We start from the raw sequence: 66,263 nt of genomic DNA on the forward strand, positions 1-66,263 counted from the left end.
TATTGCACGTTTGACCTTGACTCTTTAAGCAAAACATATACACCACTCAAGTTTACGATGTGTGGGATGGCTCTACTCACGTGGGATCGCTGGCGCGATTGTGCTTGATTGATATTTGGGCAGTTATACTAGTTTCACCAAAAACTGGAGCCAATTTCAACACGGAGACACATTTGGCACTATTTCCCATTTTTCTGTCAGTGAGCTGTGAGCGCTGCATCAGATAATATTTCTCACCGAATCGCTCTTTTAGCTCCTACACTGTTAGCAAAAATAACACGCCTAGACGTGTAAACCGTTGTCCCATAGCGGACACGTCGAAACGTGTTCGTTTTACACGAGGCCATCTGTGTTTTTCGTCTACACACGAGGTGCTGTGTAAACTTAACACGCTACACCGTGTCTGCCTTCCGCAAAACCGTTTCGAGCGTGTTCCTTATGAAACATGGCGGCCAGCGGCCGAGAACAGGCGAGAGACAAGCCCAGCGAGCCGCGCGCCTTTCAGCCGAATTGAAAGCACACAGGGCGCGTTAGTTCTCGTTCGATGTCTTTTATACACAGTAAAGTCTCCAAGCGGCGGACGTAGCTACTTGCAAAGGTACGTACGTGCGTTGTCGGCGGTCGGCGGCGTCAGTAGCTTCAACAAGCCGCTAGACAAAAAAAAAAAAAAAAAAAAAAAAAACGAATGCCGAACTCACATGGATGAATAACTTGAGCAAACTATTTAGAATCGGGCGGTAACTTGCGCCACCTATCGAGATTTCTAGCAGCCTGGTTTAAAAAAAAAGACGAGTCTGTTAACACTGCGAACGACCACGGCTACACAGCAACCCTACATACAACGCAGGCAACACAGCACACAGCTACACAGCACCAACATCTACACAAACACAACAACCGACACCACGCCAGACACTTCCTACTCGATATGCATTTCTCCCCGCGGCGCATATAAGCTTGACATGTGCGGGTGAGCTCTTTGGTCGCTGACCATTACAGATTTATAGAAGAATACACAAAACACGGCGCAATGGACAGCCGTGTGTTAGAACTGTTTGCATTTAAAAAGTATGGAGGCAAAATCTATAATGTTAGTCCGTTGCAATAAATAACGATATGTTAACAATAAATCTTAAACCGGTCATGAAAAACTTCAAATTTTTGTTATTTTCTTGCTTGACCAGTGTTATGAGCAGTCCGACTAGCTTGAATCAGATAGGAAAACAAATTGGGATTTTGTCATTACGTATACAATAATAAATGAAAATGATCCTTGCGCAAAGCATTTTTTATATATTTTTGTGAAGGACATCCGGACATCCGCCCAACACTTCACTTCCGCCAGTTGCAGCAGTTGCAGTACGGGAGCAGACGCCTTCACTTTTGGGACGTTTTGATGCAGTTTGTTGTCGTATGTCGTGTCGGTGTCGAGAAGAGCGGTGGGGCTTGGGAGATTGTGACCGGTGTTATTCGTGAACACTGATGTGGGGCGCTGATGCGTCTTTTTTTATACTGCCACCACCCCGAACTTTGAAGATACACGGGCCCGTAGCAGTGCATTATGCTGAATCGCGAGCTCCTTCTCTGTCGACGTCGCTTTCCTGGTACCACTCGTGGATACTGCAAGCGTTTAAACAGTGTGCACCGTCTCGCCTACATCCCCGGTGACGTACTCGACCTGTTGAAACTTATTGCTTCCGTCATTTTAGAGTACGCAAGGCAGTTATCTCGTTGGTCTGGTTTCGGTTATAAAAGCAAGGCAAAACGCTCGTAGTTCCCGCCCTCAGTACACGTTGGACATCTTCCACACTTTGACACCGGATAACTGAATGAACGAGGATTTACATTCACTTCCGAGGTTACTCTCGCCGCTTCCTCACCGTTGAGCAGCAGGATGAGTTGGCGACAAGCCGCGGATGAAAGGCTTGAGCATCAACAGCCCAAGCGCACTCGGTGCCGATGCGGGCGACGCGGGTTTCTGTCAACCGGGAGGCCAGCACAAACCGTGACCATTCCAGCTCTTCGTCATGACACGGTGTTGCAGAGAGCAGGGTAAAATACAGCTACACGGATCACCGAAGCAAACGACTGCTATCTTAAATCTTGGCTTGTGATTGCGCCTTTGTAGTAGATCATCTTATTCGTTTTGCTGGAGAGACGCAAACGACGGGCATAACAAAATCGCTTGCATATTCAACATATCTCACAAAAGCATTTACCCTGTCACCTTGCGAAAAGCGCGAAACACGGAGTCCGCACCGTCCTAAGCTTCCCGTTTTTTACCTGCTTTAGAGCAGTTAGTACCTGCTAGTAGATATGCCTACTGAAACTGAAACAGGGCAGTGCAAGAGAGAAAGAGACAAAGTTGAGAAAGCTTGCTCGCTCTCCAATTTCTCAACTCTCAAGTGATTGTACCATAATAAATGCACCAACGCGTCTTCCAAAATAAAGAAAGAGCACTACGTTCAAAACATAAAAAATGGTCTCAGTACATGCATCTGTGGGCAGGTAGGAAACCTTGCCCTAATTTATTCACGCCGCATGATTGGCGCAACAAACTCGTTGCAGGACCGAATCATCTACTCGAGCGGTGTGCGTCGCTATGCAAACGCAGTCCAACACGAAGCATAAAAAACGGCAGATTTAAGACAACAATCCGGAGTCCATTATTCAATTAAAACAACGTAATATTGTTGAAAACGCCCGCTGCTTCCTATTCACGGTATGTGTCGGGATGCTTCCACAGTTTGAAACGGAACGAAGAAAGGTTTACTTTTAAAAACGCTCGCTGCGTTCTCCCGGACCAGCTGGACCGGATCAGCTGACGACGACGGGACTGTACCCGTTGAACATCCACCACGCAACAAACAATTTGCGCTCCGTGTTAAAAGCCTGGTTCAAACAGACCCGGAATACAAAGCACCGCACCACACACGACGAATGTTTCAGCTCTTTTTCGCATCGCCGGGTTGCACCAAACAGAACGAGATCGCCGAAGTCAACGCCGCTCTGTCGTGGACCTTGGCTTATGGTTGCGAACTCGTGGACCCTGTGACTCCCTTCGCTTTCAAAGCACACACGACGATTACGAATGCTACTTTCCGTCTTCCAGGAACATCACAGGGGCACTTCTCCGGTCACGTCTTCACTATATGCTCGCAAACTCCGAAGCTCTATGTGAAGCTTCTCGCGTCCCGTCAAACCAAAACAGTAGCGGCGCCATGCGTACTTGCCAGATTTTCTCCGGTCAAACAAAAACAACGAAGGCCAACCGGCGCTTGCTTCCAGCGTACATCGGCGTTGCACTTGCGCCGTGGCCAGATCGCTTGCAGTTGAAGGTTGAAGCAAAAACGAAACCAACTGCATTGTCACGTGTTCACATCGATGACACGCTTTTTATATCCATTTTTACTGTTTGGAACGAATAATTAGACCCATGACTTTATTTGTGGTGTCTAAGAAACTGTTATTCTGACCCCTAAACTAAATACAAACATGGGCGACATGAGGGAAGCCGCATTGCCATCGACCAAAGATGGCGGCGAGCACCGCGAGCACGGTAAGCGCGGGTTTCGCCAACGTCCTGCGACATGGCGCAATTGCTTTTGGTGCATATTTGTCTCCGAGACATGTTTCTTTCCGCGGCATTTGTCTCGACGGTCCTTTCTAAGTGTGTCCCCAAGCATTCCGGTGCTTCGATAGCCGGCAATGCCGCGGTCGTCGCCGGGAGCGATGCGTGTTATTGAGGTCGGCTACACGGTTATGCGTGTATGACCGAACCGAAGCACGTTTTTTACAACCTCGCATGATTTCTGAACGAATTATCCGTTACTCATCGTGTAAATTTATGGTAATATGTGTAAATAGCGTGTTTTTCACCCCAAATATTCGCCAAATACACGGGACTTGCTAACAGTGTAGAACAGAACAAATAAAATTAGGAAAGGCACGCGTTTTCGGTAGACTTCGGGTAGATGGCCCGACAAAGAATTATCTTCGATATCAGCTAATCATTTTAGTATCATTGAACTTGAAGTTTCGCCAGTCACTTGAACACTTCTGTTGTTCGCCGTGATTAGCTGCCTTTGTATTCTGCAGTAAAGCTAACTCAGGGTGAAGCCTTTTGCCTAAAATAATGAATGCTTCTTGAGGTTAGAGGCCTGTCAGAGCACTGTGATAGCTAAAGTCTCGTAGTGTGTTGCCATGTCATCATTATTTTATGTGACTTAATTTCCATTTTTAAATATATAGTGCATTTGCTGCATTAATTATACCGGATGCCAAGTGAGAAAAATAAACCACAAATATTCAATACCAACAAAGTCCTTCAATAGCGCTATTCGTCACGAAACTTCTGCCCAAGTTTAGTTTACGACCAAAGCTGTCGCCAGGGGCGCCACCCCTTCTGAGGGGCCATTTCGTTTAGGCAACTCGACTCGGAGTAAGACATTCAGAATTGACGATTACTACTTCTTTTTTTTTTTTTTAATTTCTCGAACATCGTCATTTTGGTACATCTGTAATTATAGTTATTATAGTTACTAATTATAGTTACTGATGCCTAAGAACAGAACTGATAAAATAGACTTTGTTTCGTTTGTTTTCAAACAAAACGATTCTTTTGCATGAGAAAATAATCAGGGAATGGAGTGTAAGGGGGCTCAGTACATCAATTTGGTGGTGCTGCTCGCTGCGCTGAATTTTGAGTACGATGGGGGCATTCAGATATCGACCATTTCGAGAAAAGAAAAAGAAGTGGAACTAATATTAGTTTGGAGATTGTTGTATATCTAGAAGTTTCAGCAGTTGATTCAGATTACAACGCCGAAGAGGCTTGCATTAACAAGAACTGCCTTTGGTGCGACGACGCATCACGGCGTTCTATGGATAGCTCATTCAGAGGGGGTTAGAAATTCCGAAACACATGGTTGCAAAGACTTCCAGAGGTGCTAAATGGCGGTTCTTAGCCCCCTCGCCGACGCCAGAGTCGCGCATTGTACAGTACCAAGCTCTCCGTAGTATTACGGAGAAGTATCGCCGGCCAGGGGCCCTAATCTATACGGCGGAACCGAGGGGCCGGGCATCACCGATTGGTCAGCGCCACACCGCCGACTAATCCGAGCAGGCGGCGATTGCCCGGTCTCTTGGTTGCACTGTGTAGATCAGGGCCCAGCAAAGTATTGAAGGACTCAATTACTATGAATGATGACACGACGGCCGTAAAATTTCGTCGAAAGGCACGATCAATAAAACAATTTAATATGTATTATGAAGAGTACGGCGTACACTTCCACCCGAAGGATTTTTGAAGTAGCTGTCCTAGTATTTTCAGATTTGTTTTTGTATAAGCAAGAGGCTCAGCGTATTTCCGTCGTCAGGGTTTTAGACAGGAAGTTGTGAGACGGGCCTAATACCACCACTGGGTGAGCAGCATTTACCAACTTCCGTTTTGTTACAACGTTTTGCTTCACAAATGGGAGTCGACAGTCATGAGATGCAAGGGTGAGATGGAAAGTCTGAAAATATTCCAATCCTTCGGTTGCTCTAAAGCACGCAGAGAAAAACCTTTGCTTTTCTACGACTTTGTAGAACAAATCGAATTTAAAAAAAAGTGCCAAACTGCCCAAACTCCGCTTGCTCATTCATTTCTCGCTTTCTGAGAAAAACAGTGCTCGTACTGCGATAACAAACAAAGAAAAATATGTCAAGCAGAACAAAGAACAGAACCAAGGTCGTGATAATCTCAAAAAGGAAGCCTAATGTGGCATCGGCCGGTGTGTAGTTTAGCTGAAGCTGCGCCCCCATAATGGTTTGACACACGGGAGTTTCGTTTAATTTTGTCTACTGAAGGGCCTACAAGAAATGCACTATAGTGATACTTTGACTTTCTTTTTCACTTCTAAATAAATATTCCGAACACTCCGTAGAACTGCCGAATTCTTTTTTAGTATGGCACTTTTGAGTGCAGTATTCTAAAGCACGACAAACATTGCACACAATGTTTCTAGCAGTATTGCGTAAGTCTGGTAGATTCATTCAATTCTACACTCTCTGAGAGATTGAAATATTTTACACAAAATATATGACCGCAGGTTTATTTTATTGCTATTAATAGCTCGAGATCAAAATAATTTCGTTTCCAGGAAAAAGACCTGAGTGCTTACCCTCGCAGCATCGTATCTTGTCCGTGTTGTTCTTGACTGCGCTTCAGGAAGTTGAATTATGACTGCTGCCATAAAGCACAAAAGAGTCGAAAGCCGAACGGCCATTTCTAAATAATGCAAGGCGTAAGACGCATAGCATATTTTAGAACAGGCACTCGTATTTATATTGAATTCGATCGTGACGTCAGGTGCACGAACCAATTGCCGCAGTCCGTTCTTTAACAATACCTATTGTATGAATACATTTGATTTATTATTTCTTTGAATTTTGTTAAGATTCTTATTTGAAATATATTTATTTATTTACACGTACCCTCAAGGCCCGTAGGGGCTTTACGAGGGAGACTGGTTGGTTCGCTTGAACTCCTACACATTTTTTTTTAAATGAGAACAAAAATTGTATTGGTGTATACCTTGCGCAAAATACTCTTTAAAGCAGTTACTCTTGAAAATGGGAAAGTGGGAAAGTAGTTATGTTTCCTACGTAATATTTTATACACGAGTTTGGTTTAATAAATGGGATACAGAAACGTACAGATCGCCTTGACTGAACGGAACGCATGGTAAAATTCGATAGTGCTGGCATTTATTATGAACTTTTAGAACAGCGTACACAAAAGCGTTGCGCACGCAAAGAAATAGCGTCGCCGCTAAACGTCAATCAAAAACGATGTCCGGGAACGGCGTATGCGCAGTTGCGTATGTAAAACTTTACCGTATACATTTTGGGCGCGATAACACGCGCCCAAAATGTATTTCTTGTTTTTCAGGTTGAGACCGACCTACACTTGCTCCAATTCAGATACCACGTTGACATGAAATGACGTGTATAACACTTGGCTCGTTTACAAACTTGATTGTCGAAACAAAACTCCGGCCCAAGGAGGATGTTCTCAGCTTGTCAAGGCAGAGACCGCATACACCCTTAAAAAGTAAGTTATACTGCCTACTCCACTGATAGAAGCTCTGGTAATTCCACTTTCTTGCAGGATCCACAAGTCTGGGGAAAACAGACCAGGAAGACCATCTTTGAAGAGAAGCGTGACATTTTTACACCACAAACAATCGAAGCGTGGGCAGGCCGCACCTCTGCCAAAAAAGAAAAAGAAAAAGAAAAAAAAAAGATGTCCGGCAGGATAGCACCACTCACTGGCCAGAAGTTTGGAAAAGAGGATGGTGCAGGTTTCCCACCTGCAAAGGCATAACCAAAGTGACATGCTCTAAATGTTTTGTCAACATTTGTCTCACCCCAGTCTCACTTTCTTTATGAAATTTCACACGTAAACACTCGCAGAGCTGATGTGGTGATGTACATATTTATTCAACAACTTAATAAAGCTTGTCTTAAACTTTGTGTTGTAAATGCCCAGTGTAATTTGGAAGTCAAATGGATCTACGAGACAAACGGCATACTTTTTCATTGCGGCATTTATTGGGAAATGTTGAGGAGAGCATTAAATGAGTCGGGAAGCGCAAACAATTTTTCCGATGATTAAACCATTTTGGGGCGTTTAAATATTAATCTTACACACTTGTCATGGACGCCTTCAATATCTCTTAATCCATCTACCGTGTGGCGAAACTAAATGGTACTAGTATACTCCACCACTGATCTAATTAGTGTTTTATATGCTATACCTTTTGTTTCAGTGTCTTAACATTTAAGTCTGTGTTTAAAATTATAAAGCTTAGTTCTCGCCCTGTTCCCAATGTTGCCAATATACTGATGCAAACTCCGTTGTTTTTTTAAAAATAGCGCCAATATATTTTTACTGATCTAGAGTTTTTATGCGGAGTGTGTGGAAGAGAGTACTTTGTCCCATTGTTGTGCGGGTGTTTGTAGGGCAGAGAGGCCGCTGCCTGTATACCTGTATGGACCTTTGAGGGAACATTGAAACAACGTAGATACGGTCATACCAGGGCATCTCGGTGTGCACTGCAGGGATTGTGGTTGTGCTGACATTTTCACTGACCGCAACGAACTAAAACTAAAAAATTGTGAGCCATTTCTCTCTGTGAAAGTAGTTGGCTAGTGAACCTGTAGAGCACCACCACAAATGATTCTTCAAGAGACACAGAAAATCACTTCTCCAAATGTTTATTTACAGTAGATATACATTATTTTGAAAGGGTAGGGATGGCTGCTTTGTGATCATTGTGATATACACTAATGGGTTGCATTGCAACTCTGGTGAGATTATTTGCTAAAGTTATATCTATACATATAATGCTTTACACATAAAAAAGCTGCGGCTTTTATATATGTAAAGCAGTGACGTCACCCGACCCGAGCGAGAAAAGGCACATCCCAAGCAGCACAAGAAAGTGAATTTCGATCGGCCGACGGTTGGCCAGTGTCTGGACAGCTTGGCCACTTTAAGTGCTTGGCCACCGGAGACATAAACAAGGCCGGCAAGAGTCCGGCCACAAACTAGCTGTTTTTAGCTTGTCCGCCGGAGACATAAACACTGCCGGCAAGCGCCTGGCCAGAAGTGCTGATTTTCAGCTTGGCCGCCGGAGACATAAACACGGCCGGCAAGTGTTTGGCCAGCAGTGCTGATTTTCAGCTTGGCCGCCGGGGACATAAACACGGCCGGCAAGTGTTTGGCCAGAAGTGCTGATTTTCAGCTTGGCCGCCGGAGACATTAACACTGCCGGCAAGTGTTTGGCCAGTAGTGCTGATTTTCAGCTTGGCCGCCGGAAACATAAACACGGCCGGCGAGTGTTTGGCCAGCAGTGCTGATTTTCAGCTTGGCCGCCGGAGACATAAACACGGCCGGCAAGTGTTTGGCCAGCAGTGCTGATTTGCAGCTTGGCCGCCGGGGACATAAACACGGCCGGCAAGTGTTTGGCCAGCAGTGCTGATTTGCAGCTTGGCCGCCGGGGACATAAACACGGCCAGCAAGTGTTCGGCCAAAAGTGCTGATTTTCAGTTTCGCCGCAGGGACACCCATAATCTAAACTTTCATCGCGTTAATGAAACTTTGGCATAACGACGGGCAGCGAGAGAAGCATCATGAGCGAGTGGTTGGCAGGATATTAGTGCGTGCATCGCGCGAACACTGTTAGCGCAAGCAAACGATCACCGTTTTATTCAGTTTTTTTTTTGTTAGACTTGAAAGGCTATTGTCTTAACTAGCACTGTCGTGTGATATGTTCACTTAGAACATCACCAGAAGTGGGAAAATATTGTGCCCGTCGTTGTTCTATGAACATAAAATACGAAAACAACGCCCACGTCATCTTCGCGCTAACAATACCGCTCTGTCGCTGCGCGGCACTCTTAGCGCGAATACCACATCCGCGATTTTTCGGTTAGTGCTCCACATATTTACTTCCCAACTGCACACGAAGAAAAGAAAGTTGTAGTTGGGTGCATCGGGCGCACATGCTCCCCTTTCCTGGAAGACGCACCCTCCGTTACCCAGCCAGTGTACTTGTACACCGACCATAAGCCCCCTTCTCTACCTTAAAAACCTATAGGTGTATCAATGCACTCAGCTTAGTAAACCGCCACGCTAGCCACGCTTCCCGATCAGCTTGTGCTTGAATCGGATAAGATTGGATATTTCAGGCTTTGTGTTTTGGAAGAGCCTAAACAAGACGTCTCTCATATAATGATTTAACTTAAGCTAGTCTCAGTAATGTTTTATATAGGTGCTAGGATACTGATTTCCTGAGCCAACGAAAGCTAACAGCTTCGGTTAAAACCGCAACGGAAACGTTCAAAATCGAACCACACGTAAAAGAAAAAGAAAATGAACATCTCGACCTGGATGTGCAGAACGCTGGTTTTGTTGTTAACGTGGTTGTTGGCGGGTAGTGGGCAGCGCCGTGATGCTATTGACGCTATCGTGGTGATTGACGCCAGTGATGCTCGGCCGTACTACACAGTACAAGTTTTTACACCTTTAAGGGTGTAAAAGGGGTGTTTTAGCAACTTGCACCCTCGGCTACACCCTTTTAACATCCTAAAAACTAGGAATACAACCTCATAATTTTACCGAAAAGGGTGCTGTTTCGTGTTACACCCTACATTTAGTGAAGAATGTGAGAAGGGTGTAGAAGGAGGGTGCAAAATAAATAATGTGAAATGGTTTTGGAAAGCTTATATATGGCTCTGTCCTTAATATACAGGTAAGATTTCTGCTTGAAAAGCAAGAGTTGCTAGCAGTATAGTTTTTTATAATGTCAGTTGTAATTCATGCAAATACCTGATAATAAAGTACCTCTTTTGCATACAATTTTTTGTTTGCAAACAAAATTTTATATATGAGTTCATATTTCACTTTCTTACAAATCACTCCATGCTCAGAAATTGGAAAGTAGGGTGAAATGCTCTATACTAGCATTTTTTTAAATACTTATTGATGGAAGTGTACGGTAAAAAAAAATCTGTTAGTCTCGAGTTTGTATCTGGCAACATGAAATCAAAATATAGTGAAAATGTTTGACAAATATTAATGACATGCTGCTAGAACCTGTCACATGACCATGTCAACCTGAGTAAAATATTCATTTGAGAATATGGTGACATGCACAAAAACTCACACACATAAAGAGGCAAATCCCATAATAAACCAGTCCGAGACATCCCATACAAAAATGGTCTATGGTCGTCTATGCATGGTGGGCCTTAGAAATTTACAGATACAGCTACAGCCAGCTATAGGAAGTATTCACTGGCGGCCATAGATGTGTGCACGACTGCTAAGCGCGTGCTGAGGACGAGCTTCCACAGTTCTTTTGTCACGTGCATTCCGCACCCTCAAGATTGCCGGTCCTAGCAGCCTATTAATGCGGGCTCGTTCTGAGCATGCGCTCTAAACAGCACCCACAAATATGCGCCCAGTGAATGCTCCTTATAGAAAAGTTTAGGGCCCTGTGTCTAAAGACTCAGGGCTATGTTTCAATAATAACAACAACAATAATAATAATAATACTAATAATAATAATAATAATAATAATAATATTCAATAAGTTAGTGTTTTAACAGTGTCCAGGGACATCCAATTGTTCTTCTTGCGGGCGCAGTGCAATAGAACGCACAAACAGACGCTTGCGCGCTCGCAGTCGCACTCATACAAGCGCGCGCGCACGTACACACGCATGCACACGCGCAAACCCACGCCCGCGCGCAGACGCACACGCACGCACAACCAGAAACACACACACGCATGCACGCGGACGCATCCACACGCGCGCGCACAAACACGTACGCCCATGCACGCACACACACGCAGACAATAACGACGAAGGAAACGTTGCTTAGGTTAGTTTCGGTTTCGGTTTACACAAAAAAGAAACAACCTAAAGTTTAAACAAAATCTAAGATTTACTAACTTTTTTAATGTTTTACATTATTATTTTAAGGACATTCTTATTGTTACTAATATAATAATAATTTGCTCAGTATCGTTTTCAAAAAAATTAACAATAAAGAAAAAAGAACAGAGACTCTTGAAGACTGCGCAAGACCATTGCTATTGCTATCAGCTTCCGTTGGGCTCGGTTGAATGGTCGTTGAAATTCTAGAGGCTTCGGAAATCTCCTTTTTTTACGTTTTAGCCGTTTTAGTGGATATTTTAGATACCTTCCTTACGAATACCGTGTTCAAGAATAGCAATCGATGACTGAGAGCTGGGAGACGCTGCGTCTTGCCAACGCCCGTAAGTTCAGAACCGCCCATGCACGACTCGTGCAAACGCCGGTAAGCAACTTTCTTTTGTTTCTGCGAAATGGGCTGCTGTTTCAAACTTTGTCGTGTACCGTGTTCTTGCTAAGCTATGCTTGATTCTAACTATGCTTCTGCCCTGTGTTATTTCGTTATTTGAAAAGAGCGTATCTTCTTCAAAACCTGTGGCTCGCTCCGCAGTGTGAGAAAGATTCCCGTGCGGCGGAACCGTGGGCATGTTCTGGGCGCCGTTGTGCGGCGACGTCCGACGACGCTTGTGCGGAGCGTTCAAGTGCCGTCTGACGGCAGTTCAAGCATTCAGTCGCCGTCCCAAAGTGTTAATCACAGGTCATGCTAGTTCTGACGTCTTGTCCTAACAGCGGCTCGCTACCGATTTGTTTCATAAAGCGGGAGTGGGAAAAACGTTACAAGAGCGAGCATGCGTCATGATTTTTTGCATAAGCTAATGCCTGTGCCGTAGAGACGCGCGGTCTCTTCGTCATATTTCCGAGGGTAAAAGCGCTATAAACAACGGACAAACAACGCCCTGTGTTGTTTGTTTCTTTTACTTGTTCGTTGTTTTTAGAGCTTTTACCCTCGGAAATTAGGTCTCTTCTCGTTTACCGAACCGGCACACTTTTTAAGTTTACGATTGTGTGATGCAAAAAATAAAATGAGTTTAGATGTCACGTTTTTTAGTAGTGGCGAAAGCCCTTACAAAAATCAGAGCAGCTAGAAAAAGCAAAAACATGAAAAAAGGCGGAAAAAATTAACTAATGTCAAACCTGAATATTTGATGGAGTTCAAAGACTACCACCGTACCAACTCGCCCGGTTATTCTTTCTGTCAAAGAATAATAGCCAATAGTAATAAGCAAATAAATGCCAACTATTAATTGGTTACAAAGTCGTAATTGGTGCAGTGCAGCCCTACGCTACTCTACTCTTTTGATGATATCAGGTAATGTGTAAATGTATAGGGCAGTTAATAGCAACCATTTATGCCCGACCCATTATATTGCGTTTTTTCTTTATATAAAAGTTATATGAAAAAAGTGCTCTTCCTAAATTAACCCGCACCACTGAATGTACAATAGGGAATGTACTACCGTGGACACTGTTAGCTATAACACGGCCGCGACGGCCGTCCCGTACCCCAAGCGCCCCATAGCAGGCGCCGGTCGAAACTCCGCGCATACGCCGTGTGGTGGACTGGCTCTTCCCGTTTGCGAGCACACCCTCGCTTTGTCGTCTGTTAGGCGCAGAGCAGGCGATGCCACAGTGCTGCTCGTCTGGTACCCTCGCCATAGCGAACTGGTCGCAAACTTATTTTCAGCCGGCGATTTTTATTGGGGCAGATTGCAGAGTCATTAGTTCACTACCCCTGTTAAGCTTTGTTTTTTTTTTTTTCGTTTTTTCATTAACAGGCGTACGCAATGCATTTTTACCAATCTGCGTTCGCAAACCAGTATGAGCGCAGCAGGTGTGATACAGAAATACTGTTATACTCCGTTTCACCTTAAGTCCGACCGCAGCGTACGCTACAAAACGACATAGCCAATCAAATAGCGGCAAAGGTGCAACATCACGGAGTGCATCACCGGAGGACCCAATAAGGTGCAAAAGGTGCTTTTGCCGCTGCTTGGTTGGTCCTATTGTCTCGTAGCGTCCGCTGCGCTTAGACCTAAAGTGAAACAAAGTATAACTGCAAGTTTGTCCCATAAAAAAACATTTAATCCACCGTGATGTTACATTTAGTGGCGATGATTATCCTTAGCCAGCGGAGTCAGGGAATCAACCGTGGGCACCTCATACGCGGTGGTTCGCTGAACCGTGTTCAACGAAAATTGGCGAGCGCTGTGGCGTCGGCTGCTCTGTGCCTAGCAGACAACAAAGCGAGGGTGTGCTCGCAGGCTGGAAGAGCGAGTCCGCCACACGGCGCATGCGCGGAGTTTCGGACGGCGCCTGCTATGGGGCGCTGGGGGTACGGGACGGCCGGCGCTGCCGTGTTATATCTATACTTCGTTTCAGCTTCGGTCCGAGCGTGGCCGATGTTATGATCCGAAGGGCCAATCAAACAGCGCCAAAAGCGCAACGTCATGGCGTGCTCTCTGCGCTTGATAGGACTAGCCGGCGGAAGAGCGCGCACAGAGAGACGGCGAATCCCGGCTGGTCCTATCACCTGCAGAGAGCACGCCATGACGTTGTGCCTCTTTCGCTGTTTGATTGGCCCCTCGGCTCATAACATCGGCCGCGCTCGGACCGAAGGTGAAACGAAGTATAACAGTGTCCACGGTAAAACAATGGGGAAAGCAACTTTTGTTCGAGTTTTAAGCGACGGGCTAATCTTCTAGGGGGAGAATGGCTGTTTCCAGTTGCACGAACGAGGGTCCGAGAATGAGGGGAGTCCTTCCTTTCCGTCTTCTTGGACCGTTTGGTACAATGCGCGATTTGTGAGTTGAGCCAGGAGGAAAGCTAAGAAAGAAAATGTTGAAATTCCAGAGGGCGGCGCTGCTCCGAAGGAGTCTGCTACGTCACGACTACGTAGCAAGTTCCTCAGTGTTGCTAGATTACCTCCCAAATAGGCTCCGATTGCATCCACCAGGTGCACATTGAGAGATCGTTTATTTAGCTTTAAAATTGGTTTTCTTGTGCCTTTCAACGGAAGACTGGTCTTTTTGAGGTTAGGGTGCAACATGCAACACATTCAAGCTAGAAAACGTGCGCTGAAATTTCGTTTCCCTACCCCTTTAAGGCCACACAATTATTACATTAGTTCACGTGTTTTGACACAGCTGAATACAGATCCTTATTTTTCTGCAACATTTATACTAAGTTCAATCGGTCCTTAATGCAGGGTTTTGTCGCATGAAGTGTTCTATGAATCCAGCGAGAATTTCTAGCGGTCCTTGGGACATGTCGTGCTATAGACTTATGTATTACTGGCTTTTCTTTGTTACTTTGAGGGATATGGCATGCAGTATTGAATTTATTGCAGGTCCGAGCTGCACCAAGCGAGTAGACTCACCGTCAAAGACCGCAAGCCGCTATCTTCAAGCCGCGCAGAGTGTTCTATGAGATGAGCAGTCATGTTTGGCAGTCTTTGGTACATGCAGTGGTGGGGGTTTATGTAAAACTGGCCTTGTCCGTTTGGTCCAGTTTTACTTCAGAAAAAAGTGGACCTCTATAGTGGGATGGTGCACGGCTCCATGCACATGCACCCGGTTTTTATTATATTTATATATACATAAATACAAAGCTTTCTATTTTGATTCAAACAAAGTTAAAAAAAGCGGCGTCAGTGTTACTTGGATGTTGACTTCAATGTTTGTTTGTGGGGCCCAGAGGACATTACATAAGGGGAAAGCCTTTAGCAGTATGTTATTCAAAACTAATTAACCAAATTTTTAATAATGGTTTTATGGCGTATGTTTCAATTCTAGTTTCAAAGGCAGTGAATATTAAAGACTAACACAATTGACACAATTTGCGAATGGCAACAAGTTTCGAAATATTCATTGCTAAAAATCTGCCTTTTCGTCGCCCAATTTCGAAATCTTGCGCCCAGAAGGCCTCAGGATGTCGTGCGGACGTGGTTGCTTCGGACGCACCTTCACTATCCTGGAAGTATGACGCCGATGCTTCCGCCAAGGACACTCTGTCGAGATAGTGACGACGTACCCGGTATAACTAGGGGACTCTTCTGCCCATTATTAACGGCACAAAATCTTGAGCTCAAGCTGAGCACGGTTTTTGCATCCGACATTAAAAACGCAAAAGTTGGACAATGAATACCTCCAAGCCGTTTGGCTTTTTGTGAATGATTTAAATAGGGATAGCCTTTAATATTGACTGGCTTTTAACAGTGCAGTTGCAACATGGTCCATAAAGCCATGAATTACAAAGCTAACAGATTTTGGTCGATTAGTCAACGTACTGTGACAGTTATCCCCTTTACTAGTGTCCGCCGAGTCCCACGAACACACAGTGAAGAAGACATCGACAGAACTCTCGCGGCCTTTTTTTCAAATTTTGTTAGCTTTCAAATAGAATGCTGTGCAGAGTGTATACACGTAAAACGACTTGGAGAATGTAATCATGCAGATAATTGTTACAAAACTTTGCTTTTCACCCAATTAAGTATTGCATTTGTCATTGCAACCTTCCAAACATAAGCAAAGCATCCAGTTTGGTACTCAAAGTGTATTCTATTCGGCAATAAATCAACGGACTACTACTTGGTTCACCTTTGCCTTCATTGTGAAAATATTAGGCATGTGCGAATCATGGATTTTGGCTTAAAATGGATAATAATTTGAGCTTATTAACTTTTCAATTGAATGTCACATAGTTTCTGCACCTCTCTCCAAGCCCGTGAATTCTGGGTCCGTTTACATGAAGTCATCCAGCAGCCGCAGGTTATCTTTTGGACCATCGAGATTGCTCTTCTCTTGACGCAGACAGCTCATTGTATATTTTGTCAGAACACCTTTGTCTGTCACGGATTCGAGGGGTGCATTGAGGTGCAATCGCAACAATGTATCATAGTTAGCTGTAGAAATATATTATCACGAGCACCTTTTAATATGTAATCACCCCCTCCACCGTTAGAAACCGCAGCCGCCAACCTCGACACGCTGCATGCTGGATTTTTGCTGCACCGGTTTGTGTTCGGACGGGGGAGTTCATATGGCTGGCGACTGTACTTAAAATGTAGCCCTTGAAAATTAGTTTCTACAGCTACTTGCTAAGCTTTTTTATGTCGGCTGTTTTCTGTGACCTTCATCTTTGGGTTTTTCAGTGTAGAGGAGGAGGCAAAAAAATTAACATTGGCCAAGGGACAAATATTAGCATGTACCGTTATGGTCAGTCGGCACCCCTGTACGGTTCATAAATGCAGGGTGGTGAGGTGAGAAGGGTGCGTCTGTGGCAAACATAGATTGTAGCACCTAATCTCCCCGCCTTCTGTCGGTGTTTGTCCCTTTTTTTTTCTTTTGCAACTTGAGTTCCTTTGGCTATGTTCGCTGATACCGAAAAGAACCCATTATCGCACCCAATGAACGCTGGCGACCGATGACACCGCCTGACAAAGCGTGTCTGCCCAAACGTCCTGCTTTTTGCCTTCTTCTTCTTTTAGACATTGTTTCTCATCTGTGCATTTGTTGGTGGCCTCTTACCCATACAATACCCTCATATGTACACAGGAAGGCTGCTGTTAGCAGAAAGAAAACTGGCCGCTGTAGAAGTTAAAAGTGAGAGCGAAGCAAAAATCACTCATTGCAAAAATAAACCAGTGATGCGTCGGATTTTTCCGTGGCTTTTTTTTTCTATCTCCAAACCTGTCAGCTCGTTTCTCACAATAAATGTAACAAGATACATAAGTCTAGCAGCGTATCATAATACATCGCAAAAGTATTTCACTACTGAAACACAAATGGATTTCGGAAATGCATTTCGGTACAGAAATAGAGATACTCACAAGTGTCCCTAAGATTATATCGCAATACTTACATGTTGTGATGTTGCCCCGATCGTAATTCCTCATTCGTTTTACATTCATCTTGGCACACAGCGCGAACTACAGACGTGGACGAAGAAGAAACACACAGGACGAGCGCTGACTATCAACTGAATTATTAGCAACACGTGCCACCACGCCGCTATGAAAGTGCCTCGTAATACGCAGACGGGGGGTGAACTGCAAGATATGAATGGTCGTTTTCATGTGTTTTTCTATTAAAATAATTCAGTTGATAGTCAGCGCTCGTCCTGTGTGTTTCTTCTTCGTCCACGTCTGTAGTTCGCGCTGTGTGCCAAGATAAATTCCCACCAACTCGCCCAACTATCCATCCTTCTACGTTTTACATTGCTGCAGACGCCGGTTACTTGTTCCAACATACGCACTGTATGCCTGTGTGGAGGCTGATGCTCATGGCCTTAACTGCAGCGAATAATAGCAGTTGAGAAGAGCAAACATGTTTAGGCCTTCTACATTAAAATATGTTTTGCTTTATCCTTTTACCTAACGCAGGACGAGAACACCCCACTGGCACCATGTGTCCTCTACAACAAGCTAGAGCTGGACGATGCAGACTTTCTTCACCTTGTTGAGGATCGTGAGCGCTTGGTCTCCGTTTTTAATGCGGAAGAGGGGCTGTGCATGTTGTTGGCAGCATATTGGCTTTTCAGCATCCAGTACGAATGCAAGGCCTCTAACACACTGGTTGCTCTGGAGAGGATTTTCCTTGGCTTGAGCGACACCAATCCAAGGACAGTCGTAATTAAATTTTTGAACAAAGTTTGCAGAAAGGTATGTGGTTGAAGAGATGTTTTGTGAGCCGTTTTAAAAGTGTATAATCCACTTTTCTCGCCAGTACTATCAGGATAATTTTTATTTTGCATCCAGAACGAATGATAGAAGGTTTTATGGAGGCATGTTTTCTTTTTCTTTATTTAAAAGTTGGGCACTTTCTGTGATAACTAATGCTGACCTCCTGTAGACGAGGTACTTAGAATTTAGCTATACGAGTTCCTTATCTATAGTCGTCTTCCAGAACTTTATAATTTTCTTTGTACGTGAGCAAGAGGATAGCGTCTTCTACTGAAACGTTTGCTTTTATTGCCGTAGAGTGCAAGTTCATTCTGTAATATTTTTCATTACATGTTTGCAGATAGCATTCTTTATTTCATGGAATGGCATACATTGTATTTTCCATTTCTCAAGGTTCAATAAATGTTCAATTTAACACATTCTAATTGATGTCATAATGAGCTTCACCTAATGAAATACTGCTATGGTTCAGTCAAGGGCTAAACCAGCCCCCTCTACCCTGCTTCCAATTAGTAAACAGATGCGCGTAGGAGACAAGTGATAAGCGAAGCGTGTTGCCTGCAATCCTCTGAGACAAACAAAACATGTCACTTGATCTCCAAACAGGAAAGCTTATATGCTTCATTTGTGGCAGACCATGATGTTCACAATGGTTCAGCCGTGCAGTGCGATGCTTGGGGCCACTGTTTGCTCACTTAGAGTTCGAGAAAGGGGGGTGCCGTAGCACTTCCCAATTGCCCACGGGGTTAGGATGTGGCTTGCAAGGAGCTCTTTTGTATTACTTCTTCATGAAGTGAGTTTTGTTTAGTGTGACTCATTATTTTTTTATCGCATGCCTCGTATGTGGTGATGAGGCAATCCCTTTAAGTGAAAAAAGTGTAAATGTGTTCAGTAAACATGATAAGCTGTAAATCATATAATAATAATATAAGAATATGCAATACCATATATGATTTTCGTACAATGTGCAGGTTCTGATATGTGTATTGGACACATTCCAATGAAATGTTCACTGGGGTCTATACACTCCGTGCGACGCGACTGGCGCGCCGCCGCGCGGCCGGTACCGAAAGTAGGCAGTGAGAACCCCAGAGAAAACGAAACCGAAACCACGCCGCGTACGTTGGTGCGCATTGAAGTCGAAGCGGTGCGGTTGCGCTGGGTTCACAGCATGAAGTGCTGCCTGTGCTGCCTCATTAAGTGCTTCAATAGTTATGCGTCGTATCTCGTGGTGACAAAGTTTGACAGTTTTTCACCTCGCCGATGTTTTGTGGGACAGCGACAACGGTGGAGCCGTGCCGTACCGCCCGAGAAATGTGGTCTCCCGATCATGTCTGCCACTGTGTCGGCACGGCTGACATATTCTACACTGCCGCTTTGCGGTCTGCGTTTGTTTTCGTACCAGTAGCGCCTACATGTGTCAGCGCCGATGGGACGACCTGAAATGCCATCCCACACTCGCGGGTATGCAGTGCCACTTTCGTTGGAGGAATGCCCTCCAAAGAAGTTTCGTCCCCATCGTACGTGTCGATGATATTTCCGGACAAGTATGGCACGCAATCTGTACTTCATGAAGAAAGATTTGAACGGTAAAAAAATGTGACAAATATAAATCTAAAGAAAACAACAATGAAACTTGGAATCACTGGGGAATCGACGTTTGAGTACGGAAGTTTATGTGGTGTGCTTTCTTTCTTGATCAGCTTCCTTTTGGATGTGGAAACGCTGACACCCCGAGTTCTGTCGACAACATCTTTTTCTCGGCTTTAGAGTGTACCTATCGCAAAGTGGTTCAAACTGGAAGCACCGTCCACTGGTCCCCTTCTACCTGTAAAAGTGTGCACCTCCCACGATGAGTGGTATTATCTGACAGCCTTTGACGGTCAAAGCCAGTTCCCATTTAGTTACGCCGCCAATCTAAATTTCCACCTGGTTTCGCTATGCCGACTCTTTTTGGTATAATAAGTGTTGTGTCAAGTTACGGTCATGTCAAAGTACCTGTGCGCGGAAAATCAGCACCTCGCACAACAGGTTATTACACAACAGCTGACCTCAAAAGCCCTTGACGGCCATAACGTGTGTTGGCCGACAACTTTGTTTTCTCGGCTTTGGAGCCACCTTTCGTAAAGTTGTTTCAATTGGAAGTACAGTCCACTAGTCACTTCCTACTTGTAAAAGTCTCCACCTCCCACGACCAGTGGTATTCTCTTGACAGCCTTTTCATGGTCAAAACCAGTTCCCATTGAGTTACGCCGCCCAAGCCGAATGTTCACCTGGTTTCCCTATGCCACTGCTTTTTTTCTTTATATAATAAGTGCTGTGTCATGTTATTGTCAAGTCCAAGCACCTGCGTGCCCAAATCTGCACTTTGCACAGCCCGCTATAACACAACATTTTGGGTCCAATAATGAATATCCCGTACAGCTTTATTTCTTTATTCGTTAGAAACCCAACTTTCACACCAGCTGTCTTAATGAAACTTGGCACACTTCGTGCACAAATTTAGTGAACATCTCACTCGCCTCCAATATCATCGTTGCAGCAGTCCTACGTTTACAGCGACGAGCGAAATAAATTTCCCACTCAGAGCATTTATGGTGGCGGCCGTCTTGCTTTTGGGGAAATTGCTCCAACTCCTTTTTCGCCCGCAACTAGAGAAATTATTTCTAATAACGACTCAAGCTCAATATATAAGAAGTCGAGAACAGCTAAATGCCCTTCTGTCCCAGCACTCATGCAACGTCACCCACAACGCATCGGCTCGAAAAGCAAAAGTTTCGTCCGTGCGCGCTTCTGCCGCCACAGCTTGGCATGCGAAAAGGCACCGCCGGCTGCTGAACGCGCCTCACTGTCGAACGCCAGCTCCTCCGCTAGCGGCGCTGCGCGCGTTTTTCAAAGCGCCCCCTATAGTTCCCGCACGGAGTGTATACTTCATTTCACCCTTCGTCCGAGCGCGGCCAACGCTACCAGCCAATCCAGCGTCGAGAGAGCGTCATGTGACCTTGAACTCCACATAACCAAAACGTCGCATGATACTCTCCCGGCGCCAGATTGGCTGGGGTGGCCCAGCATCCACTGGGCCACCGCAGCAGGTGCCCATTTTATGCCAAGCACCCTTTACCAAGGGTGTTAGCAAGCACCCTTTATGAAGGGTGCTTGCCTGAACGCCATAAGTGTGTTAGCCCAGGGACAATCTGATTTACCCCCTTATGTGTTTAAAAACCTTTACTGTGTACTCAAGGCTTCTCTTTCCCATTAGTGCCAGTAAGCTTGTGTAAAGTGGAAAATATTGTAACTGAACAGTAGAGAGTTTTAGTAAATCGCTCCCATAACTCCGACAACGATACCCGATAGCCCGCCACCACCTCCCTTGCGCATGCGTGGTATCGTTATCGGGGCTATCGGAGGTATCGGAACGATCTACTAAAACTCTCTATTAGAGAGTTTTAGTAGATCGTTCCCATGACTCCGATAACGATACCCGGTACTCCGCCACCGCCTCCCTTGCGCATGCATAGTATCGTTATCGGGTTATCGGAGGTATCGGAACGATCTACTAAAACTCTCTATTGTTGCACTGTCCCTTCACCTAAAGTCACTTCTTTTTATTTATTTTTTTACTGCTGCACTACCGGGTGATCTTAATGGTGGGACAACATACCATCCCTGAACCCACGACGACTGGAATGGTGGTCGCAACCAGCGTCGTAAGACTTAGTACTGAAAAAGTCCAATAAGTATTGAGCAGCTTTGCAGCAGCTTCGCGTGTCATTACTATGTAAGAGTTTCTGGGGTTGAGTTCTCAAACTTGACCTCCCGAAACTCTTGACAGTCTTCGGAGGAACACCCAAATTTTCTGGCAGTCTGTGATAAATTATGTATTAAGCGTATAACTACAGCCACTTTCGGCCAGTGACTGGCCGGAAGTCAATGGCCAGTGGCTGGCCAAACATGAATGGTCAGTGACTGGCCGAAAGTGACTGGTCAAAGGTGAATGGCAAGTCACTGGCCTAAAGTGAATGGCTAGTCACTGGCCAAATGTGAATGGCCAGTCACTGGCCAAAGGTGAATGGCCAGTCTCTGGCCTAAAGTGAATGGTCAGCCACTGGACAAAGGTGAATGGTCAGTCACTGGCCTAAAGTGAATGGCCAGTCACTGGCCTAAAGTGAATGGCCAGCGACTGGCATAAAGTGAATGGCAAGTCACCAGACGAGGACGAAAACACTTCTATTGCCGAGCACTTTGGCCAAGCTTGGGCCATCGAAAATCTGGTTGGCCATAGCACACTTGCCAGCGATGGCCCATTCATAACGTGCTGCTTGGGATTGTTCTCGGAAGTATCTCCGTTATCACACCTTTCGACGTCTTTCCTCATCAAAATGCATATCGAGCTGTCGGTACGTATATGCATTTCCATGCAATAAAGGGCTTTCAGATGCAATTTTGTTTTTGCACACGGATACCAGAATGCATGGAACCCTAGCCATATACAGCTTCGCCTTAAAAAAACAAACAAAAAAAAACCAAAAAAAAAAAACAGATAAGATTACACGGGAGATACTCGAGGCCAGAGAAATTGGTAGATTGGCGCTGCAGTGTGTCAGCACTCCCTTTTGGTCATTGTCAGATGAGGAACTACGGTTACTCGACGAAAAAGCGCAGTTTGTGTTGGTGCCGATGAGGGACGTAACAATATTTTAGCATTTTAACGGCGTGTATCTGAGTTTCTTTTTTTTTTTTTTGCTATTTTTGTTGACACCGGTAATATATAAGATGTGACCACGAAAATTTAGTTCATTTGGAAGTTAGCGGTGTGTCTTTCAATCTTTTTTTTTTGTCCGTGTCTTGTCGCGCTTTTTAAATATTATATATTTTTACATTCACATGGTAGTTAAATTTTATAGGATATGTTTTCTAGGTTATTGACATCGCCACATTTTGTTCCTAATTTATTTCCGTCTGCCATCTGCTTGTCCATCCCTATATCTCCTGCAGTACACTGTTAAGATTTAATTGATCCATTTGGGTTGCTATCTCCGAGTGAATGACGAAATCATCTACAAAAAGTTTAATTGGAACCAGGAATTCTCTGAAAATATCGTAAAAAAAGAAAAGAAATATAAGTGGCCGATGCACCGATCCCTGGCGTATGCCTGAAGTGACCGGAAAATGAGCGGACCTCTCACTATTGATTTGTACATATTTATTAATTTATTTTCAAAATTCTGTCAATCTCCAATAGGGGATTATAGCAGGTATGGTAAAAATAAAAAACACACAAGTTTTGAGGCGTGCGAGAAAGAGTAATTTTTAGAAATCGTCACTTTCTTTCATATTGAAACAACAAAACTGCACATAACAGAAATAAATAACATAAATTTACTAATAAGGTCTTGTTCAAGAGCTTGAATGAACGCATCCACATTTGTGTAGTTAAAAATAGCGGATCGAGGCTGTTCCAGTCTCTAACAGCTGTAGGAAAAAAAGAGTATCTAAAAGTATTATTATTGAAAGAGTTTGGTTAATGTATTGCAGTGTTTACCCTACTGAAAAAAAACCATTTGGAGCCAGTATGAAAATAAACGGGTCTATACCGGTAACAGTTTATCCATACCGGTCACCAGTTTGCCAAAGCGTTCGCCCGTATGGCTCAAAGGGGTCCGCCGTATGAGCCATAACGGTCACCTATTTGGGCAAACAGGTCACTCTTTGGCAAACGGGTCACTCGTAGGGGCAAATGGGCGACTCGTTTGGGCAAAGTTGTCGCACGTTTGCTCAAACCGGTGAACATGTTGCACAAGCGGGTGACCGGTGACCGTGAAACTGTACCGGTTGAATCAAACGGCTCTCGGGAGCCCGTTTGATATTGAACGTTCAGATTGGCGGCCTGGCCACGCCTAGCTGTTTGAGCCGTGGCAGCCAATGTTTCCGGAAGGCTGGGAGCGCCGGTTACTTGGTTTCAGATCGTGCGCGTGTATTTATATTTTAAGTGCGCTGATGTGCGTTTATACTGCAACTAAAACTAACACATTTCTTTTTCTTTCTTTACGTAAACGCGCGACGTTGGTGAGCCGATATTTTTTTCAGAACTTTAAAACTTTGTCCATCTTTTTGGCTTGAATTTTCTTATTCAGCTCGAATCTCTCTCGCAAAAGACGCGACCGCATGAAAGAATGTACTTCCAGAGTCCGTTTCACTTCATTTCAAGACGCAGCGAAGGTAGCGCGAACACGTGCCTGCAAGAGCATCGGGCATTGCGAGAGCACGCCCGCCGTTGCAGCAGTCAAATCACGAGCTCGTGCTGGGTGCTTTTTTGGCTCGGGCGCAAGCCGAGCTCATGGCCGACGCCATTTCCAGCGTGCGTGCTGAAATGCGCGCGTTTCGTCTGCTTTCCAAGGCTGCAAACGCGACGTGCAGTGGTAACTCCAAGAGAGAAGGAAAGCGCGTGTACAGCGGTCCGTGCACCCTCTCCCCTAGCATTGACTGCATTGCCACGAAAAGCAAACCGCAAGTTGTTGTTGTTGTTTTTTTGTTTTTTTTTTTGTTTTGTTTATAGAATGCATGAAAATAGGGTTGGCGAGGGAGGGGGGTGGTGTGTCCCGGTGTCTTGCTCCTTGACCTCGCCGTCGCCCCCTTCCTCCCCTCTGGTCGGCTCTGTCACGTGACCAGAGAGAGGGTAGGGCACGCTCCACGCTGATAAGCAGGGTTGCCAGGTTGGGCTATTAATAGCCAAATTGGGCTACTTTGTAATGCATTTGGCGTCGAAATTGGGTGGTTGGCTATGTGGCTATTTTTGGGCTACTTCAAATCCTAATGCGGCACTTTTTTTCTTTTTTTTTGGGCTTGGTTTAGAGTAGATGTACAAAAGAAACTTCAGCATGGACACAAAGCGACAGTCCACGCTGCGTGAAGATTCGTGGGCGTGAGCTACCGTGACCTAGATTTAGCTTCCACGACATCGCTTTTGTAATAATTGTGGCTTATTTTATGCTCCCAAGTTCTTTCTGCTTCCTACTGGCGTCTCTTATTTAATCGAGTTTCCCAGCATCCTCCTAGAGGAGGCACCTCATCCGAGGAAAAATGATACTAAATGCAACTCAAAACTTCCTGCAGAATTTGATGTCGCCTGATAACGCGTGCTGTACCGGATATAACAAAGGAGGCTTTTCTGCGAAACGTGGAAGTTTCTCAAAGCACAATGAGCCATAGCAAAAAAGAACAGATTTGGGACAATGAACATTCCGAACAAGGCCAAGATCGATGCGCAGGAGCAGCCGTGTTTCCGTTGTTATCCGAGCTTGTCATCGCGCTCCCGACACTGCCCATGTCGAATGCCACCGTGGCATTTGACATGAGCAGCGTCGAATGCCGCGGTCTGTATTCAGTCATGTGTCCCTCACAAAGTCACATCTGGTCACATCTAAGGAATAGGATGTCCCTTCCAACTCTTCAAAACGTCCTATATGTAAAGTTTGCTTTCCTTGGGAAGAACGAGTGCTGTAAGCACATCAACCCTACTGAAGAAGTTTTTGCCCGTTTTAACACAGAAATCATGTATGAGGCGAGTAAGCAGGGCACGAGCGAGTGCTTCATAACTATGTAACTAAAAACGCGTGTGTCAGCTCTTGCAAGCTGCTCCTAAACCCCAGATGTGCAGACGTTGCAGCGCACAATAATTTGGGCTCTGCAGAATATGGCTACTTTTGGGCTACATAAATATCTTGCGTTTGGCTACTTTTGGGCTACACCGTCTGGCATTTGGCGGTTTGAGCTAGAAACTACCTGGCAACCCTGCTGATAAGCATAGCCAGGATCCGGCTGCGCGCGCGATGACAGTCGCTTGTTTCTTTGTCTGCTTGTTTTCCGTTGCAACTTCGTTTGTCCTGCCTGCTTCGATCTGCCGCCTTTCCCTGCGGTCTTATAAGAATGTCTCTGGACAACGTATGGGATGTGCACCAAACGTTCGAAAAGTCCTACGCGTATATCGGCAACAAGCGATTCTTCAAAGAAGTCAGGAATTCTTGCGGTTTGGCTGGGTTCGGCAAATGACAGCTTGTGCGCCGCATCGTGTTGAAACTTCAAGGAGCCTTCCTTCACGTTCTAGTGTTTGTGTGGTTGTCCTGCTTTGACCGTGACGACAAATATCACGGATTACATATTTCAAGTCCGCTATTATTATGGTAAGTGCACTGCAAAATACGTGTTGGCAACGATTGACCGCTTTTGTACGCGTACTCTTCCAGGTTATCCGTAGAGTTATGCAGCGCCTATTCACGCGGCAGCCGGGAGAATAATTTCCCCGAAAGTCCAGCTGTATAGTCTAGAATTACCTCGATTCTTGTTTGCTTTGCAATTTTCTCAGTTGTGTAAAAGCTTAAAGTGCCTCGCACATTTCACAAATCGCTTGCACGTTTGTACTTGTCGTCAGGAGAGATAATAAACTTTGAGGAGAATTGAAAACAATTTTTTGTGTCTGTTTTTCTGTCCATTTGCAAGCACCTACGCGAGCGCATTTGTTCTACGTGTTTTCTCCATGTTATAAATACGTTTATGAGTTTCGGGACGTCTTAAATCAGTTTAAAATAATCAACCTCCCAGACCATACCCATTTAGGTCTAGCGAATCCGGATGCACGTTCAAACGTGTGGTCACGTGCCAGGTCGAACGGGCACCCGTATCAAACGGGCACCTGTATCAAGCGGGCGCCTGCATCAAACGGGCATCCGTATCAAATGGGTACCGTTTCGAACGGATAGCGTTTCAAACGGGTACCCGTATCCCATAATCACGTTTGATTCGAACGGATCGACAGGTTTGATTCAAACGGGTCGATTAGTTCAAATTTCAAATGTTTTTTTTTTTTTTTTCAGTAGGGTATGCCTTGTTGTTCTGGCCTGGGGAAAATTCACGTACTTGTTTTTGCCTATTTAAAGGCATCGTTTAAAAGGAGACACACAAATTTGAGTCTTCTTAATTTTGCGCGATCAGCAATAGTCACTAGGCTTGATATTTTCAGCAATTCTGTAGGGGAGTCAAGGCGACCATACTTGTGGTGAACAAATCTTTTCGCTTTCCTCTGAACACTTTCGAGGATGTTGACATTGGGACCGCTTAGATAAGTATGCATCAAACCACTTATATTTGTTTGTTTTTGAAAATTGAAGAGAACTTGAGCAGTAGTTGTGGGGTTGTTTACGGAGATCCCTCTACTAATAATCGCCGCCCTATCGGTATGCGTTCCGCCCATCACCCGGGGAGTGACATAACACAACGAAAAGACAGCGAATGGGTTTACTGTACCTCCCGGTTGCCCGTCGTTGAGAGCCGGAAGTCCAGGCACGCCGACCCTTGTTGTCACCCGTCGATCAGAGCTCACAATTGGAGTCCGTGTCCAGGCCTGCGGGTCGCTTTTCCCACGCCAGCGCTGCGTAGGCTGGATGTCCCGGGCTATCAATGCCCGAGTCTCGCCGCGGAACCACCCCCGGATCGTCATAGCCAAGGCCATATGGCCAGGGCTCGCCGTTTCCACCGGTCTTGCTCCAGACCTCGCTGGTGAACCGCTCTGGGGTTCGCCACGCCATAGACCAGAGCAGGCAGCCCGGCTCCGACGTTCCTGACCAGCTCCAGCCTCGCTCAGCTCGCACTGTCTCGCGCCAGCTCGTGACTTCTCCGACGACCGCCTGTCACGTGCCCTGTTACTCGTCGGTCACCCTCGGCTCCCACATAGTTCGGGATGTGGGATGCGACCAAAAGCCTGAAAAATCCAGGAAAATTACATAGGTTTGTCGCTTATTATTTATCGAGCTGGCTAAAGAATGCACTACCTCTGTTAGCTATGTGAATGTTGATAGGGATTTCCTAAAACAACGTTGAAATGCGATTAGAATATTATTCATTTGAAAATAACCTATTATATGTTTGAAGATTATGTGTTCAATAAGTTTACAACAAGTACTAGTCAACAAAACTGGTCTGTAATTGGCTGGGCTATTGCGATCATGAGATTTGTGTATGGGAATTATTTTGCTTGACTTGCATTGTGTAGTTAAACCACCATAATGAAGAGAAGCCGTAAATAATATGTAGATAAATTTGGACGTCCACTGTACATACCGCTTCAAATCTCAATTGCGCTAGACTTATATATCATAGTAAAAACACAAATTGAATTTCCACACGTTCACCGCCAAATCAAGGTAGTACATTTACACTTATTGATATTGTCACTCATTGTCAGTCTGTGTACAGTGGGACTGCGGACACTACGCTCGACTGGCTCATTTGTTTGACGCGATCCAAAATACGGAGAGAAAAAAAAATGTTTTAAGCTGGTCCAGAAGAGCTTGAGGTGTCTGCTTTGTTTTAAACTGACATAGTATTGTATGCTCTGATTCTCGTGTCCAATAAAAAAATCGCTGTGGCTTAGCTGGGCTATATGCCAGGATATATGTACACTGTTAAAAAAAGTGCCGTTATATTACAGAACCGTACTGCGCTAACTCATGATGCCAGACATTATCTGTAACCCTCCGTAATACCACCAAAGCCGTAGCTGACAGTTTACATTATCATTTCTGTACAGCAGACATACGGCAATAGAAGTGCAGTACGCAAGTACAGGACTAAAGCCGCAAACTTAGCTCCAGGTATCCAAGCCGTCGAGTGTTCAGACGGTATTGAAGGCGTAAGGGAAGGGTACGGTTTCAGTCCCGTATTTTCATACTGCACTTCCATTGCCGTATTGTAACGGTAACAGTTCAGTTACCGTACCCTTCCCTTACGCCTTCAATACCGTCGGAACGCTTGACGGCTTGCATACCTCAAGTTTAGTTTGCAGCTTTAATCCCGTACTTGCGTACTGCACTTCTATCGCTGTGTGCTCGCTGTACGGTAACAATAATGTGAACTCTCAGCTACGGCCTTGGTGGTATTACGGAGGGTTACAGATAACGTCTGGCATCATGAGTTAGCGCAGTACAGTTCCGTAATATAACGACAAATCCTTATAAACAAGTGTAGTGTGTCTGAAAAAAGGGACAAGACAAAACGGAGGCAGTTTTGAAATTGAAGAACTATATTGTAAACCGTAAAAGAACATAATTATAAAGAAACCTTCACGGCATCCGATCGATCATCAGATGAGCTGAAAATAAAACAAATTCATATTCAGATGATTGAAAAGGCTACGGGAGGACCACAACCACTTGCACAAATTGCAGAGGCGCACGCACATGAAGTCACAAAAACCTGTACAGCAGGGGCTCCCAAGCTCACAGAGCGATGCTCTAAGCCTCTGGTAGCAGCGCGCAAAAACACAAGGACAAAGGGAGGAAATGCACAGGGCGAGCGCTGAACTTCAACTAAATGTTTAATGAAAAGGAAACACCGAAGTCCTGTGCATTCGTCCCTTTGTCCGTGTGTTTTTGCATGCGGCTACCAGTTATAATCATGCACCAACTCGCCTGTGCATTGCCACATTGAGCCACTCAGCACCATGACAGATCAAGGTTGCTGCCCTCGACCCCTGTGAATGCAGTGTTGTGCCGCCATTTGCTTTTCTTTTTAATACAAGACAAGACTGGAAACCTTTTGATACCACATCGTACACATGCCAAATCAAATATGTACTCACTGTTCCATTTTTTCTCAAAAGCAGCAAGATCTGTGGCGGCTTTGATTGCTCTTGCCCGAGCTCCTTTCGACCTCCCGGCCTCCTGCCGTGACCCATCATGTTGTTTGATACCAACCTGGTATCTGAAACAAATAGCAGATTGGCCCATAAGTATTTGGTCAGGAACCAGACAAGTGAAAAAAAAAATTGCAGTGAAGGATTTGGGATCAGTACTTGCTGATATTTTACATGCACAACTAATGTCGAAAGCCCTAAGCTTTGCCACCCAAGTCACATAGGTGCACAGTTCAAATGTATAAGTGTGTTGAAGGTTCCTGAAATAACAATTAAGCCATAACAAGCTGAGCAAAACCTACATTTAGGCCAGCAGACTGTGCACTTAAAGAAAATATGTCAAGGTACAAATTCATGCCTAGATTTTGAGGAAAATAAAACAATGAGGGAACAACAAAAAAATATTGTAATAATGTGTCATTTTTCTGACAGAGGAGAAAATCTGGCACTCAAGGCTTCCCTCACTCAGATGCGATGGGGATACAGAACTCGGAATATTTCAGAAGTTATAAGCCCCATGTGGCACATCTTAAGGGGTAGGATTCATATATGTAACTTTTAGACCTACAAAACACTAAAAACATGTTGATTTAAAAAGATATTGAACAGACAGCGATGTAATTGATTTGAGTCATTTGGGAGAAGCTTTGGAAGCAAACAAAAGTAAATTTTATAGCAGCGACATAAACAGAAGAACAAGTACATACTTCGCGCCAGGGAAGGGCAGTATTTCAAATACAAGTATTTGAACTACGTATTTCAAATACTTTGTGTATTTTGCATTTGTATTTAATTAAAAATTCTGTAATGTATTTGATGTGTGTATTTAAATACTAAAATGTGTGTATTTCAAATACAATTGTAATTAAATACAATTTTGCGGGCGAAAATACATCCCTCAAATTTATTGTCACTGTCCAGAGCAGGAAGAAAACTACGTTCTGCACCGAATGCAGTGTCTCTCAATCAAGCACAAGCGTTTTGTGACTTTGTAATTACGATGCTAGTCCAGGGAAAGAATAGTGACGAAATCGACGTTCACAGGCAGACTGGCTAAATAAGTGACAGTGACAACTTGTGATGCTTTCCAGCCTGATTTCCATCCATACTTTTGCCTCGAACATTCTAAATGTGCAGGTCATCCAGATGTTTGTAACTGGTGCGAGTTGCAACAATAAAAAAATCTGTAGCTAGTGCTGCGCGTCTTGGTCGTCTCGGTCCTTTGATTGTCTATACCAAAATGTAATCAACAAAAAAAAAAAAAAAAAACTGCTTGAAGCTCTGTACTTTTTTCACCTATTACGTCCAAGCTGATTACATTTTTTTTTTTGTGATTATATTTGTATTACGTTACTAGAGCCTCGAGCACTAACTCCCGAGTGTGCGATGCAAAATTAAAATGAGATACCCAGAAACCTGTTGCAGGTGCCCTGAAGTCGCTGACGCAAATTTTAAGGAATGTATTTGGAAAAGTATTTGGAAGAGACCAACTACTTTTCTGTCTGTATTTGTATCTTGTACTTAAATACTTTTTTGCAAAAGTAATTAGATTTGTAATTAAATACATTTTTGACGAAGCATTTTGTATTTGTATTTCGATACATATTTGCATGTATTTTGCCCATCCCTGCTTCGTGCTTATTTCTTTTATTACAATACAGCATTAAAATTTGTCTGTTGTCCTACACAGTCACAAAGCAATTCCTCCTCTGCATTTCTACTCGTAATTAAGCAAGCACTCATTTGCATAATTAGTATTGCAGACAGTTGAATGACCTAAAATACTCAACTAGCTGTTAATGATTGCTTAAAAGCACCAGACATGGCAAAAGGAATGTTGTAAGAGAATCATTCTCTTTTTTTTGGAAGCCACATTTTGGCCAGCCACTGTCGAAAGAACATACGATTGATAAACATGTATAAAGACGAGAAAAAGGTATTCAGGTACAAAATCAAACATGAACCACATGCTACTAAAACATGCAGAAATAAAGCTTCAAAAAGTTGTGAAAAGGTTGTATATCAGTCAAATTTAGTTATGAATTAGATGAATTAGAGATCATCTGCACATATCACTTCTAGACACTTTTAGAGTGATACAGAATAGTGTGGTGCAGTAAAGAAACTCTTAAATAAATAATTAGCTGAGTATATTAAACATATTTTGAGGCTCCAATTTGTTTCCAGCCAAAAATAATTTAATGATGTATACTGCTTATGACTCTGCCTTCTAACTGAATGCCAAATAGAATTATAAGTAAATGACACATTCAGTAAAGATAAAACAATAGGAATAGTAGATATATTGACATATTTATTTGTGATTTCTGGGATAGGATCAAACATAGTCACATTGTAACATTAGGTGAAATTTTTAAATCGAATTATTATGCAAGATATAACAACCTTTAAAGTAACTGAAGAGTGTGTTGGTAAAATTCACAGACCACAGAAAGAACAAAACATACCCGGACGAAGGACGACAAACATTTCTTTTAATTAACAACATGAATGAGCTTAAAAGCACTTCCTTCAATTCAGACCGCCAAGGAAACTGAGAGAAAGGGAGGCAGAAAGAGAGAAAGGTAAGTGTCAAAAATTGTAAGGAAGGAAATAAGAAAAAGAGTGAAGTAACAGCATGAGTTACAATTCTAACTTTACACTTTCCTTTTTATCTTCCTGCCTCCCTTTCTCTCCATTTTCTTGGCAGTCTGAAATGCACGGAGTGCTCTTAAGTTCATTCCTGTTGTTCTTAGTTGAAAGAAATGTTTGTCGTCTCCTTCGTCCTGAGCACGTTTTATTCATTCTGTGGTCCAAGAATACAACACCCTATTGCGGTTTAATAATGGACTCTGAAATTGAGCTTGGAAATGTGGGTAGCCAGTGACAAATTAAAGGGCAACTCTACTCAATTTAGAAAATTTCAAGATAGTGGATGACCTTACTTTGAAAAGCACTCACGAACAACTCTACATTGTTTCACGAAAAGTAGAATATTGTTTGTGCAACTTTGCTATTTATAACTCAAGTCGCAAATTGAAACCGAAACTTCTGCAAAGGGCAAGCAGCGACGTCAGTTGCATGCACACTCATGTCCATGGCAGATGCATGATTCCGTGATTTACCCCACTCACTGGGTCACCTCTAGGTAGTGTTGTCTGAACTGACTGGACATGTGATGGCGTTGAAAGAGAAAAAAGCCGGTGTATACAACAGACATCAACATGATGTCACATCTGAAGGAAGTGCCAAAGTTGGCTAGCCTGCACATCGCTCGCTAAAATTAGCAGATTAGCGCTTGTCAAACTTTGAGGGTCCAATTTTATATACAGAAAGATTTCAGTTGTAGCCTTCCTAGATGATTATAAAGAGAACTAATCGTTTTCTCAGCCAAAATTCAGCAGAGTTGCTCTTTATTGCCTCTCATGAGGCTCAAAATTATGAAGGAAATAAACCATACCTCTGAATGAACTCAAGTGTGGTTCCCGCACCTTTGGCATACTGGATGTTTAAACAATAATAAAGGGCGAAAAGGAGCTCCACAGCTTGCAGAAAGCCCACATCTTCCACCATCACCTCATGGTCCACAAACAGCTGGCAGCTGCATTCGAAAAGTGAGCGGCCTAGGAAAGAAACAAGCGATTAATGTAATTAATGCGGAGAAAATGTGTTAGTATCAGATGTATCGACCTATCTAGTCAAGTGACCAGAAAAGTCATGCGACCGACACCACTACGCCGGCTTTTTCTCTAATAGGGCTTTTAACGCTCACGCATTAAATGAAGAAAAAAATACCATTGTCATATTCGCATCTGGAAACTTCTATAGAGGTATTACCAGCAGGGACACTGAATAGGTAGGCACACCGATATAGGATTGTGACGCATATCTGAGATCTGAGACTGAGATGCATCACAATCACAGATAAGGCACACCTTATATGCCAAGCCAAATAAGGGTCGCACTAAATAGTGTTGAGCTACCATACCCAGTAATGACATTAAGTTATGCAAAGTGCTCCTGAAGGTTTGAACAAAACAAAAAATTTGTATATGAGCATGTAGAATCAAACACTTTTTGTTGAGTTTGTGAACAGAATCAGTAGCATGGAAGTCTGATGCCAACGTGCAATGCCAGTCGTCGGTTTCGTTTAAATTGCTTTAGCTAGAAATTAAATGACCGGAGACCGCATGCGACCACACATTCTACGAGCGGAAAATTTGGCTGTTTGGGTTGGACAAGACACAGAATGCAGGCCCAAACAATCAAATGCCTCACAGGCACCTGCTGTTTGGGCTGTATGCCGTTTTGTGGCACCTTCACTCACAAACCAAAATAAAAACTTCTCTTTTTCTTGCTGGATCAATCAAACATTGATTGTCAAAGTATGGTATAATACCAGGACATGTGCTTTACATTGGTGCTTGATAAGGCTGCCGAAACCAAACAATGTGGTCGTCTATCTAGCTCTGGTCAAAATCGGCACACCACCCTTTGGTTACACCACTGCAGTATTCTAGCACTCTGGTTACATCACTACAGTATCCCACTACAATTGAGTCACTAGGAGTCATCTGCACTGACCCCTCTTCTCTCTCTCACTCTGAAAATGGCACTACCCACGATAAAACGGTCTAGGTTGTTGTTCCAAAATTCAACACAAATTAAAAAAGAAAGCACCTTCAAAAATACAAAGCATGCAAGGAAAAGACACATGAAGCTCACCCAGTGCAACAATTACAGGAGAAGCAGGCAGACTGTTACGAAACTCCTCTGTGATTTCTGTTATCACCTAAGAAAAGTCAGAAAACGTGTGGTTAATTGAGAAATGCACGAAATGCTAGTGAAGGTACCATACATCTATGGGTCTATATTTATTTCCACAGAATGTAGAACTGTGGGACACAAGCAAGACGACGTAAGGCGGATCGCAAAGAATGATGCCCGAAGAACTTATCGTGGCCGGCGACTTTACCGCAGATGCACGAATATGGGGATACAAGCGAGACAATGACAGAGAGTGCAATGTCTTCACACCCGCCAAGCAGGCCAATCTATGAATTCTCAAAGAAAAACAGACTGCCATTCGCATTGGCAAACGTCGCACTGAGAACGACACCACAAGACTTGACATGGGCCATACACAACATCCAAGCCCGAGTGCGAACTGCTCCGACGCCTTGGGAAGCAAGCACCTACCCGTCGAAATAGAATTAATGACAGAAAGACACCCCAACACTAAATGACAGATCAGCTTCATTAACCTAGCACCTGAAAAAGTGTCTAGGTGAGCGAATAATGAAAGCCACATCCACTCAGAAGTACCAAGCCAAACAAGACGACCCAGACCCCGACCTTCATCTCCTCAACTTGTGTGCTATCAGACTGCAAGCCCAACAATGTTACAGGAGAAATAAGGACTGAAAACTCCAAGCCAATTTCAATGCAAGCACGGTGAAGATAAAAAATACACCCAGAAGCTCCGTAAACAACTGAGGTGCAAGCTCCGAGATAACACACAACGAGTGTGGGGCACATTCAAAGGACTCTGGCAGGAAGGCCGACAACTTTAAATCCACTGCTTCCTGGTACACCAAACCATTCCCAAGTAAATAAAACAGTGTCTGCCGCCGCATGCGAGTTCCTGTCTTCCCTTATCCTTACTATCCTTGGTGACAACAGCGCCGCCTTCATTGAAAAAGACACAAAGGATCCCCTATTCTCCCAGGAAGCCAAACAACAGGCCCACTGAAAACACCTCATGGCTCTACTCAAAGAAGACTTAGACCCACTCCCAGATGGTAATTATACCAGGTGGGAAGAGGTTCGCCTGAAAAGACAACGGACCCACACCACTATGGTTTCCAAGGAAACAGCAAAATGTAACACCCACAAGAACATGGTGCATAAGCCGCCATACACAGGAAAAAGACAAGAGCCTATGCGCCCACTGCGAGGTCACAGTCACAGAAGCGCACTCCTGGTACTGCCCACACATGCAAGAACCCCAAACCTTGAAAGAGTCTGTTAATCCCACGGGTATTCGGGAATACCAAAAGGCTATTCTCCATTCACCCCTCACTTATGTGAAAGAGGTTCGTCTCACCCACTTTATTTTCATCTCACCCTTATTTCCTTTAACCCTTCATCCCACCTACAGGAGATAGCGTTTGCTGAGATCAAAGGATGCGGTTCCTGTTATTTTCTCACTAATAAGGACATTTTTAACTACAAACATTTGTTGTCCTAACGCTCAATAACAACTAAAAAACAACGTTAAATAAGCAGCAATGTATCTGCTGATATCTGTCACAAAGCCTCATTGTTACACCTGCGGGACAAGGAAGCTGCTAATATTAAAAACAAATGATCCTAACTTAGGAGTCGAAGTGGAAGTACAAACGTTTGTCACTAGTTAATTCTCTAGCATAATTTTTGTGTTAACTCTAACACTCGATCCCAAAAATGCAAAACATCATGTGAACTCATTAGAAGCAAGTGGTACAAGAGTGGGTGCCCACCGCCGCTCCCCCTTTGGTTTAGTGAAATATTTATGTAGAACATACTATAAGATGACCCAGCCTAGAGTTGCATATCTTCCCATTGCACTCTAATGTGAAGTATAATAAGTTGAGCCACCTCAGCCAGGAAAAGATTAAGGAAGGTTTGGCTCCTCGTAGAGCAATAGTAATTTCACTTTTTACGTGCTCATTATCAGCATTGTCGTCAGATACCAAGAAAGCGTTCACAAAGATTTTGCACACAATTCTGAAAAAGTGGGGGGATGGTCGCTCAGAAAGCGAAACTGCAGAAAGAGTACAAGGCATTGCTCCAATGGTTAAAAATCACTAGGTAGGCGCCTATTCGGACATAGGTGCATGACCGGTATGTTACGGTATACAGGAAGACTGATATAGCTGAAAATTTCAAAAAATGAAGAAAAGTTTAGTATTTCCAGATGCATAGTTTCTCAGTGGAATGCTGACTGCCTGTGTGAGACTTCCAGGAAGTTATTTTCAACAAGGTCATGAGGATGTGTCTTTGGAAACAAATAACCTGGCTATTATGAATGCTCCTACCTGATGTAACTGGAAGAGCTCTCCGAGGTTTTCTTGAAAGTAGGATGCAAGCAATGGGAGGAGGCAGACAGCTGCTGCGTTTTGATCTTTGAACTCTGCCTCGGCCTTGTTGATTTTGAGGCTCCACTCGAGCACAGCATCATTTTTGGGGCTTGAACATAGGAATGTCACGAGGAGGAGGACATCTTGGGGCAGGCTCAATGTTCCGTCCAGACAGACACCTGTAAGCCTTAAAAAATTCATGTTATCACTGACTCCTCATATCCAAAATCTTTGTAATCAAAATACCTTTTTGGGAAAAGCAAAATATTGAGGGAAAGAAATCTGCAAGGACCACTGTATGGTGAAAGTAGCAATCGTATTCGTCGTTCAAAGCACCTTTTTATGAGCATAATAGTGTATGTTTGTTTTAGGAGTGAGTGACTCTTGCAAAGAACTGAACATATTCTGCCTTTTTAAAAAGGAAAGAGTCTTGATCCAAGTGAGTGGGATCCACATCATCAATGACTGAAGGCACTTCACTCTCAACGTCTGGTTTTTCCCTAATGTTCTCCAGACCATTGTCATCCTTGCTACAGCATGACGTCACTATTTCATCCTGCTCTACTGGCTCTGTCACCACTGATTTTTTTTTTCCATTCCCATGGCATATGGAAAGATGGGTCATGAGTGAACCCCATGTCCTAAGCTGGCTATCACACGCATCAATTGGACAAGTTACAACAGTTGGCGGGTTGCCGGTGAGATGTTTTTTGAGGTGCTCGATAAAAGCCTTTCCAGGGCTCACCTCTTCACTGCAGGAACTAACACTGCATGTCCGGCAGGATTGGAAGTTAGTTGCATTACGAGGTGCAAGCGGAGAATGACACCTTGTGATGTGGCTTCGCAATGAGTTGTAATTTTTGAATGCAGCCTCACAGCCGACAACGCTGCATGGAACACCTCTTGATGATGTTTCATGATATAATGTGTGCTTGAAGAATGTGTCCAATGATGTACACTTTTTCTGGCATCTTTTGCAGTGATGTATCATCTATAACCAAAAAGGAGTGCTTGGTTTATTTCAAGTTGATTTAATATTGAACATGTTTGTTGGGACCCTGAGAAATACAATATCCTAAGACGACATGAGAGCTGAACAATTTGGCTTTCTTTTTTTGGATAGAAGGTCTATTTTAAGTCCCAAGATCTGCAAAAAAACATTTTTCTCTCCACGATTTTGTACTTAAACACATGATCTTTGCATTTTTATAAAGGTACCTGAAACATTACCAATATTCTAAGCAATCATGGCGAAGTCCTAATCCAAAGATATTAATCCTTGACCCCAAATTTTTTTATTCCTGCCACAACTGAAGTCAGTGAACATTAAATCAACTGTGCTTGTGAAGATAATGACACACAGCATAAACATACACCTATCTAGAAATTAACACAGTAAGGATTATAAAGCACTTAACGTGAGCTTTCATCAAGTTTCAAAACTAACATTGTGTTTAAACTGAAGTACAAAACAGCCATCCTCAATGTTCTGTGTTAATCTGAAGGCAATGTTTCTATTTACACCAGAAAGATAGAACACCTGCACCTGCCTGTCTACACCTGCAGCGTGCGTGTCGTCTTGTCGTCCAGTCTTAACATACAAAACTATGTTTCCGTGTTCTTTTAGGCTGCCCGAGCCATGAGGAGCTACAGTCTAGCATGCTAACATTGGGCAGTGATATGAATGGCCGCAGTAATTGTCATGTGAAACGTTCGGCTAGGTTGGCTAGGTTTTCGCTTCTGTGCATCTAGCTTGAGAGGTCAGGTGAACAGAGCTCGGCTGGAATGGTATAGCGCCTTGTCATTCATAGCTTGAGCAGTGCAATGAAAGCCAGGACGACGCAGCGCTATTTGATTTAAACTGCTGCCAAGGGCAAGGGAAAGGAACATGGAAAGGAGTAAGTAAACAACGCTGGCAAGGGAAATTCCTCCTCTCCTTGCCAGCTATCCATCTGCTTCCTCCACTCCCACCTTCCTTTCCCTAGCATTTCGCGCTGGACTTACTGTTTTTTTTTTTTTTTCTTGCTCTTTCACATTTTTTGTTTGTGTTGCAGTCTACCGCGAAAATGTTTCACGCTAACGCCCCGCAATTGCACAGTAATGTGACACATTTTTTTTACCACCTTTTGGGGCAGAAAATTGGTTTTCTAGATATGTAGGCCGGCTTGCATGAAGCAGAGTCTCGGTTGAGACTGCTCAAAGAAAGCGCTGTCAAGGCTAGTGCTAGAGCTTAAACCGAGTCCTAGATGCTCGCGCGCCCGAGCCTTGGCAGCGCTTTCTTTGAGCAGTCTCAACCGAGACGCTGTCTCTTGCAAGCCGGCCCAGGCATCTAGTTTGTTCTCCTTTCTACCTCAAATACTACAATAAGGCAGATGACTTAACTCCAACTATAAGGCAACATATCTCTCTTTTTTTTTTTTTCCACTGCTGGCAGCCACTTATTACGGTGCAGTTACCAAATCATTTCTTGCCCAATTTCATTTTCTTTTTCTCTAAACACACGACGCGCTTCGTGCACCCTGCTGTGCTGAGACCGTTTCTTCTCTGAACAGAGCTGCGCCGCGGCAAAATGTTAAGGCTGAAACACATTTACAAGAAAAGAAACCGAATATAGAACGGAAATCGGAGGGTGCAAAAATTGTTGCACGCAAATTTGGGAGACAAGTTACACGAGAAGACTGATCCCGCGCAAAAGGCAACGTCCTCCGCAGTAAAATTAATGCAAACAACACCAAACGTGCACTCAATATATATATATATATATATATATATATATATATATATATATATATATATATATATATATATATATATATATATATATATATATATATGACGCCGTGATTAGGACTTGACAGAATCATCGGATAAAAAGAGACTGGCTGTATCAGCTTTGGTTTTCGAAGCAACCGAGGCCTTCACGCACCGGTACAAAGACTGCTATTACAACAGATAAAGTAAACAGAAGCAACGTGCGGAAACCAGTGTACGTATGCCACCGGTCACGACATCCTTCTACAGCCACACGCTTGCCTCGTTCTTATTCACGAAGTTCCTGGTAGATTAATTCGTTCTTACATGCATGGAGTCAGCCACAATCGGCGCTCGATGTTTAGTTGAGATTGAGATGTGCACCGACACGAGCATCGGCCGACGTACAGTCGGGAGCAAAAGTTTGCGGGGCACGGGAGCGCCTGCCGAAAAGACTGGCTGCGCCTTCTCACGCACGTTGCTGCTCCAAGACTCACGCTATGCGCACGCGCTTCCTTTCTTGTTCGCGGTCATGCTTTTTTCGCTCGCTTCCGTTCGACACGCACGATATATAACTGGGACTGGCGCAAGGTGCCGCGAAATGTTATCTGTAGCATGCGCGAGTTTCGTCACCCACCACGGTGGCTGAGGCAGACGCGCGGCGTGAGGGCTGTCACAGCGGCACCTTGCGCCGGTCCCCGGTTATCTCGTGCACGTCGGGCGGAAGCGAGCGAAAAAGTCATGGCTTCGAGCACGAAAGGAAGCACATTCTCGAAGCGTGAATCTTGAGAGCGGCCGCGCGCCGCAGAAGGCGCAACCAGTCATTTCGGCTGACGCTCCCGCGCCCCGCAAACTTGTACCGCCGACTGTACACGAGCAAACTCACCGCGATCTTGCTTTGCCCGAATGCCACAACACAGCGAACAGCCCACATAATTCTCAGTCTCCGCAATGCTCCGTTCACCACATACACGTAACACGACAAAGATTGGCGAAAATCAGTCTTCGTACAAAGCTGATCAAAAACCGCGGAAACACTCAACCAGCCTCGGCGGCTGCCGCGGCTGCGCCATAGCGTAGAAAACCCGGAGAGGGACGGAACGGACGGAACTCCCGAAGTAACGTTGCGACATCGCTCCGTCCCCCTCCGGGTTGCCCCGCCGAAAAAAAAAAAAAAAAAAAAAAAAAAAAAAAAGGCAATAGGAGTTGCTGTCTGATTTTCGTTTGCGATTTCTTCATACAATTTGGCCGCTTTTCGCAAATGTGTTTCAGTCATGACTCATTACGTAGAGTCCGGCGCCGTCGCTACACAGTAGCGCACCAAGGAATGGAGAAAACTAAACTCAACGAACTCAAAAAAAAAAAAAAAAAGACCGCGGACTTAAAGACGTACTGCAAAGCATTTGAGTACTGGCAGTGTTAGACACGAAGGTCGAATCGATCAATTTAAAGTTTCCTAAATCCACACAAGTCTACCGTAACAATATGAGAGTGCACGGAAGCTAAATGTCGGCTCGGCACAAACGAACAAAAAAAAAAAAGGAATTTTGGCACTAGTTTTTTACACTTCGGTCAAACGTATATAGTATATTATTGTGGGCACTTGAAACCTCATTGCACTGTGTCGCTTTGCATGTTTCGAAACAAATTGCACCTGAACAGCACGTTATGTCGAACAAGCAGCTACCGAAAAAATCGGCGTGCATGGTCCTCGAACCGGACCAGGGACCTCTGCCTTTCCAGCGGAGCGCTAATCCAAGAGCGTTTCACGTAGCCGAATAATATTTAACTAAGAAGGGAGCAAGAAAAACGTAGAACACCGACACACTACGTCTCGTGATAATGCTAGAGTAACACTCGAAAGCAACAAGGCAAAGACCCCGTTACCCTAAACGCTACGCACCTCCAGCGCGAGGCGCACATCGTCTGCACACGCTTGTGGCGAGCAATGCATAATAGTGAATCCAGACAACTGCTCGACTCATCTAAGAAAACAGTGGTGCGACAGGTATTCATCAAACAGTTCAAGGAAGGGGATGTAATGCACTTACCGTGAAATCTCCAGGTTTGAGTGCGGCGAACCAAAAACACGTCCACAAAGTCGCCGAATTGCGCGGGATCTGCCTCGACACGCTCACTGCGCATGCGCCAAGGGTGCCTTCACGCGGACAGCGTCCCACGGAAGCGCGGGAAAGAAGTTCACGTGACCTTCAGCCTCTCCGAATAAAAGGGCTGCATTGACTGCGCTTGCGCAGCGCGCCGGCTATGTCTGTTCGTTCGGGTGCGGTGGAGGGGTTTACGGCGAAACGGCAACGACGGCTCGCGAGCGGCTCTGGTCCCGTTGGCGCTCCCTGTAATTTTACGGTTTTTTTTAACAGTGTAGCGTGAGCTTATGCGCACAAAATGAGAGGCGCTATCAAGCGGCTCCGGTGCAGCGTCAGACTTCGCTACTGCGCAACGGAGGCGCACAGCTGGACACGCGGCGGCGCCAGTGCGTCTGACATGGCCATTACGTCCCTCCTCTGGAAGGCGCAGACCGGTGAGGCGGGCGAGGCGGGCGAGGCGGCGGCGGAGCGCGCGGCGGTGGCTTCGCGTAGCTCTCGTAATGAGCCGTGCTCATTATGCGAGCCGTGCTCATTATGCGTCCTCATTATGCGGAGTTCCGCCACGCCGCCGCGCGCTCCGCATAATGAGCACGTCTCGCATAATGAGCACGGCTCATTATAAGAGCCACGCGAAACTGCTCAACATCAGCCAGTGTAGCTCACGCTACAAAAAAGATATCGCGGGGCTATGGTTGATTTACGGAGTTTGTGATTGTAGCTTCTTTGTGTGTAAGAATGGTAGTTAGTTCAGTTACATATAAAGTGCATGTCAGTTAACAAGCACAGCGGAAAAGATACAACAATATGCCTGAAATCTTTTTACGTCTTGCTGCAGCCCGCCATTTGGCGCCAAGCGGTAAACGGCTTTAAGGTTTCTAAACATTTTCGGCTGAAAAGCTGGAAATAAAGCAATTTTTTTTCTGAAAAGATATATGAAAGGCTGCAAAGTGTGAAAATCTAATAAAACAGCATAGACGAAACAAAAAAAAAAACAAATTTGAGTTTTAATTGAACACAAAGCCAACACTTCTTATAACGTACGTGAAGAGACAAAAGAAATGGTAAAATGTTTTGACATTTTATATATTCTAATGAGGTGTTCCAAAAGTTTTTAATAAAATAACAGAAACAGTTTGGAAGGTTTTTTATTCACTGATCTCCCGGCGTGAAAAGACTTACGTCCAAATATTTTTTATGTTAAATTTCTCTACGTCTTTAAAGCATTTCCATAATGCATGTTTTAATCTTCGAATTTTTTCCAAACGTTGTGGGCTTCCACATGTTTATAAGACTTGACATACCAGCGGTACTACAAAAGTGACACCAGTTTGATGGAAGCTTCAGGACGACACCATCGAGCGAGTCACTGTTATTTTACATTTTTATCAATTTTTATTTGACGTTCATACCGATTATTGGAACTAAAAAGCAAAACAGATACGGCGAGTAGTTTCTCCATTATGCACTTAGAATAGCGCCGACGTCTTTGATTATAAATTTAAGTACAAAATCATTCAACGAGCAAGTCAAATAATTGCAGCAACTGTTATACAGACAGTAATTCTAATAAGACAACGTTTTTGTTGTCGATGCAATAAAATATCTGAGGAACAATTATACAATACGCATTAAATTGTTGAAGACACTGACTATGTATTTCTCAAAAAATAATGAATGACAATTTTTCGCGTTTTATTTTTATTGTGTACTGTCTCAAAAGAAAATTATCGGCAACGTTGAGGATCATCAATCTGATGCCTTCGATCTCCACAGATATCAGTGTAGGCCTGCGAGCATACAGCTGGAATAGGTCCCCCTCTTCTCTCGGGGATCACCCACAGGCTACATTCTGTAAAAGATTAAAAATTCACAAATATATTTATATACTCGTAAATTGTGTTTAATACATGTAATTAAATAAATTCATGGTGATAATATTGATTACATACTAAAACGACCTAATGAACTATTTACCTCAGCATCAAATAGGGCAAATGGGTCAATAATCCATCATGTCATATGATCTTAGAGTTGCGTTAAGCAAATAAAAGTGCTTTGCAAGGTCGCACCAATTATGAGAGGAATGAAATATGAACTAGAATAAGTTCACTGCATCAATATTACAGTAATTTTTCTGCATCAAACTTGCATCAATACTACATTCTAACATCGTGTCTTTAACACTACTTTTAGCCAACGAGCAATTACTTTCCAACTCTAAATGAAGGCTTTCTATGAGTTCCACCTTTTCTGGCGTTTTTTAACGGTCGGTTCACTACGGACAGGTAATATATATTACATTTAGCTCAAATTAATAAAACATAACACGTAAAACTCTGCGTCATTGCTTTTATGATGATGTTGGAAGTATAGCATTGGCGACAGTTTAGAGGTTAAATGCATTTAAATAGTTTTTGAAGTAGCATTGAATACACAACAATAAGTTTTTTTGTTGTACATCCTGAAAAGTTATTTTAAAACTGGATGCAGAAACAACGCTGGAACATCTATCCATAATCATGTTTAGAAGAGGGACGCACTAATTTCCGGTGCTTCGTTGTTATCGCGGTAAACGCGACATTGGCGCACCCACCGAGGACACGCTGCTGAGATAAGCACGAGGTGTGTGAAACTACGACGTCACATTTTTATGATTTATGCGTTATAGTGAACGAACCGCCCTGCGCTCTTCCTGCGTCCGGTTTCGAAATCTGGTGATATAAACACAAAAAAATATGTAGAGATATATTTCGATGCGCGCATTTATGTCGAAACTGGAACTGTTTGATTATTTTGGTCAATGAACTTCGAGATTTTCTCTTCGGCGTTCTTATTGCCTAATGTCGCCATCTCGTTGGTCGAGGAGCGATAATAAGATGCTCGGGCATCGATACGCCTGCGTTCCTAGAGCTGTCAGCGAGTGTAGAAATAAGGAGCGGTGCCCAAGCTCTGGGGCTACCACACTCCCCCCACACACTTGAATTTGCCCGAAGCCACGTCACCAACTTCCCGTACTGACAGCCGCTAAGGCACCGCCCGCGAAAACCGAAACGCGTGGTGGTGCGCTTGAGTTGAGTCGATCAGGACTGTACCTTTCAGATTGCGTTGATTATTGCTTCTTGAATTTGCTATGCAACAAAATTCGATTATCTTTTTTTTTCTATCTTGAATTTAAATTTAGCAGGTTTAGTGTTAGCATGAACGGTTAAATCACCATGTTAGGTGTCGGCGAAACACAAAATATATCCCAAACACGTTACTATATCGGGTGCAGCGACATTCAGATGTACTTAAACAACGTAACAAAGCTATAGTTTTGGTCTCTAACTTCAGCCATCTAGGTGAAGACCTCACCTCATAACCTACTGTAATAGAACAAGCAACGAAAACCTGCACCGTCATTCGCCCAGCAGCCAACTGGACATCTTCGCATATGGGAAAGATTCTGAGAACCCGCGATCCAACAGAAGATAAATTTCCGAATCACGTGCAGTGCTAATCACACTACTAAATAACGCTCGAGCGTGCGGTTTCTCCGGAAAGAGCTAGACTGGTGGCATTCGCTGAAACTAAGCTAGTCACATGGCGCAACATGGAACGGCCCGCTCGAGGGGTGTCCTACCCACTCTATCAGCCGGGACAACCCCGCTTCGCTCATAGCCAACCGGCAACGGCCAGGCGGCGCCAGCAGAGAGAGAGCACGGTTATAGCGTGTCTCGTTGTAACTTGGCAAAGGGTGAACGATAAGCCCCACATTGCGTGCCGAAGGCTTCGAAATGCGGGACGTATACGAGCGCAACACACACATATTGGAGCATGACGCAGCGAAAAGCCTGATACTTCTCCGGAGTTGAGGCGCGCTCCGGTGATAGGCAGTCACGTTCCGATTGGCCCACCAGGGCCGTAGCTTTCGCTCTACTGGCACTTTACGCGATCACGGCTTCCTGGGATACCCAGTATTTCTTGCTTCAGACACTAGGCTCAGCGGCGACACCAAAGTAATAGCTCACGTTTGAACAATGCAGCCGCCACTCCCAGGGGTACCCAATATTTCTTGTTTCAGTCGCTAGATGGCGCCAAACCAAACAGCATTGCCGGTTGCCTATCTCGACTATTCTTGTTCGGACGTCTTTCGGCACTCGTGGTGTCATTGTCGACGATCAGTGCTTTTGTCCTGTAGGATTCTCTCGATACTATGCGCAATCCTGTTGAATTCGGTCAATTGATATACTTTTGTTTTTTGCATAGCAGCAAGCCTTATACCAGCTTGATAAGCAATAAAAGTAAAGCGCTTTATGATATTTTTTTTTTTTTTTGATGACGACATTGTTGATACGACCTCATGCTTTAGTTTGTTTATTGTTCGAGCAATGATGGTTGTAAAAAGCGTGCGAGCAGTCTTCCGCGTTCGCTGCCAGCTAATAGGGAGCGCAGGACACCCCTCGAGCGGGCCGTTTCATGTTGCGCCACGTGACTAGCTTAGTTTCCGCGAATCCCACCAATCTAGCTCTCCACGGAGAAAGCTGCACGCTCGCGCGTCATAGACAAGTGTGACTACCATTGTACATTTTCAACAACACTAAAAACAGACGTATTTAAAGTCTTTGTAGCGAAATGTTGGCATTAATGTATAATTAAACACTGGAATAAAACTTCCAGTGAGCTGGAATACAATAAAAAAACGCTACAACATTCTACAAAATGTTAGCACTTTTCTGAATGGTATTTTAAAACTTGCAATCCAAATATCAACCGCGACCGTCACCTATGACCAAACTCAGAACCCTTCAAGTGACACAACTTTTTTTTCGGGGTACCATCTCCAATCTATGACCTTAGCAAAACTTCACTTGACGAGCTTTCACGGGAACCTCAAATATTGGCCAGGTTTCTGGAATCACCTTTTCGCTATACAAATCATGAATCCAGACCTGCAATTCAAGCATTTTTTGTCGTAGCTTATCGACCAAGCAAAGACTGCAGTTGATCGGATTCATATCTCAGATAAAACCTACCACGCAACACTAACAACAATAAATGCACCACTAAGAAGGTGTCAAGCTGTGTATGTGTCACTTAAACTAAATACAATGAACAAATAAAAAATGAAACTGTTTTGACCATCTTCTGATCTTACAAACAACCAAGGCTTTAGAAGGGATCTCTGAGATGCCCGAAAAAAGTACACGACATCGTACAATTTCGAGTAGAAGCCCAAACGATTCTGAGCGTTCCACCCACCTGTCGCGTGTAGTACTCAGTGGAGTACTTATGCGGTTTCTTCAAAGCGACCTCGCCATTTTATGTAGAAATAAAGAAAATAACTGGTAAACTCTGTTGGCTTTGTAAATACTCAGATTCAATTTTCAATAACTACAATACTAGAGCAAGGTAAAACCGTAATCAACTGTCTACGTGTTACGAGAGATAGTCGAAAATAATTTCCCGCGTCCCAGACAACTGTGATAAGAAGCAAAATGCTTCGGGAAGTCAAGAGAGCGGAAAAGATTTCCAGATGAATAAATGTACTTAACGAGAAGATCTCGGACACCTTCACACTTATATTTATTTTGCGGCACAGTAGAGCATAATCTGTAGAGTTGTCTAATAATAGTACCAACTGAGACGACGCGCCACTGTCTCAAGTTTAGAAAGCTCTGCTTTTATTATGACAATGTCAGCCATCTAGCCAGGAAATTCCAGCGGTTGTCCCGTGTTTTCTCCTCTGTCCGTCGTTGTCCCAGTCGCGCTGTAAGTTATAATGAACTCTTGCCAACTCGCCCAATTGTCCATTTTACTAGGAAATGCCACATGTTATACATGAGTCCGCTCGCGTTTTCTCGTGAAAAGTCAGATGGAGAGCAGTTTGGTTGCCCGAACTAGTGAAGAAACCGGCGGGAGGTCCGGACTAAGAGTCAGCCACGATCGGGGTGACGACTTCCCGTTCAACGTGGCGATGCGCTTTTGACGAGTAGATTTGCAAGTGAGTCTTACACATTGCACATAGAGTTACTTTTTTATATATGGAATGTGTGCGGCTGTCGGGTTTTAATGCATTTTTGTTTTTCGTATAGAAAATTTATTCGTGTGGAGGCTTTACTAGTAGATGCGGACGATATGTAAAACCACGGCCTGACGTGCTTGTCTGGCAGATTTAAACACCTGATGAATGACAGCTTAAAGACTGCCTAGTACAATTAAAAGTGAGGTTACTACAATATTGTTGTAGTTAATACGTGTAACAACTGATTTCCAAGGATTATCGTTTTAGCAACTACGCTCGAGAAGGCGTGGGAAAATTATTCGGCCGTGAGCACGACTTATTGAACAATACGAGTAAATGCAATCGCGCAACCGATTTTAAGGTAGATACTTTATTTTATGTATGGCACGACTTAAAATAATCTGGTGCAGGACTTAAAAACAGCTGAGTGAGGATTGCGATATAATCACACTTGGCTTTTACACAACCCGTCTGAAGAGATGATCTGCTAGCGCCACCCGAGCAAACTGAAAGAGACACAGCTTTCGCAAACTTCTTCTAGACATGAGGCCTACCTGTCCCTTGACGTCTGCAATCTGCTAACGAGTTTGTCAGTCAGAGGACTTGCGAGCGCAGGGACTAGCAATCGGTGGGTTGGTAGTCACCGGATCGCCGACAACTGTTCACTGCGTCTTACATACGTTTGGGGCTGATCGGGAATAGACTCCAGAATAACATGATGATGCAACTGTAAGCCTTTCAACTCGCGGAGCCACGAACACTCACAAATGTTTCACAACAAGATGGCTTCGAGCACATTATCGAAACACATAAAAAACGTTCAAGGAACTACTCGACTCTCACTTTTCATGGCACCATTTAGTAATTTGTCCTTACTCCAAGCATATTTTTTTCCTAGCGAATGATAAAAAAAAAAACGGTAGTTGCATATCGGTCACGGCCTCCCCCTACACTATACAACTCGTACTGGGGAAACGTGAACAAACTTGGAGCACCCTTCAAGGTGGCGCCTGCTGCGAGGTGTACCCGGGCAGATCTAACTTTTCCACTGGTGTCGGGCTTTCTGAGAGGGGTCTATTATGAATAAAAATCAGCGAAACCGATTAATTGACGGCTTGGCCTAGTACCAACGCAAAAATAGTATATAGCTGTAATGTTTGTATTAATAAAGAATCGGAATTATGCGATGTTTTCTATCAGAAAATTGTCATGAACGAGCTTGAAACCGAGCATCATAAACGAGTTACAGGTTAGGAGCGTTACGGGCGTTAAGATTACATATATATAGTTTATAAATTTAAAGCCAGCAGCTTGGGTCAAACCTGGGTCGGTGCAGTGGCAGTCGGATGTTATAACTACAGATGTAGAAGCGTTTTTTTTTTCTTTTGTGCACAAAACAAACAGTGGGACTGAAAACCTCACATGCCCTAGTTATAGAGCCGCTATAGTATCGTTTAAAAATCATGCCTGCAAGCCCATCTAACAGGCCAACCCATTCGGGCGGGGCCTCATTATGCGCTCTAGAGCTGGAGTACCAGTTCTACAAAACATAGGTCTAACGACTGAGTGCAGACTTAAGGATGTCGTGCCGCCATGCATAATTTCCATAGGCTGCACAATCTATAGGACTATATAAACAAGTCGCATGGCACATTCTTTCCTTCTCTACAAGAAAAAAAAAAACGACAAAATAAACGGAAGGTGCAGTGATCTATGCACACACCTCTTGAGTGTATCTTCAAAGACAAACAAAATTACATCCCAACAATGAAAGAATTGTTTCCGGTTGTCGGAAAAACAGGAAATGTACGCCCCTAGGAACGTACACGCCAGGGGGTATGGATATGCATTTTCATTTATTAGAATGCAAAAAAGCCGGCAACGTCGGCAGAAAATTAATTATAATAAATAAATAGTAAAATTAAAATAAAATAAATAAATATGAATAAAACACAAATAAAAAATGAAACAATAAAAACATGGCAATAAAGTACAAATAAATAAACATAACGTAAAAAATAGATAATTAAAGGATGAAAAATATAGCACGAACAACACACGGAGTGTAAGTGCTGGGCAAATTCTGTGCTCCATGGCCTTGGTCAGCACGATCAAGCCTGTATAATGGCACTTTCTCGGTGGCTTACGCTTGATAACAAAATGTATATACGAGTCAACGAATCTTACCTTTCTAAGTGTTCTCTGAAAGGCAAGCTTTCTTTTTTCAGAACGCCAATTTACGAGGAAGTATGTTATTGAATTCGCAGTTTGTTACTTCAAAAATGCTTTGTGTCAGTCGGAGACTGCATACTACAGGGTGATTCAAGGAGAGGCCAGGCTCTTTAAATCGACCGCAAAATTCGGTTTCTTAACCTATCACGCTACGACTTTGTGCAGCGTTGCCCACAGATGGTGCATTTCTTTTGTAAAAGTTTCAAAGAGCGAACTTACCTGAGGAAAAAGTAAAGAAAAAAACAGGCTTAGCTACTTTGAAAACGCAGCGAAGCTGACGGTCTTCAAACAAAAAGGCGCCGTTTCGCACGGGAGATAAGAGATGGCGCAACGAACGCCGCCAACGAACGAGCATACGGTGCCGAGAGCCGGCGTCTTTTTTTTTTTTTTATATAGCGGAGGATGTTTTCGACTCAAAAGCGGCGCGCGTTCCGCAGGCCGGCGGCTGTCGTAGAAACAAAAACAGGCGCGGTAGCAACAAGGAACTGCAGTTGCTTGCAGGGGCGGATGCAGGCATTTCCTTAGGGGGGGGGGGGGGGGGGGGGTCTAGTGTTGGTCAGCGTACCATATGTTTAGAACCCCCTCCCCCTCTCCTTTGTTTTACACCCTAAAATTTACACAAGCAGAAATCAAGAGGGGGGTTAGGACATCCGGACCCCCCCTCTAAATCCGCTCCTGGTTTCTTGTCTGCTAGAGACGCCGGCTCTCGGCGTCGTATGCTCATTCGTTGGCGGCAGTTGGCTTCGCGACCGCTTGCGCCATCTCTTGTCTCCCGTGCGAAACGTCGCTGTGTTGTTTGAAGACCGGCGGCTTCGCTGCTTTTACAAAGTAGCTAAGCCTTTTTCTTTCTTTACGTTTTCCTCAGGTAAGTTCGCTCTTTGATAATTTTACAAAAGAAATGCACCATCTGTGGGCAACGCTGCATAAAGTCGTAGCGCGATAGGTTAAGAAACCGAATTTTGCGGTCGATTTAAAGAGCTTCGCCTCTCCTTGAATCACCCTGTAAAGTATAGATCAAAAACATAATAAGACAAATAAGCCGTTGGTTCAGTAATGACAGGCATGTATGCGATTACCTTGCGAAAATAGGGTCCACTAAATCATATTCATTTGCTAGGAAAAAGTCATAATCATAGGGGGAAAATATCAAGCACTACTTACGTCTGGTTTGAGCAAACTGCTGAACAAGCACACGACAAGTGCGGTAGTCGGTGAATTGAAGCGTTTGGTCGTAGAGCTCTGCATTTAAGAAAACAATATTACACCTTTAACTATGGTCAAAAATAATCATCAAGTTTAAATATTCTAGTTGCGAATATGTAATAAGTGTTCCCTAGTTTGAACGTAAGTATATTTTGGAGCTCATCAGTGTAGCCCCAAGCTGAATAAGGGCATGTTCATATAAGGACAATCATGGCGCGTGTCATGTCTATTTTTTTAATTCAGTTTTTATATGATAGCAAGACATTTCCGCACTGCGGAACAGACATTGCTTTCGCAAGATACTTTCTTGTTCTCGTGAGAAAAAATCGCGTTCGAGAGGAGGTGAATGAACTTTCCTGGTATAATACTTTATATCTTTATAATAACCTTGAAATTATAGTATAATTGAAGTAATAATCTTTCATTACAAATACCGGTATCTTGAAGTTGATTTCCGGGTTCAATCAAAGCCAGCAAGGGCTAATAAGACCATATAAGACCATACTCTGCATTAAAAATAAAACGGGTCAAGTTCGGTAGTGTCACGTGTAAAAAAAAAAATCAGGGAAAATTTGCAAGAAAATAAACAAAGAAGGATTCATACAGGTCGACATTTACAGCGTCTCACGTTTGACCTGTGTGAAGAGACTTCCCACAGGTCAAAATTCGTAGTCTTAGTATATTCGTAGTATATGAATATTTACAAAAAGAAATACAGAATACTTAATGCAAGCACGGAAAGCAAGATAGTAACTAAAAGATAAAAAAAAAAAACGCATTGGTTTCGGAGGTAAAGACGTTCATGAAAGGAAATTCGCCCACTCCGATTTTGAATACTCACCCGTAAAAAAAAAAAAAAATAATAATAATAATTTTTGTTTACTTGAAGAAGAGAAACTTACGAAAACACACACACACACACACACACACACAAAAAGGAATTGTAAGATTGCCAAAATAAGAAAGAGAGAAATATATGCAATCACTGCCTCAACATGCCAGAAAATATGCTTCTCACAGATTTATTCAATTGCTTGTTTGAGCTTAGGAAAAACACTGGGTTTATGAAGTTGCTAAAAATATTTGGCACGTAAAAGGAAAGCACACTTTTGCCGTCTTGTGTTCCAACTCACGGAGTTTGTAAACGGGCAGCAGCTATAAATTTACGAGATTGGCTTGACACGACTTTGAACTTAATATTCCTGAACTGCCTCCAAAAAACTGTTTGAAAAAAATAAAATAAATAAAAAGCCGGCAGTCTAAAAGAAGCAAAGACGTTATCACCCAATAAATCTCTATTGTATGTGACACTTATCAGGATATCTTTTAAAATGCGATCAACTCGTGAATGCCAGAAAGTAGACAGTTAAAAAGGAGTAATGGCACACCTAAGTATGGTGTAGTCTGATTCTGCCATAATGTTATTTGTAATTGGCAATTGTACAACACTTCTAATATTGCAGAGTAAACAAAAGATAGTTCTTTGTCGTTGACACATAGAGGACATATGTGACTATTCCATGAGAGGTCGCAATAAAAATAAAGACATAAGGAATTTACGGACCTAGCATATTGAACAGGTTAACTATAAGAATACTATTAATAATAAAACAATAATAATAATAGTAATAATAAAAATAATAATAATAAATTTATTCAGTAGTTCAGGTATAGCCAGTTGAGTGTCGGGTCCGATCAAAGCCATCAGGGACTTGTGGGACCAGACACTTCACTGGAAAATACAAAAAAAAAAGGAAGTTCGCACGGAATAACATCACGGAATAACATCACATAATTGTAATAATAATAATAATGATAATTTAATGATAAGAATAATAAATTAAACTTAGTTTGAAATTTATTGATTAAAATCAAAGTAATAATTTTGAAAATTAAGCTTATATCACAGGGATTCAATGCTTTTGTAAGCATTAAATCTTGGCAAAAGAAAACAACCTTCGGATGGCGACATATAAATACTTTCATTATGATCCCAAGTAAATACAATTTTACTCACGACGTCCTGTATCAGTATCGGTGATTCTCATCATAGTGTCTACGACGCTGCGGCTGCCAGGTGGTTTGTGAGTCGTTATCCTGACTTGCTTGTTTTTCCTGCGAAAACACATTATTTACTGTATAGTTAAAAACAATGCAAGAAAAAAACTGAAAAATGCAGTCGTCACTAAACGTCCACTGGAAAGAAACAAGCCGGTAGTAGTATTTTGGATCAAAGAGTCGTACAGCTTAAACTGTTACATAGACGTACACAATTTGGCAGCACTAATATAAATTTTTATAAATCTATCCTTCGTCTTAGCAAGGTCGTCGTGCTCAGCTAGGTATTGGTTTACTGTATTTTTAAATATTCTTCCGTTGCCTTTATAGCCGAACTTTTTTAATCAACTTTGCCGAAACCTACGGCTATGGGAATGCTTTTACAAAACCCTAAGCATGCAACAGATTATTCATTTGAAAAAAAAATTAAAAAAAAACGACAGAAAAACTTTTAGTGCCCATTGCTGTGAACATTTGAATTTCTCCGTAAAATCTGCCCAAAAATATATATAGCGAAATACAAGAAGCGCAGGCCACACACCTATAACTTCACCTTTTGCGAGCGGGATCTAAGTATCTTAGCAGTTGAAGAGACACAACTATTAAGCCAGCCGACAATAAAGGAACCGTTGTAATAGTGAATTACAACGAAAACCTAGAAGGCCTTTCCCAATTGTGGGAAACATTATTTTATAAGTTACCCGAAAATGATCCGACCGAAGCCATTACATTTTTTGAACACTGTAACTGATTTTATGGAGATAGGTAGTATATTAACCTCCATTTTCATTTCTTTTCAACCAAAATATGCTGAGGTAGGGCGTTTTTATACGACTTCAATAATAAACAAAGCGAGAAACCCTGGCCGCCCCAATACATCTGACAGAGCCCTGACAGAACCTATCTCCAGCTCCATAGACCGCCTTACTATCGCAGTTTTACCCATATTTGATTATTTCGTAAAATATTCTAAGCACGTTCAGAAATTTCGAGGACTGTATTCCAGATTGAGCCTTTAAAGAGAACATACGTCCTACGTCTCATCACTCTACACAAATATACCCCACGACAACAGAACCGCCTTACTAAATGATACGTACGCGAGCGTCAAATGCCATGACTTTCCCTACTGTGGCACTTCAGCATATCTTGCTCGCCTAGTGCTGAAACTTAATAGCCTTGGTTATAACAAAAACCTTGGCCCTGCGGCTCAGTGAAATAGCGATTGGCGCTAAAACGGTTTCTAACTATGCAAACATTTTTATAAACAGAGTACAAAAACAAATATTTGGCAGAAACACTTAGGTTTGTTCACGTGTGGGAATGCGAAAGGGGGGCATGACGCACGCACTAGGCACATCTTTAGTCAGCCGGGAGTGTAGAGCCACCGTCGTCGGGGAAGTGTGCCCGTCTCGCACCCCGAAGGCCCGGGTTATTTTTTCCCACCCAGAGCAAAATGTGCGAAATTCTTTTTTCAGAGCCATTAATTTACTTTGTTTACAGGAACCTAGCTCCCGTAGAAATCTTTCGCAGCCAGTGGCAATTTAGTTGCCGTTCCGCTTCTACAGACAACGCCCAGCCAAGGGAATTTAGTTGCCGTTTTGGCCGGCTTCACCGGCTTCGCTCAATAAGACCAGTTATTGCTTTCGCATTAAAAAAAAATTCTATTGAGCAGGCCTCTGCGACCCTAATTTTAGAGACGATACATTACGACCTATTTCTAATACGGGAACAAACGGATGGCCAGCTTATTTAAGCATATTCTGCTTACCAAACGACTATATGTACTCATACGTATTCTCTAGCAAGAGTTAACTTTCTTAAGGTCATGTAAACAAAAAACGTAAAAAAAAATGTATAGAAAATTGACACGTCGTTTTATATTTGCATTGTAACTGCTGCCCCTCCCGCGACTGTGAAACAAGTATACCGCACGGTTAGGCTCAAAAGTTTGACAAAATATGCTCTGACGAGGGTTACTTCAACAAGAAGTGAATGGAAATTGTCCGCCAATGGTAATTGACGGCGCAATGGAAAGAGCCAGGATGCTAGACCGCGATGAACTATTGACGAGCCGCCGAAGGGATATTCGTCAGAATAACAGACTTCTTAGCATCCTTAAGCAGCCCGCCTAACATTACCGGCATCCTTGAAATACCTCTTAAAATTATCCAACAAACAAAAATGTTTTTAAAATATCATCTCGTTTCAACATTCTTCGTACTCAGGCGTCCTAACAATCTTAAAGATATATATTTTTTTTCATTTATTTGTCTTGAGGGCCTTGTTAGAGCCTTACATAAACGGAGGGAAGGGGTATACACTTTTACACAAATCAAGACATAAAAACACACGTTAATTTAATGCATTCAGGATAAACTACATTAGAAATAAAATGGAAACAAATACTAATACCAAGAAAGATGAACCCGTAAACTTGAGAGAAACCTTTTGGGGCTGCAATGATGACTATGGAAGATGGTAGGCTGTTCCAATCGCAGATTGCTTAAGGGACGAAAGACTGACTAAATGTGTTCGTAGGACCGAATATACGTTTAATCTTGCGGCAGTTGTTAAGGCGGGACGATGTTCCGTCAAGAGGTGACACTTAATACAGGCTTGTAGAAAACCAAGTACGAAATCGTTCGCAAACATTCAGCTGTAATGCACAATCAGTCCTTACGTTTGGCTCTGAAGAGTCGGCTTGTAGAAGAGAATGGCGTTTCTTACACCAAATGCATTGTTCATTACAACCAGCGACACACACTTAGCCGCCTGTGGTACCGCATAGTCGTCTCGGTAGGAACGATATTGCAAGTAGTAGCGCTTTGGTAATGCAAGCTCCTGGAAAGGTAAACAGGACCACGTTAGGAGATTCGCGGGTGTAACTCCCATAAACTCGACCAAGACGTTGAGCTAGCGCTCGTGTCTAATCAGGGAGGAAACAAGCTGTGCGTCAGCGTTCGGCTTTCAGTCCGTGCTTTGTTTTCCGATTCATGACTGCGAAATCCAAAGCGGTTAAGTGACAACCATATAACGCAGTCTGAGTTCAAAGCACTATTAACTTGATAAAACTGTAACTCGAAATCGCGTTTCGTGCAGGCCACAACCTTGTGCAGACTAAAGTAGGAAAGTTAAAACAAATAGACAGGGGAGCTGGTTAAGGATAGACATGGTAAGCCTCGTTCGGAGTTTCGGGTCTGTCCGTCCCTTTTTGACCCCTCGCTCCAGGGCTACCATGCCTAAAAAAGGGGGCTCCGTAGAGAATATGTAGGTCTGTAACTTCTTCATCAGGCATATTGGAACATAGCTTTCAGGAGCATGAAATCCCACATAAAAAAAAAAAGCAAATAAAAAAAGAACGTGTTTTTCTATGTAGATATTTGTGTTTAAGTGTTAATCATGTGTTTGCATGATAATATCACGGTAACCATTATATACAATCATTTGATTTTGAAATCATTCTATAGACCGACACGCGGAGCGGCTCCACTTACCAACACGGCCGGAAGGCTGCGCATGCGCAGAAGCTATGTGGGCAGAAGCGGCCCGGCTCTCCGTGTTTTTGCCATTGCGTTCTGTGGCGTACGCTCGTTGTTGACTTTGTGGAGACGCTTCTAGCTTTATTTCTGCATCGTATTTTCTGCCAACGTAATTCGTACGTTATGCCCGACTGTTTGAGCTCGCTACCCGAGCCTGAACGGCAGCGGTATCGAGACAAACTGTGCGTGAACCGCGTTGCCTTGGACGGTCAGTACGCCGTGAACAAGACCTGCTGGAGTTCCGACCTGAAGTTGCTGCCACCGACGTCGACGACTCACGTCGTGGTCTATTTAGGTTTTTCACCAAGCCAGTTCACGGCCGACACGGTGCGGGCGTGCAAGTCTTTCAAGTCCTACGATTACTTCGAGCCGGTTTCCGCACTGCCGGCGGGATCAGCAGACTGTGGGTCTGCTGAAGTGTATTTATTAATTGATTAAATACAGATATCAACCTTTTTTCTACCCTCATGACCACAGGGCACGACAAGGGGTAACGTTTTGACAGTTTGGCCGCCGATATCCTTTCGCTTGGTAGCACGGGCGTAGCGAGCCACCGACGAGCCCTTGGCCGGTGCTTCGTGCGCGAACACCGTGGGGACAAAATTTTGGGTGGTCTCAATCAGACGAAGGTTTCCCTGCACATGAGCAAGCCTCAAGACGGAGATTGGAATGGAAGCCACACCTGCCTTCAAGAGAGTGCTGCCGCACAAACGGTCATCCGCTCGAGGCGACCATTATTTTTGATCCACGGATATTATCCACCTGCTGTGCCTTTAAAAGTCCTCCGGGAACTTGCGGAAACTCATTCCGCTACTTGTTTTGTACCTTCCAGTACGATTAACAGCTACACAGCATTGCGGCATGCTGAAATATAATGACGCCCATGCGAAACGTGTGCCCTTCTGCCCACACCATCCGGCTCCGTCGCGATCGCAGCGCCGCCGCAGCTCCGTGACGTCAAGCCCTCATGACTGTCTATAGCTGAGTGCAAAAAAAAAATAATCCTTCAAAGTAGCGCGCTATGACAAAATATCTCATTAGATATGAGCCTTCAAATTTTGCACAAAATCATTAAAGGTCCCATGTATTAGCTAGAGCTATTTTTTTATAAACCACAAGTAAAAGAATTAACGTATAATAATATTTACGCCCACTTATTTATGCTCATATATTGTCTGTAAAGAATGGTGGTTTTCTAATATCAAATATCCAGTTATTTACTACCGAACATGACAACACCGTAGGAGCGTGTACATGCGAGTTCCCACTTTTTTTTATGATCAACGACGTTTTCTGTCCAAAAATATTTTTCTAGGGAAACTATTTATAGGTTTATCTATTAAATAAATTAGGCAATGACATATAAACATATCTTGACACATATTCCTACCTAGTTATTTAAGTATCGGCCACAGTCTGATCCAGTGGTGTAGCAAGGACTATTTTCGAGAGGGGGGTGGGGTTAAAGTGCATGTTTGTATTATAGGAGGCGGCTAAACTTTAAGGAAGGCATAAGCCCCCTCTCCCCTCCCACACCCCCTGGCTACGCTGCTGGTCTGACCTTATCTGAATCCACCAGCATACAAAGGCACAGGCGCGTTAGCATAGTTAAAAAAAGTGCGTTACCAGAACTCTAGCAGAAAACGCATTTTTAAAAGTCACGTGCTCAATACCGTGCCTTTTTCTGCACTTCTGTTTGCAAAACACAATCCCCGCAGTTATTTTTTCCGCAAGCTGCCGCGACAAATATATAAACCCATTAAAAACACAACTACTTAACGAAAATTGTAAGGACCTTCACAAAAGAAAAAAAAATGAACATTTTGTATTTTTGTTTAACAGGCGAATAACCCCAAAAATGCACACCAGGGCTCCAATAGTATGCCTTGCTTCTCTGAGATCAGCTTTCTATCATGCTGAGCAAGCGTCCGGGCTAGTGGAGAGGCTAGTTAATGCGACTATTTTATAGCGCGCCCACTGAAACATCTTATGCCCACTACCACGATGGAGAAAAAATTACAATGTAGAAAGCAAAATAATCTAGTGACTCAAGAATACACAAACCGAGGCGATGAAATTCTCCAGTAAAAACAGGCTCTTACGTTTCCGTTCTTTTTTTTCTTTTTTTTTCTTCTTCTGCGGCAAGGTTGGTTCGGGGTTTAGGTGATCGCGAGGTTTATTTAAGTTCGTCCACCATTTCATATACTCCACACAAAATATAATTTTCCCGCACGGGCTCCCATCAATGTTGGGTTCCAAGTAACAATTGCTAGTGTCTGTTGAATCGCCGCACGTTTCTGTCTTTTTTTTTGTATGTGGTGTGTATATATATATATATATATATATATATATATATATATATATACATGCGTGTATATGTTATTGTTTTATCTATATTTTGGGTGGCGGGCTGGCAAGCGCCATTAGCGGACGGGTTTTCACTTTGCTGAACAGCCTTGCACGCCAACTAGGATAATATTGTTTGCCAATAAATATTAATATTAATAATGTTGTATTATTATTATTAAATACCAGCATACATACACTCTCGTAACAAATAGACAAATATTGAACAACTTGCTCATGCTAAAAGTGACATGCAGAATTAATCGATACCGGTCTATCGACTCACTGCAAGGACTTCAGGTAGGTGAAATATTTAGTTTACATTTTGTAAGGCTTATAGACGGGTTAAGGAGGTTTACAATGAAGTGGGAAATGCTAACGGAAAAAGAACGTTAGCGCTTACCCTTTGAGCATCGTAGGTGGTCTGATAGACCTTTGAGTGCGCCTCAGGAAGGAAAATGATGGCTCCAATCATAACGCAGCAAACAGTCGAAAGTTGACGTGCCATGTCTAAGCGACTTGAAGCGTACCGCTGGTAGGGTGTTGCGCGCCGTATAATATTTATAGGGAACAAAATTTTGACGTCACCAGGATAAAGACTTATAGTCGATGACATGTTAAGAGTTCAGAGGAAGCTCCATAAAGAGGCGGGAGCAGCTCCCCTTGAACCCTTAACCGGTCACCTACAATAGATCATTGTGCTCTTGAACAACGAATGTGGCTTATAATCAGGTAGCTTCTTTCGCCATAGAACGGCTTTTCATATCTCTTACACCAGACTTTATATTTGTGGCTTTTTTTTTACATGTAAGAAAAAAGTAGTTCGTTGAGCTGGGGAAATTGATTTTATTTTATAATTAAATTACAATTGCTTGTGCCTGAAACGGCTAAATGTCATTAAAATCATTACAAATTACCACGAAGTAAAAGTAAGTAATTACAATTGAAAATTACTTTAAAAAGAAATGACATTACTTTAAATTACCTTTTTATTTTTTTTTTCATTTTTCAATAAAGAACAAAGGTTGTTGGGCAGTCATTCTGTTGGTGAAGAAAAGGGCCTAAAAAGAGGTGTGTTCCTATGGTCCGGAATGATGTCGTAGCATAGAAAGCCAAGAAAGGGCACCCCTAGCTGGAATAGAAAAACGATGAGCGTTGCATCATGTCGATGGCCTGCCCTCTCTACTCAAAATGAAATCAGCAAGCAGTATGTCTGAAGTTTAATTGCGCTATTATTACAATTTACACAACCAATGTTATCCAAGTTGCACACAATGCCTATGGCATGGAGGCAAGTGAACGAAGAGAATACCCGAGAGATTAATCAAGGCAGCCAGCCTCGGTTGCCTATAGTCTAAAGGCAAAAAGGATGAACAGATAAATTAAGATTGTAGCTTAGTAGTGCTAATCTAAGCGATACGGCAAGGACGTAGCATAAGATACGCTAACTTTGATTGTTTAATAGACACACAGCGTTTTCTACTTTGCGTTCTATATTCAGTGATGTCATAAGCGTTATTTAGAATAAAACAAAGTTGTCCCAAAGTATTGCCTGACATAGTTTTAGCGGACTCTAACCAAAGTTTTATTAAAAAATGAAGGCCGTTTACAAATCCCTGTAACGCCGAATTGGAGCGCAGCTCTTGAGGAGGAGTAGGGAAGGGTACTGAGGGGGCACGTCACCTGCGGGTAGTAACGTGACCCCGGGGGGGTCACGTGATCTCGGGGGAGGGGGTCACGTGGCCTGGGGGTCACGTGACCTTGGGGGGGGTCACGTGGCCTGGGGGGTCACGTGACCTCGGGGGGGGGGGGGGTCACGTGACCCCCCCGCCCCCCCCCCCCCCCCGGTTACGCCGACGCCGCTTAAGCTGGAAACGGGCCCCTAAGAGCTGCGCTCTAAAACACATAAAACCCGACGTTTCAGGACCCGCTCGGTCCGTTGGTCATGGGTGACTGTAGCTGGGGGCACGGTGGGGAAGGTTGCCCAGGCGGTCGGCCTTGCTAAGGCTTAACCCAGTTTGCGCGGGGGAGGGGGGCGCGGTGTGGAAGGTTGACCGGGCGTTTGGCCTTGCTAAGGCTTACCCCAGGGGGCGCGAAGTCCAGACACGTACGCGCTCGGGAGAGTGCCCTTGGACCGGTTTACGTTCTTGCTCGTTGTCTGGATAAACGAGGACTCTAGAGGAAGGCGTTTCCTCCAATTTCCCTCGGTGGCCACGATCTGTGTCTCGTCGAGGGAGAAAGAGTGCCCCGCTTTTTGCTCGCGCTCTGCCAGGGCGCTGTCCTCAGTGTCTTTCTTTCTCAGGTCGTATTTGTGTCGTCGAATACGATCCGGGAAGTTTTCGTTTGCCCCACATAAGCGACCGGGCAATCCCCGCAAGGCACGCGGTACACGAGACCTTGAGCCCTTTCCCTTTCTGGTCTGTCTTTGGGGAGAGGAAGCCGCCGACGGATGGTAGACACGGGCTTGTGGGAGACGGCAATGCCGTGTTTCCGAAGGACGCGTTCGACGGTCTCACTCACATTCTTCACATAAGGGAGACAGATCCGATTAGGCGGTCTCGAGCTCGGAGTTACAGGGGGGGCGGCGTAGGCGTTTGTAGATGTCGTTAATGAAACGCTTTGGATAACCATTGTTAACTAGATCAGCTTTGATCTTCTTAACTTCTTCTCGTAGAGCCTCCTCCGTAGAACACACGGACAGCCCCCCTCGGAAAAACGCGCTGACCACTGACGCCTTGTGCGATGTGGGGTGATACGACTCGAAGTCCAGGTATCTACCGGTGTGCGTAGGTTTTCGGTATACCGCGAAGTTGAGCGCGTCAGAAGCTCTCTTGACGCTCACATCCAGAAACGGGAGCACGCCGTCCATCTCTCGCTCCACCGTGAACTGAATCGACGGTTCAACGGAGTTCAAACACTGGCACAGGCGCTCAACTACACTGGCTTCGGCGATGCAGAAACAATCATCCACATACGGGAGGAAGGTCTTGGGCTTTGGATTAAAGCAAGAAAGAGCTTTTTGTTCGATGTACTCCATCGTGAGGTTAGCCATGGTAACGGAGTTCGCAGCTCCCATGGCAGTTCCACTCGTTTGCTTGTAGAAGCGCCCATTGAACGAGAAGTATGTGCTCGAGAGACACAGCTCCAGAAGGCGGCAGATTTCGTCCACGGACAGACAGGTTCGTTCTGCTAAAGGGGTGTCCAAACAGGACACTACAAAACCCGCGACTCCGGCAAATCGTGCCGCGCTCTGCCGCGATCCGCTTCCGGCCGTCGGAGGGAAATTTCCCTCCGTCAATTCTTCCCGGGGGGAAACTTCCCTCCGTCAAATCTCCCCTCGCTTCCTCCACGGCGGCCTTGCTCTGCTTATCACGTGGGTCCGGAGAGCCACTCACACGCTCTGTTGGCTGTCGGTCAATTGCTCAAGGCCTCCGCTCACAATACGGAACCGCGTCGGACGCCATCACGACGAAAGTGAATCTCGACAAAGAAAGCAGATCCGAGGCGGGCGAAACGCACCCTTCGACGCAGGAATGTCCCAAATCCACCCAAAGCCGGACCTCCCTGGCCTTCGAGCCGAGGCGACGGCGGTACGCGAGGGCGTTGGCGAGGTGAGACAGACGCAGGTGGCGTGTGACGTCAATCTGAAGAGGAGAGCAGTCGTGATCGTAAAAATTTTCACGACTCCTGCAAACATTTTCACGACTCCGACAGACCGTAAAAATAGAAGCGTCCGCTTCAATTTTCACGATTTGTCGGAGTCGCGGGTTTTTTAGTGTCCTGTTTGGACACCCCTTTACCCGGAATTGGCGGAAAGGGCCGTCCTGGCCACAGAAAGTGCTAGGGGCACCGGCACACTCGTGAAGAGTAACACGACGTCAAAGGAAACCAGAGATTTGTCGGCTTTCACCTTTAGTCCTTTGACGAGATCGATGAAGTGACACGAATCTCGCAAGTATGTGTCCGTGGTGCCAGTTAGGGGGAGATGAGCCGGTGCAGGTACGCCGAAACTGCACGTAGTGGGGATGTAGTGAAATCCACAATGAGGCAGAGGGGGATTTTTGGTAGACCGTACAAAGCGGGAGCGGACCCGTTGCGACAAATTAACCTAAGATAAAGGCTGCGTGAATCCGGGTGCTCCTTGAAAATGATAGACAGGGCCCTGTTTATGGTATTCTGGACCTTGCCGGTGAGGTCTTGCTGTAAGGGCGCATACGCCGAAGTGGAAACCATATCCGTCACCTTTCGGTTGTAGGAGCTCTTGTCCAGGACCACCGTTGCGTTGAATTTGTCTGCGGGCAGAACCACGATGGCGTCGTCTTCCTTCAGGCTACGAAGGGCGCGGTGTTCGGCGGACGAAATGTTATGCTGGCGACGGCGCACCTGTACGATAGCCCCGATAGCCTTGAGCAGAACCTCTTCTTGTAGAGACGGGTCCAGTTTACGAATGCCGTCTTCAATGGCGGCCGTCATAGCGGGAATTGGAGGCTTACTTGGGACGTTGAACCCGTGTCCTTTTGTCCGCACGAATGTTTCTGTCGGTGAGAGCACCCTTGAACACGAGTTCCTTACGAAGTTGCTGTTGCTCCGGCAGAGGCTAGGTGACGATTTCTGCCGGAGAGCCGCAAGCTCTTCTGATGTTCGTGAGTTCTTTCCTGCGTAGCAAAAACTATGTCAATTTCTCCCTAACCAGACAGACCTCTGTCGAAAATGTTTACGTTTAAAGTATTTCCTCTCCTTTTTCTAATTCAGCGTGCTATATACAACACAAACAAACATTATCTCCCATAATAATACCATCAGACTCCATTACATATTAATAATGTCTAATACTACAGTTAAACTTAACTGTTCTGCTTTTGTATTAAAAAAGTACATTTATTTCGAAATAAACATACTAGCTTTATGTATCAATCAGATTTTATCTTAGTATTTTCTTTGTCCCTGTCTGTTTTCGCTTTTAAACATTATACCTGTCATTTTTAACTTTCAATTATATCTATAACCACTCTTGTCATTGCTCACACATGTAAGCCGCAGAACCATTTTAACTAAAAAAAAAAAATTCGGAAGAGGTGGGGGGGGGGGGGGGGGGGGCAGGTGCAGCGGTTCACAAATTCTAATAAATGTTACCTGGTGAAATAAACAATTCAAATAAAGGGTGCGATTGTCTACTTCATTTTACGTTTTAACGTACTGGGTTTTCTCATTGTGTTGTCTCTTCCTCCAAATTGGGCTTTTAAAATTATTGTGAAAATATCTGTCTGGTTGACCTTGAATGTCATATTGTGGGTAACAATATCCGCCCTGCTCGAGAATGTATCACACTACTATCAAAGGTATACACTTTTTGGTGCACACGGGTTTTACTCTGCAAGCAATGCAACAGCATATAGTCAGAGGGCACGGAGTTAAACTTTCATGACAATATACTGCTGAAACGAGACCCATTACATTTCCATTATAACCTGCCCATTTTCAATTGCGTTTATAATCAGCTATACCTTAAGGAACGCAGAGCATGGCTAATGATGTTCATGGATATAGCATTGTGATCCGTTCTTCTCCGGTGTCAACGGCTAATGCCGCGGACTCATTGGCTGAGCAAGCATATTAAGGAGCTCGCACACGCCACACCCTGCGCTGCTGAATTATGTCAGTGGCTGTTGAATTACTATTCCTTCTTTAAATTCTCTCCTAAAAGCTATGAGACCGACAAACCCTGGAACATTGCCTAGTGACTCTGTGAGTCATGTGTTCAGAGCGTTTGCTTTCTTATTTACTCTCAAATGTAGCGCATTTTTGGCACGTTTTTATTTTCGTCAATCCGCCTGTGTTTTTGCGTTGCATTCACGTTAACCTAAATCATGCGGACTCACCACTACATAATACAGAGAGATGCAATCTTGCGATGGTGTTTTTTAATTTCAAAATGCGCTATCTCCAGAACATTGTAATATCAGTCTGACAGTCACATGTCAAACATTACGTGTCATCGTTCCCTATAAATTTTGCACCGCATAACTATGTCGGCGTTTACTAACTGTACTTCTTTCCACGAAGGAGAGCTCAAAAGAGTAGAAGCGTGTAGTATGTAGTATGTACGTACACATCGCGACACTCTTAGAGCGAACACGACATCGACGCATTTTCGCATTTTGCTTTTAAATAGTATTAGCAAGCACGAAAATTTATCGCTTACATTATAGAACTAAATAAGCTCTTTCCGTAGCAACAATAACTTGGATGAGATCCCTTGGTTTCAAACAGAAAAACTGGAAAAACCGCCGATCGCTTGTTCGCGCTAACAGTGTCGCGCTCTGTACATTAAATTTCTCTACATTTCTCTTTAGTTTCGTGAGATACTCAGGCTCAGAACGACTCGAACTCATAAGTTGTAAGCTGGTAACGTTGATTTACAACGCGTTCTCGCACAATTCAACTTTCGAAAATATATTAAAAGCGTTGACTCCAGCTTAGCATAACATATTGTTATGTTAAGCCGGAGTGAACGCATTCTATTATATTCTTCAGATTTTTAGAATAGTTTTGCATTCTGGAAAAAAAAGCTATATAACATTTGCTGTAAAAATATTGTTTGTTGAAGTGGGCTTAATCACCGTACTTCCTACGCGGTTTTCCACTCCACTAGATGAAGAGTGCTAGAATGGGAGACATTTGTGACTGTACCCAAAGATTTTTTTCCCCCAAGGCCGTGAAATTTCACGGTCTAAAAAAATGCCATCACTACCATCGTTTTATTCGCGGGTTGAATCATTGAATTTTTTTTTCAGCGCGTTTTCGAGAAAAAACAGTATGCAATCAGAAAATCTATAAAAAAATAACGTCTTGAAAAATATCATATGGTGCATTCTCGTTTACCACAGCGTGATTACCACTCAGAAGAGTTATCTTCTGTTCCTTTTTTAAATTTCCAGCTAGTATCCTAAATAAAATTTATAATAACAAGCAGACGTGCACAATAATGTTAATATTGTTCCTATATGCTGTACGTCCAGATGACCTCATCAAACGGACAATTCTTCA

The 66,263-nt window shown here is 43.8% G+C and overlaps 3 protein-coding genes across 3 annotated transcripts in view; all 3 read right to left on the reverse strand.

Annotated features, from left to right (window-relative positions):
- The window catches only part of LOC115319782, a 16,651-nt gene extending 10,382 nt beyond the window's left edge, over nt 1–6,269 (reverse strand). The window contains exons 1-2 of the mRNA XM_040216375.1: nt 6,165–6,269; nt 81–256 (exon numbers count right to left, since the gene is read on the reverse strand). Of these exons, the coding sequence (XP_040072309.1) occupies nt 81–256; nt 6,165–6,269 (281 nt within the window). The remainder of the gene's footprint in view (nt 1–80; nt 257–6,164) is intronic.
- Nucleotides 6,270–29,302: 23,033 nt separating this feature from the next.
- Nucleotides 29,303–41,885, reverse strand: LOC115308237. Its single transcript, XM_042287974.1, has 6 exons — nt 41,778–41,885; nt 36,934–37,154; nt 34,580–34,646; nt 33,315–33,477; nt 29,775–29,922; nt 29,303–29,311 (listed from the first exon to the last, which is right to left on the reverse strand). The coding sequence occupies exons 1-6, from the start codon at nt 41,869–41,871 to the stop codon at nt 29,303–29,305; spliced, it is 702 nt and encodes a 233-aa protein (XP_042143908.1). The 5' UTR covers nt 41,872–41,885.
- A 1,670-nt stretch (nt 41,886–43,555) lies between these two features.
- On the reverse strand, nt 43,556–59,724 carry LOC115312412. Its single transcript, XM_040216373.2, has 5 exons — nt 59,620–59,724; nt 56,012–56,172; nt 53,288–53,385; nt 51,229–51,306; nt 43,556–43,680 (listed from the first exon to the last, which is right to left on the reverse strand). Exons 1-5 carry the CDS (start codon nt 59,722–59,724, stop codon nt 43,556–43,558), a joined length of 567 nt encoding a protein of 188 aa, XP_040072307.2.
- Nucleotides 59,725–66,263: the final 6,539 nt, after the last annotated feature.

The sequence above is a fragment of the Ixodes scapularis genome, unplaced genomic scaffold (assembly GCF_016920785.2).
Source record: "Ixodes scapularis isolate PalLabHiFi unplaced genomic scaffold, ASM1692078v2 ptg000729l_1__unscaffolded, whole genome shotgun sequence".
In the NCBI taxonomy this organism is placed as follows: domain Eukaryota; kingdom Metazoa; phylum Arthropoda; class Arachnida; order Ixodida; family Ixodidae; genus Ixodes; species Ixodes scapularis.

What these genes read in the sequence shown, in the direction of transcription:
- LOC115312412 (XM_040216373.2), bottom strand. Translation starts at nt 59,724, where the DNA reads ATGGCACGTCAACTTTCGACTGTTTGCTGCGTTATGATTGGAGCCATC. An exon ending in CCACCTACGATGCTCAAAGG is followed by an intron (nt 56,173 to 59,619) that starts GTAAGCGCTAAC and finishes TTACCTTTCCAG; the next exon opens with GAGCTTGCATTACCAAAGCG. An exon ending in CCGACTCTTCAGAGCCAAAC is followed by an intron (nt 53,386 to 56,011) that starts GTAAGGACTGAT and finishes GTGTTTTCGCAG; the next exon opens with GAAAAACAAGCAAGTCAGGA.
- LOC115308237 (XM_042287974.1), bottom strand. Translation starts at nt 41,871, where the DNA reads ATGCGCAGTGAGCGTGTCGAGGCAGATCCCGCGCAATTCGGCGACTTT. An exon ending in TCAAACCTGGAGATTTCACG is followed by an intron (nt 37,155 to 41,777) that starts GTAAGTGCATTA and finishes TAAGGCTTACAG; the next exon opens with GTGTCTGTCTGGACGGAACA. An exon ending in ACACTTGAGTTCATTCAGAG is followed by an intron (nt 29,923 to 33,314) that starts GTATGGTTTATT and finishes TATTTGTTTCAG; the next exon opens with ATACCAGGTTGGTATCAAAC.